This window comes from Cavia porcellus, unplaced genomic scaffold, assembly GCF_034190915.1.
Source record: "Cavia porcellus strain 051 isolate PalLab524CR breed Dunkin Hartley unplaced genomic scaffold, mCavPor4.1 scaffold_13, whole genome shotgun sequence".
Taxonomy (NCBI): domain Eukaryota; kingdom Metazoa; phylum Chordata; class Mammalia; order Rodentia; family Caviidae; genus Cavia; species Cavia porcellus.
The window spans coordinates 4,862,668-4,922,064 of record NW_026947496.1 but is presented as its reverse complement, the minus strand read 5'-3'; the positions used below and the strand labels follow the sequence as shown (position 1 = coordinate 4,922,064).

The window sequence follows — 59,397 nt, the reverse complement described above, 5'->3', positions numbered from 1 at the left end:
AGATGACAGTGCTCGCTTTGAGAAGACCAGGACTTGAGAGCATTGACTCAGAAACTCTAGAATTCTAGTACCCGGGTATTCGGGCTCTGCCCTGTAGACACAGAAAGGAAGGCATGCAGGATTCAGGGCGGAGGGGCTGGCTGGTCCACCTTGCAGGGCCTCATGAGCACACTAAATTGGGGTAGCTGATACCAGCTGGGAAAGCTGACTTCTCACCTGGCCCCCACTGCCCAGCGAGGATGCCAGGCTCTGGGGGCCTTGAGGCCCCAGACTTCACCCACAGGCACTCCACCAAGTCCCTGGGCAGTGAACCAAATGAGGAGGAGACAGTAGAAGCAAGTGGTGCTGGGGGATTTGGTCCAAGAAGGGGACCAGGGAGAAGAAATAAGGAAGAACAAAGCAGACTGACAAGAAGTGGGACCGAAAGCATGTTTCCCCTGCTGCTGTGTGCCAGGCTGCTCAGTCCTGTCCTCATTCAGTCAGCGCTAAAGTGATCATGAGTTTCATATTCTCTACCTTTCATACATAAGGACATCAGCACAGAGACAAATAAACACATCCCCAAGTTTGCAGGCATGGTGATCCTGGAAACTGGGACTCAGCTCCAGTGCGTTCTCACGTCAGCCGAGCCTCCCTGCGGTGGGTGGACATGGGTCCCCACGGGTATCCGGTGTTGGGCCCTGGACCTGGAAATGTTATCTTATAGGGCAGAGAATTTGCAGATGAGATTAAAACAAGCTTTAGATGGAGGGATTATCCTGGATTATCTGCTGGGCCCAGATCGGAGCTCAGTCACAGGCTTCCTCGGGTGGCGGAGGGGCAGATTCTGTGCCATGAGGAGAAGGTGGCAGTGGGGCTGGGGCCTCCCAGAAGGGCTCACAGCCTTTCCTTCCATTTTCTTCCTCCTCGTTTATTTTTGAGGTACTGGGTATGGACCCAGGGCCTCACACTGAGCTACCTCACTAGCCCTTTCCATTTATTTACTTACTTTTGAGACTGGATCTCGTTTACTAAGTTTCCCAGGCTGGGCTTGAATTTGTGAGCCTGCTGCCTCAGCCTCCTAGAATGCCAGGGTTATAGGCTTGTGCCACCACGTCCTGTTCTAATGTATTTGTAAAACTGACAAAATTATATGTATTTCCCATGTGCAATATATCCTTTCGAAGTTTACATACATTGTGGGATGACTAAGTCTAACTCATAAGCATTCATTCACCTCACCACTCTGCAGTGAGAACACAACACCCACTCCCTCGGTAGTGTTTCAAAAATACAGTGCCTCATTCATTATAGTCCCTGTCTTTCCCAGTGTATCTCCTGAATTTCTGCTTAAAACCTAACCCTATGTTGAATCTTCTAAGCAGTCTGTTCCAAGCTTCACATAACCACCCCAGGCACGGAGTTAGTGGCACCTTGGGGACAAAGGGCAGGGATGATCCTGGGCCCCAGCTAAGGACCTGGAGCCCATTAGAAGTGTGGCCTCCCCCTTTTTCACTCTCCAAGAACAAACTTATGGACCTTAAAAATCAGATGCCTTAGGGACAGGGATTTAGCTCAGTGGTATAAGCACCTGACTGGCGAGCGTGAGAGTTTGATCTCTGATACAAAAAAAAAAAAAAAAAAAATCAGATGCATCATTAAAGCCAGGATGCCCCTACCATAGTGTCTCCAAGAATAAACTAGATGGGCAAAGGAGACAGTTGGGGGTTCCGCTAAGGAACAGATGCAGCAGGCTGCCAGCCTTCAGCCCGTCAGTCACTGCAAGAATGGTGTGTGTCGTCCTCTGATGCGGTAAGGGACTTGAAAGCTGCTTCTGCTAAAAAAAACCTACAGCAACTGACTCTAACTACATACAGGGTAGAGCGTGACAGGACTTCATTCATTCATAGCTGTCACCTTTATCACTCAGGGCTTGGGCAGCGTTCCCACTCAGCTCTGCACCGGGTGAGTTAATCATTAAGCAGCGCCTGTCTACACCTGGTGCCTGAGGGTAACCAGCCCTGAAATTACAGAGCCTCTCTTACCCCCTCCAAGATAAGAGATTGGCAGATCCATGAGAGCTTCCGCTGCCAGCTCCAACCCCTGGAACCGACGCCTGAAAGTCTCCAGGCCTTGCCAGGAACCTGCAAACGCCATGCATCCCAGCAAAGCCTCCTCAGAATGGAGACAGCCCCCAACAGAGGTGGGGACTGCTCCCCTGTCGGAGACCTAACTGTCCTCTCCCTCGATGGATTAAGGAATGGGATTGGAGGCCCTGGCCCTCAGAGCGCCCCTTACAGTGGGCTGTCTCCCTGTGGACGGGTGTCCCTTCTTCTGTCTCCCTGTCTCCTCTGCCACCTCATCTTCTCCATCAGAACTCTGCCCTTCACCTTTTCTCCTCCTCAAGCTAAGATTACTTGCTGTTTTCTGTAACTTTTCAGTTAGTTTGCATGGTGCAGTCGTGTCTGTGTACATTTCCATGGTCAGTGAAGCAAGGACCCCACCAGCCAGAGACCTCTGGTGACATCGCTGTACTGTGCTTCTATGAAATCAGCACTTTGAAATCCCATGTATTACACTTACCACCCCCCAAAAAAGCTGGTTCTTATATTAATTTTTGACCCAAAAGAGGAAACAGGGTTTATTTTCAGGGCTGTCTTATTTTTTCATGTACAAACATCTACATTTATTCAAATACAGTCATGTCATCTTCTGGAACATCTTGTGACAAGTCCCCAAATTCTGGCCTGAATTTCTTGCCACTCTGTTATGTGTAGAACTGCTGGCCCCTCCCCCACGTCCAGCATAGACTGGGCGCTTCTGGTCCACGAGCGGCTCACAGTGCAGCAGCCACGCAGCCGTCGTGATTTCATCCCATGCGTTCTTCACCCACCTCACAACCTCTTGCAGGCCACACTTCATGGAGTTTCCATTAAAATGTTCATTGAAGATTTGGGGACAGGAGCAGCAGCAAAAAGGTGGCAGCTAAGAGTGACGGTCCCTGCAGAAGTGATGAAGGCACCAAACTTCAGAAACCTTTTATTTCCCACGAGGGCACTGAGTGTGTGCCTGACAGCACTCATTGCCCTGGATTCTGAAGGTTTGCGTTAGGCACAACCATGTCCACTTGCTATCAAGTGTGGGTGTCATTTGCACGTTGTATGTCGTCATCTGCCAGTAAGTCTTGAGTTCATCTGTTTACAAAGCTGTCTGCCTCTCATCCAAAGGTGCTCACTTGGATATTTATAAATAATTACAATCTATATTAATGTAAATTTTACTTCTTTATAATTCAATATGTCCCTTGTGTGTTACAGTGGGGCCGATAATCTTAACTGGGGCTTATTTTCAGGGTGGAGCAGCCTGAAAAATCACACTAGATTTATTTTCTGGTTAGGTCTTATTTTCAAGGAAATACAGTACAAAATCTTTTTTTTTTCTTTTGTCTTTTTTTGAGACAGGGTCTCGCTATGCAGTTCAGGCTGGCCTTGAGCTCACTTTGTAGCCCAGGCTGGTTGAACTCACAAGGATCCTCCTGCCTCAGCCTCCAGAGTGCTAGGGTTACAGGCGTGAGCTACCGCGCCCGGCTCCAGTACGAAATCTTAAGAGCCAGCACTGTGACTCACTTGTAGACCTGGAAGACTGAAGTAGGTTTGGTGCTGACTGAAATCTGCGAAGCATTGTCTGCTGCTGGCTCTCAAGCACCCCTAGATCAGAACGCAGGGCCTGTGGGGCAGAGCACAGAGACCTGCCGCCTAATTCTCTCCTTCCTCCCTCCTCCTCTGCCTGCCTTCTTCCCTCGCCTCAGGCCTTCTCTGGGGTCCAGCCTGGAACCCTGCGGGTCCCTAAGCTCCTGCCGCTGGGCGAGGACACAGTGTTCTCCCTACCTCTCCTCCAGGCCACCAGGCAGAACTCACAGGAGCGCGGCCTGAGGGGCACACACTGTCTCTCTCTACCTCCCGCTTCACCTCCAAGGAGCAGACTTTTTCTTTCTTGTTTGTTTGTTTGTTTTTAACCAGAGACTTCCCACTGTACTACCTCCCTGGCTGCCTTTTTTTGTTTGTTTTTTGTAGTCGCTAAGTTGCCTGGCTGGGCTATGGCTTGAGATCTTCTGGGCCCCCAAGTGCTGAGATTGCATTCACCACTGTGCCCACCATATTTAAGATCATGAAATGGCTGGGCGTGGTGGTGCATGCCTGCAGTGGCAGCCCTCAGGAGGCTGAGACAGGAGGATCACTGAGAGTTCAAGGCCAGCCTGAACTATATAGCAAAAACCTGACTCAAAAAGCCTAATGATGATGATTATAATAATAGTAAGTAAGGCACTTTAAAATCAGGAAGCGGCAGACCTCATGGCTAAGCGTAGACTTGGATTTTTTTTTTTTTCTTTGATGTATGGCTCAGGACATGAACATCTGCACCTAAAATCTGGTTTGATACAAAGTCACATTCCTGGTACTCTCAGTGGGATTTCCTCATCTTCTCCAACTAAATGACTCGCACATAGGTAGCGTCACACACACGCGAGAACTTGTCAGCCCGCAGTGGGCCATATCCACGTGACGGTGGTCCCGCGTGCAAGTTGCCCGGGACGTCACCGCCACGCCAGCCTGCTCAGGGCCCGGGACGCTTGCGCCACCGTCGGCAGCTGCTCCGGTCCTGCAGCCGGGCACGCTGTGACCCCGCAGGGTTGCGCTGACCCCGGGGTCGGGGCAATCACGAAGCTCCCCGCCACTTGGGCGCCAAGTAAAGTGGGGGAGACCCTTCCTGTCTCGAGGCTGGTGGGGAAGCAGGAGGAGGTGGGGGTGGCAGAGCCCCGGCCCGGCCCGGCCCGGCCCGGGTGGAGGTTCTGGAGAGGTGCTGAGCAGCTGCTCCAGTCGCCGCTGCTGCAAGACAGTGTCGGGCCGGGGGCTCGGCGCCCCAGGGCGGCCCGGAGGAAGGGCCGAGCGCAGAGCCCGAGCGCGGAGACGGGCGGCGATGTCAGCCTTCCGGAGGCCGAGGCCAGGCGGCTGGTGCGCGGCTCGGCGGTGGGGCCGACCGAGGCCCGCCAGAGGAAGCCGCCGCGGGACGGCTGAGGCGGGCTGGGCGCAGAGGGCACCGCCCCAAGGCGGGCTTAGGTCGGTGCTGCTCTCCGGGGCCAGGAGTGGCCGAGGAAGGAGGGCTTTGCAGCCGCGAGGGGGCGTGGAGCGTGGGGCGTGAGCGTGGGGCGTGACGCCTGGCTCCCCCTCCGCGCGCGGCCAGGCCCGGCTGGGGAGCGCGCGGGGCGGCGGGGGTTGTGTAACCGTCCTGACTTTAGAGCGCGCTGCCCTCCTGGCCTCGCCGCCCCGGGAGGGACGGGGGATCAATCCCCTGTTCCGAGATCCGATCGCTTCATCCTCAGCCCTTTGAGCTGCGGCGGGGCGGGCGCGGTTCGGCCTGGGCCCGAGGAGCCGGGAGGTTGGCGCCGGCTCCGCGGCTTAGCGCCCCCCTCCCCCCAGGAGATCGCGGCCCGGGTTACCAAAAGGCTCAGTGGTCTTGAGAACTCGCCAGGCCGCCTGGGCTGTGGGACAGCTCAGAGTCCAAGCCGAGCTCCGCATCCTCTGCCGCGCGTGGGAAGCAGGCTCGGGGAGCAGGCTCCTGACCCCACCTGGCTCGGCGTCGCTGTGAGTGGTCTCCCCAGGGCCTGGCCACCGATGACTGCGGCCTTTTCTTGGGTCTCCAGGGCATCAGGAGCAGCCAGCACACATCAGCGTCCACCTTGTGGTCACCCCACAAGGGCTGTGTGACACCTCGAGAAAGGCTGCCAGCCTTGGGGTGGTGAGGTCCACTCCTAAAACCTGTCCTCTCAGCACTGGACACACAACTGTGTTTTGTTTTGTTGGTGTAAGTTAATACAACAAGAAAACTCATGCACAGCCTAATGATGACGACGTGTCATAACTTTAAGAGTTAAACTCAGTCCTTTGAAACTGATGTCCTCGTAGGAAAATATGAGTCATTTTTGAAATTCATGGAGCTAGTAACCAGATAGGGATAGAAAAGTTTCTGGGCATCCAGACAATGTAGGCACTAAACAACACTGTGCCTGTGTGGTAAGGGACAGGAAGCCAATGTGGAAATCATGGGGTCTGGTAGTAAGAGAGAGGTCACCAAGAAACCATCCTGACCACCAGGGAAGCGGCTGAGAGCTCCCCAGACCTGTTCATTCTCTCAAGCCAGGCGCTGGCAGAAGTCCACGGAGGCTGCTGCGCTGTGAAGTGGATCTGGGTTCCGGATGGCGGGCAGTGCTCCAAAGGCCTCTGCCTCCGGGGAGGCCTGGATGTTTGTATTTTTTGGCACAGGTACTCCTGGGATCCAGGCAACTGGGGGGATTAGGATGCTTATCAGGCCTGATTTAGAAGTGATTTTGGAGTTGCGAAAGTGCCTTCCCATTCTTTCTAGGGTCATTGTTGCCTCAGGGCCTTAATCCCACAAAAAATTTAGAAAGGAGATTTATGAAACAGAAATTCTTAGTTTAATCCAGGTCCCAGCCCACAATGGGAGAGTCTTTACAGATATTTCCTTTCTTGACATCACCTTGTTCTAGAAATACAAGGCCTGTGTCTTTATCTGAAATCTAACAGGTGATCATATGAGTATCATGTGTTCAAGTCTTTGTTTCTGTTAGGTTTTTTAGTGCAGTTGAGAGAGAAAAAGATTTTTTAAAAAGCCTTTATTGCGGGTGTGGGAGGGCTGCTAGAGACTGCAAGGACCCTTAAGAAGGGAGCAGGGGAGTGGCGTTTATGGAGCTGGGCTGACCGTGAAGTCTTGGGATTGGAGAGGGCTCAGGGCCTGTGCCAAAAGAGAGCAGGAGGTTTATTTCCAGAAGTAGAACGCAGAAGTTACTTTTGGAGAATATGCTGCAGGGCTTTGGGCCCAACTGGGTGCTGCCAAGTTGGGTGGATGCGGTGTTGGAGACAGCTAAGCCCGGGCTGGCAGAACCCATCAGCTTCTCTGCTTAATTCTGCCCAGCAAAGTACAGTCCCCTGGGTTCCCCCATGGTCCTCTCTAACTACCTGCCTGTCTCCATGGACACAGGAGGACAGATAGGGTGGAGGGAGGCTGGTGGGGACATGGTTCAATACTTATGTGAGGGGCCCAGCAATTCCCAGGGCTCCAGGTCTGCCTTTATTGATTCCCTTATTCTGAGCACCATGAGCAGCAGCTGGAAACTGCTGCTGACTGGGCAAGGACTCATGTCCCAAGGAGACAAATCGTTTTATTCTTATACCTCACCTCCATGATTTTTCTTGGGCCTTCAGCCTTATAGGAAATTAAGAGAAGCGCTTGCAACTTCCTATAAATTTATAACTACTCCAGAGTAAAAAGTTAAAAAAACAAAAGTATTTACTCTTAAGTGGGAGTGCACACAGACCCGGTGAGTGTCGCACGGAAGCTGGCCGTACTGGGAAGTACATGCCCCACGTACTCCGGCCACCCACTGGCCCCCAGGCTGGGTCCCTGCTCCTTTCAGCTGGTGCCAATCTGATAAGTGCAGGCTATGTCTTTCCTTGTTCATACTTATTTGGTGGTCAGTGGGAAAGAACACGGCATCCAACCCCAGACGGTGTCTGGCTTCCTGTCTGGTGCCCGTTTCCTGTGGGTCTTGTGGCTGGGAGCCCGGTGAGAGGCCTGCATCTGGCCCTGAGCTATCTGGATTTGTTTTCCTGCCTGCCATCCGTAGTGTGAATTTGAGGAAGGCCCTTACGTATGGAAAAGTGAGTTTATTAGTTTGGCCAAACTGCACAGAGACACCAATCTGTGGGCAGGCAGAACAAAAGCAGGAAGCGTGTGTCTGCTGTGTGGCCACATTGCCCAGAGAAACGCTGGACGACTGCGTCTGTGGAGACCCTCTTGCAGGGCCAGGGCGTCGGTGTCACCAGGGAGACGAGGAACAGCCGGGCAGGGAAGCCTAGTCTTCAGGGGCTGATGCCGGCCCTCGCTGGGTCTAGGGCTCTCGCGCACGGATTGGGGCTCATGGAAGCATCTGTGTGATGAACACCCCACTGGGCCACCCCTCCCTGCGCTGTGAGCAGCGGCTCTCACTGTTCATGCCCGACTCGCAGGCAGACCTCAGAGGTCTATCCTGTTTGTGTTAAAGCCCAGGATAACACACAGCAGAATAACAGCACCTGTCTTCTTTTTGCAGTCCTTAAGCTTGTTTGGCGCAGTCTGTTCCGCTGAGTTCACCACAGTGCAAGAATGGTGTTGGGACATCTGAGAGGCCACACCTGCACTCAGGGTCCTGTCTACTCGGGAAAGTGGGCAACAGTCCTGGAGGACCTGGAGGCCCATCCTTGTTAGGCAGGTAGCTAGCCAGCAGGCCTGAGGGATGAAGAGGGAAGGGGTCCAAAACAGCATTTGCTGCCACTTGAGAAATGCAAACTTAAGTATGTAATATACTTATTATCATTTCTTAGGACTCAGACCACTGGGACGCCCCTGCGTATCCGAGCTCATGGTTACGCGTAGTGCAGACGAGGTGTGTGGGAAGACTTCCCTGCCCGATTGTTCCTCCGTCTCCCTGGTGACACTGCCACCCTGGCCTTGCAAGAAGAAAGTTTCCACAGACTCAGATGTCTAGCATTTCTGGTATCTGGCCGCCAGGCCATCTAATTCCAGAGCAAGGCACTCAGTGCTCCTGGCTGCCAGAGCCCCAAGCTGGTAATTTCAGGGAAGGGGATGCCCTTTACAGACACCCCCGCCCCGTGCCGCCTTTGGCTGGGATGGGCTTAAATTAAGAACTTACCTTTGTGAACTTCTTACACAAAGCCCCCGAGGAATCTCTGACCAGCTACCAAGGACAGGAAGTTACTTTGCAACTCCAAGGTGAATGTTCATAAAAAATGTTCATAAACACTGTATCAACCCTGGTTTCCTGAGCTCAGAGTAGCTTCCTGGGCATAAAGGGATGTCCCAGTGCAGGCTCAGAGCACGGCCGCCTTCCCGCACCAGGCACAGGGCTCTCCAGCATTGCTTTACTGCAGAGTCCACTGAACTTCATCAAGGGCACGAAGAGCCCAGGGCCAAGGAGCGGCTGCATCAGGATGCGCTACTTCCCCTAATCCTGCCAGACTGTGCCTCGCCCACGTCCTCGCCACGCACCACGGGTCTAGGAGGGCCTGGGGTGTGTGTGGGCTCAGATGGCCCAGCGCCTGAGGGGTGTGTGGGTGCGGATGTGGTGTCCCCTGGCTCTGCACCACACTATTGGCTGGCCCGGAGTCCTTGCGCCTAGATATCTAGACCTGGCCTCTGCCAGGCATCGCCACTGCCATGCCTCTGAGGCTACCTGCCTCCTGCCTGCTCCTGCTCCTGCTGGCTGGCCTGGTGCAGCCGGACCCCAGGCCCAAAGCCATGAAGGTGGGTGCGCTCCAGAGAGGGGCTGCGGGGCTTCCTTCCCTCCTCAGTCTGCGCCTTCCTGCAGGATTCCCACTCTGCTTTCTGTGTCTTTGTCACCTGTCAGGGTGTCCGAGAGCCCTGAAGTAGAGATGGGGATTGACCTATCCTACCCACAGGGCAGGGGCCAGGTTTGCTGCCTCCAGCACAGAACAAAGTTTTCAGGGTGCATCTGCCAGTGGGAGGCTTAATAAGCAGAGATGGAAAGTGCTGGAAGGAGCCCGCGTGGCTGGAGCAGGGTGTGTCCTCCAGCTGGGCATGTCTGTGGGGCCTGGGGTGCAAACTGCGGCACTAGTGAGGACAGAAGGAGGGGTTCCACTGACGCATGCAGGCTGGGTTGGTGTTCCTAAGTTGCAGTTTTTGTCTCTTTCCCAGCTACCATATTTTTCCCATCCTGCCTCAATTTATGGGTCCCCAAGCCTTTCTTCTCTACTGTTCTTCTGGTAAACAAGCCAGCCTTAAGCTGAGCATGCATAGTTCCCCGAAGGGCGTGTGTATGACACACATACCCTCTTGACCTGCTCCCTTTCCACTGAGCAGCAGCCCCAGACGCCCCGCAGCCAGGTCAGCACCAGGAGCATCCCCTCTGGCTTTGGGAGTGGGGAAGTGAGGCTGGGAAGACAGGCTGAGTCTCCACAGACCTGTCAGCTCGGGCTGAGGACAGGCTTCTTGGTTCTCTTGGTCTGCTGACCCCTGCCTGCACAGGCTTCAGGGTTAAATAATGGTTGCCAGAATAACATGAAACACTTGGAAAGACAAGGCAAGGAGGACTTAACACAACTGGGCCTCCCGCCAGCTATCCTAGAGTCTGGCCTTCGTCCTGTTCAGTTTATGACTCAGGTCACATATCCATTAAACGTCCTGGGAAGGGTGTCCTAGGGGGAATGGAATCAGGACAGCTCTCTCCTCCGGGGCCCACCCACCTCTCCTGTGCCATATAACAATGAATTTGCCATCTGTCCGCCTTCCTCCACTACCGGTGATGGTGCTGGCCTCTCACATGCCGTGTCCAGAACAACATCTGTTACTTATGCGTAATGATCTCTGGCTTTTGGAGGGAGCAACAAATATTAAGCATGTAATACATTCTGCAGCGGGCAGCTCTGTTATGATCTTTGGCCCACTCTAAAGCTGGCTCTGTAGTTTTGGAATTGGCACAGTTTTCATGTTTGCTGGTGCCATTTCACTGGGCCCGGAGACTCTGGACTTGGAATCTGCATGGAGAGAGCTGTGTCTGCATGGGCCCCTGGTCCTCTTCCTAAATGCACACACATCTCCATGTGCCCAGACCCTGACGCAGAGCTGTATCTGGTGGTGCTGGTGCGGAGTAGCAGCAGGAACCAGGAGAAGCTGGACTGAGCAGAAGGAATTTCAGGTTCTGGGTCCCGCTAAGGACTTGCTTCTTGGTTCTCAGTGTGATTTTCTCTGCAAGCAGTGAGAAAACAAGCAAGTACAAAAAAGGCAAATTCTTAAAAATGTTTAACTTGGACCCAGGCACCATGGAGACATGGTGCTTTCCTGGCATGCGTCAGGGTCCAGGCACATGGAGATGTGTGTGCATTTAGGAAGAGAACCAGGAGCCCATGGAGAGAACACTTTCTCCCTGCAAGGAGGGACGGGACAGCTACAGTCTGTATGACAGTGATAGGATCAGCGGGAGTTAGGGTTGAAAGCAGGTGGATTTTGAATTACTTCTTTTCTGGGTGGGGACAAGTGGGTCTGTCTAAAACCCTTTGTGGTTTTCAGCACAACAGCAAGGGACTCCGAGCACAGCTGCATTTCACTGCATTTCTAAGAAGTCAAGTGAAGTCTTTAGGTCTGGACCTTCCTGATCAAAGAACGGCCTTGTCTGTCTTCCGGCTGGTTCTGCTGCCTCTTTCTCCTGAGATGGTCTGGTGTGTGGCTTCTCACCGTTCCTCTTTACACTGCTCATATCTGGGAGCAGTCTCAGCTTGCCAGCTCAGGGAAGGGGCAGCTTGAGCTGGTGGGCACGGTGACCTTGGGGAGCACAGGTCCCACAAGGGTGGAGACAAGAGGCATGGGACGGGGCCTGCTGGAGGAGGAATCTAGCAGAGAACCTCACTGTGAATTTGGGGTAGAACTTAGTTTTCATTCTGATATCGCTCAGTTGTGTCAGGATGCTTGAGAAGGAACAGGAGACAGTGCTGATGACAGAGGAGCACCCCAGACACCTAAAGACAGCTGTGTGGGATGGCTCGGATGCTGCTAGACACAGTGATCAACTGGCAGATTCTGGGGCTGGCTGTGCCCTTTGTGGCGTGATATGAATCTGGGGCTTCACAAGGTTGGCATCCATGACAGAGGAGGAGGAAAGACATCAGACTCCAGGGTGTGATGCTTGGAGGACTGCCCAGGTCCCGACAGGCATCGAGATGAATAGCTGTATTTTACTGGGGAGAAATGGTCCTGGGGAAGAGCTGCCGTGCTCACTGAGGCATTGAACAGCCACACTGGTGCCTGACACTGTCATGGGGTAAGAAGTCAGACGGCCCGGGAAACAGAGGCAGCAAGGCTAATGTGGTGCTTGGCCAACCAGACCACGCCTTCCTGCAGATGCCAGGCAGGTGGATTCAATCCAGACACCAGCCTCCCCGTCACAGAAGCCCTCAGTCCCCCCACCCCACCGCCCTGCATACCTACACACCTCCTATTCCAGGAAAAAGGAAAGAGACATGGCAGCTCTTTGCTCAACAACCCCTTAGATTTGAAGTGCAAATCCTAGATTTTGTTCTCACCTTTGACCGCTTAGATGAGGTAGCTGTGCTCTGAGTCCCTTGCTGTTGAGTCCTCTGGGAGATCACGCGGGCACCAGGACCGTAGCCACTGATGCTCCCGCCCTGAACCGTCTTCCAGATGGACTGCTTCAAAGACGTGGATGACACCATCTTCAACTATGAGGCTGTCACCCTCGGCAGGAAGGAGCTTGTCCACTTCTCCCAGTTCGCGGGCAAGCTCATCCTGGTCGTCAACGTGGCCACCTACTGCGGCCTCACCTCGCAGTACCCGGGTAAGGTCAGACCTTGAGTCCCTGGGACTGTGCTCCAGGTGGCCGTGCCCCGGGCCATCCCTGGAAATCCGCTCACGGCATCCACGAAAAACACGCAGAGTCCAGAGGTCAGGTCACACAGAGCCCGAACCAGGGGGACTGGCTTCAGACACGGGGGAGGCACCAGACTGAGGGCTGCACACCTGAAGACAGGAATTTCTGATTACCTGGTGCCTTCTGATTAATCTGGTGCTTCTGATTACCTTGTGCTTAGCAGAAGTGATGCACTGACAGGCTCAAAATTCAGAAGGCCAGGGCTGGGGATTTAGTTCAGGTGCCTGCTTGGCAAGTGCAGGGTTGTGAGTTTGATTCCCAGTGCAAAAAAAAAATAGTTCAGAGAAACTAAAAGACTTGGAGTGCAAAATCTTTCCACCTCCAGACTTTCCTTTCATACAACAGGTATCATCATGCTCATAAAGTCGCAATTTTTCTGCCTGCTCTCCCTGTTCGTGACATACTGTAAGCACAATCTGCTCTTGTTTTTGAGTGAACAGTTTTGAGTTCAGTCTGTTTCCTCGTTTTTAAAGACTGACTCATACTCACTGGCCCATTAATAATCTGTCTGCGATCCGAGGAGCTGCTACAGGTTTCAGCACACTCACAGCAGATGGGGAACTGAGGCCCCCAGTTCTGCCCCTGCTCTGCAGGGAGGGGTGACCCACAGGCCCAGGACAGGAGCAGGTACAGGTGGTTCCAAGGATCACATGGAGACCGCAAGCAGCCTCTGATGTTTCCAGAGAAGCACAGAAGTGCAGCCGGCTGGGCTGAGGCCATGCTTGGTGGGTGACCAAGCAGGTGTCCATCTTTGTCAGGCTTCCTGGGGGGAGGCAGTGGCTGAAGCTGCTGTGTTGGTTCACAGTCAAGGCCTCCCAGGTGGATGCAGTTTTGAGGCCCACAGGGGCCCGGCTGGCAGCCTTGGCTTTTCCCTGCCTGTGCTGTGTGCTGTGCGCCTGGCAGGAGCTTTGTGCCCCAGCCCCACTCCAATCCCTAACAGAACCAACTGGGGCGAGTGTCTCGTAGGGCGGGTCAACCTGGCTTTCCCACAGGTGACGGGTCCATCCTTGAGGAAGTGCACAGGAGCCACTCTGTCTCAGGGAGGGGGCACAACTGTCTCCCACCCCGGGGAAGGGCCTCAGTGACTGATGTGCTCCATGGGTGGGAGAGCCGCTGGGCACCTGCAGTGGCACTGCAGTGCGCAGGCTTTTGTCCCTTCCGGGGCCTCTGTCCTCTGGCGTGAGCCAGGTCTTCCTCCTTAGAGCAGGGTCACTAAGCCAAGCCAGCGCCTGTGATTTTCCTACTGCAGAACTGAATGCCCTCCAGGAGGAGCTCAAGCCCTTTGGCCTGGTGGTGCTGGGCTTTCCCTGCAACCAGTTCGGAAAGCAGGAACCCGGAGACAACAGTGAAATCCTTCCTGGGCTCAAGTGAGTGGCCCCTGAGCCAGCGCCCTGCCTGCCTGCCCTGGCCTCAGGGTGGGCCAAGGGTGGGGCAGCTGCGAGTGGACCCCTTAGGGAGGGCTGTGGGCAGAGGGGGCAGGGATGTTGGACAGAAACTCGAGGAGGGGTCGAGGCCCGCAGTGACCCAGTCCTGCCGCCTACCTTCTCTGTCCACGACGCTCTGTCACCTGCGCGCCTCTGTGTTGCGGCACCTGTCACAGGCACGTGCGTCCAGGGGGAGGATTCGTCCCCAATTTCCAGCTTTTCGAGAAAGGGGATGTGAATGGTGAAAACGAACAGAAAATCTTCACCTTCTTGAAGGTGAGTGACTCCCTAGCAGGCCTCCTGTACGGATTGTTCTTAGTGCAGAGCTGGCATGGGGGAAGCGACCTGGGTGGCACCAGGAGTGGCATTTTGGATTCCGCCCCTGCGACCCTGGGCCCTGCTCTGTGGGATGAAGGGAAGGGGGGCAGCTGTCCCGGTGGACGCTCTTGCGCACTGGGGACGTCGAGGAACCTCTGCGACCTTAGCAGGCTGAAAGGCGACACAGCTCCCGCCCTCGAGGTCAGCACAGCAGGGTGGCACGATGTAGCGGCACCGACACAAACCCTGACCTGCGGACTAGAGCACAGCGGGGCTGAAAGGACCCCGAGGGGCGCAGGGGCAGCTGCTCCTCAGTGCAGCCGCGGGTGGGGACTGGGCACTGTCGAGGATTGGTAAAATCTACAGAAAACAGCCGTCCTAAGCAAACGGCTGTTGCCTGGGGGTTGTGAGCGGCTTGCCCCTTTCGCTTAGGACGCTCCCGTCACAGTTAAGCGGTGAAGCGCCGCCCCAGCGGGCACTGAAATGCTCCTGGCCCGTCGGGCCTCAGGCTGTGTGTCAGTGTTCACTTTGCAGCAAAGGAGACGCAGAGGCCGCGGGCCGACTGTGTGCGGCCCTGCTGACCCCTCCGGGCTCTTGGCAGTCGGCCTGACGGGGACCGGGGAGGACTTTCGGGTCAGGGGACGCAGGAAAGCGACCCGCACCTAGTGGCTGCCGCTGAGGACGGTGGGTCCCCGGCGGCAGAAGCGACGCCCTTTCCTGCCCTGCCCAGCGCTCCTGTCCTCACCCGTCCGAGCTCGTGGGCTCGCTGAGACGCGTCTCCTGGGACCCCATCCGAGTGCACGACATCCGCTGGAACTTCGAGAAGTTCCTGGTGGGGCCGGACGGGGTCCCCGTGGCGCGCTGGTTCCACCAGGCCCCGGTGAGCGCGGTGAGGGAGGACATCCTGGCCTACCTGAAGCGGCCGCCCCGGGCGCGGGGGGTCTGAGGCCTGCCCGCCCGGCCCGCGCCCCTCCCCACGCTGACGCCCCAGCTGTCCCCGCTCCGCCCGCTGAGCCGGGCGTGCATGGGCGCGGTGAGCAGTGAAAGGCGGCGAACCCCGCGCCCCGGCGTCCGCGCCGGGCTTCCCGGTCCTCCCCGCCGTCTGGGGGCGCCGCCTCCCCCGCCCCGCCCCCGACCGCACGGCCCCACCTGCCGGCCCGGAGCAGCCGCGCTGCCGCCCCCGGCGCTGCGGACCCCCGGCTCCGGGTGCCTCCTGAAGGACGGGGTCCCCCTCGCCCGGTGCCCCGCCTCGCAGCCTCCCCCCAATAAAATGTGTTCGCAGCACCGCAGAGCTCGGGGCGCCTTTCAGTCCCCGCGTCCGCTCACGCCGGCCGGCGCCCGGCGACGCCCTCGGGGTCCCGCCCCGCGCGGTCGGAACGGCGCCCCGCTGCGCCCCCACGGCGGCCGCTTCTCTCCCGGCCGCCCGGGAGGCCGAGGCAGGGAAGCGCTCACTCGGGGCGGCGTCCCGGAGCCCCCGCCGCGAGCGCCGCGGAACCCGCCGGGAGGAGCCGTCGGCGCCTGAGGCCGCAGCTCGGTCCGGTGCCCAGGGCTTGGGGCGCCCCGGAGGCGGGCGGCGGCTCGCGGGGAGGAGGCGGGTGCGCCGGGGCCCGAGGTGCTGAGTCCCGCGGGGCCCCGCACTCCGCCGCGCAGGCGCGCAGAGCCGCATTGTAGGCCCCGGCCTCGGCTGTAGGACACCGGATTCCACGGGACGCGCCGCCTCCGGTGCCGTCCCGGCGTGGGCTGGCCGTGGAGGGGACCGGGGCTGGGCTGGGGACACCCAGCCCTTCCTGCAGTGCCCAGGGCGCCGCCGGCCTGCCCTCCGCCGCCCCCAGGAGGCGGAATTCCCGGCTCCAGAATAGCGAGGCGGGGCCCGCGCGGGAAAGCAGGGCCCACCGAGGGGCGCCCCCCGCAGGAGCCCCGAGCTGGCCCTTCACGGCTTGGTGGACTTTGTGTCGCACGAAAGCCGAGTACGGCGCCAGAGAGCAGAGCGAGGGCGGGAGCCCAGAAACCAGAGCGTCGGAGCCGAGCTGCGGGGCGGGCCGCTAATGATGGGCCCACCGGACACCCGAGGACACCGGAGGACGCCCGACCTGACACACGGGGCACGGGCCCGCGGGAGGGTCGATCTGTTCACACAGTTTAACATGCTTGACAAAAACACTCAAACGTTTGATCTTTGTAAACATTTGTAGAAGAAAATCTTACATGAAAAATAACAAATGTTGGACGAATGTGAAAGATGTGAGAAGAAATTTTTCAAATAATTGCTTTAGTGGTTTGTTGCGTGTGTGTTGTTCTGTTTTTGTTTCTTGAGACTAGAGTCGCTATGCAGTGCAGGCTGGCCTTGCTCTTGCTTTGTAGCTCAGGCTGGGCTCCGACTAGCAGCAATCCTCCTGCCTCAGCCTCCTGGGTCCTGGGATGTCAGGCTCGCACCATGCAGGGCTACCTTAGTTTTCCTTCGTTTACTCAGCTGTGTAAACCCCCTTTCGGGGGTTTCCCCCGCCCCTTCTATTCATTATTATTATTTTGGATACTAAGAATCTAAAGCAGCGATTGTTCGACAGAAAGCCGAAGTCTTCCAGTGTCTCGGGGTGGAAAGCGTTTAGCTTTCCTGGGTGAAACCCGAGTCCACACAGCCGGCCCTGTTTGGCCAGCTCTGGAACCTAAGCAGAAGCCCGGCTTCCGGGTGGTGGTGCGGGTGGACTGCTCCCACACAGCGGGTGTCTCCCTGTTTGCAGGAAGCTCTCCTGGCTCTGCGCTCGCTCTGCCGAGCCGGGTCCCGGACGCTCCGCGCTGGGCGCCCACAGCTGAGCTCTGTGTGGACTCACAGCCACTGAGAAATCAGTATGGAGATTCCTCAAAAACTAAAGCCAGAAACTCCGTTCAGTCCAGCTGTTCCCCTTGCAGGGATTTCCTGAGTCAGTCGTCACACCTCAGTGACCCACGCACACCCGTGTTACAGCAGCACAGCTCCTAACAGACACAGCCTGTCTGTTATCAGCACAGGGGCGGCTAAGGAGTACTACGCTGCCTTAAACGATGATAAGCATAGCATGGTTTCTCTTCTATGAGAAATCCAAAATAAAAGTACAATCAAAGACAAAGAAAATCAGAAATAACCAGGAGGAGGGAGATGGCTCTTTTCCAGGTGGAGTGGGGACAAACGACAGAGGGATGAGAGCACAGCAGGGCAATCACAGGAAAACGCGAGCTGCCAACAAAAATCACAGACTGGGTTCAGAAATGGAGGAAGGGGCAGGGCAGCGCAGTCAAGTGTGCGGCCCTGCGAGTCATGTCCACCCCATCCGGCCCAGCCACCCCACGGGTGACCACAGCCATGCTTCCTTGGTAAGTGGGGCCTCTCCCCTCCGAGCGGCAAGCTCTTACAGAGGCTTCAAAAAGTGAAGAGAGCCAAGGGATTCGAATCCTCAGCCTGCCGACCCAGTCGGGTACCTCACCCACTGCGTCAAAGTGAACTCGGGTGTCCCCGTCACAGACACTTGGGAACATGGTGCAGATGCCCCGCCGAGTCACCTCCAGTGGGGGCCAGCGCACTGCGGACCCCACAGGTGCCTGGAGACCACAAAGGAGGCACGGCCTCCGCTGGGGGCCCCTGGTGTCCACGTGGCCCAAGCTCAGTGCACCATGCAAGGGTAGGGGCTTCACGGAGGCATCGGGACCAGGTTACACCGGTTAGGCCACTGCCTATTTACAGCTGGGTCCGCTGCCTTGGGGGCGGGTGGCAGCGGGGTGCCAGGAAGTCACTGTGGACTTCACCCGGAAACAATACCGCAACACGGGTTCTATTCCCCCTCCTCCCCTCCCACCCTTCCCCTCCCCTTTCTCCTCCCCCTCCCTCTCCTCCATCCTTGTGCTTATCGCATTTTCCTAAAGACTAAAAATTTACAAAAGTAGTTTATGTGCAATAAGAAAAACCAGAAGTCACAAAAAATGAAATGTTACAGTTCAATAAAAATTACAAAATAAATAGATGGTTTTATTTATAGAGTACAAAGAACATACTGAGTAATCTTTATAGACATATATAAGTACAATGCTAATAATTAAGAGCAAGAGAATGATTATAGCTGTTATCTCAGCATGAGAGAACGGTATAAAATGCGGTGGAGGTACAATTTATTTACCCATACTATTGGACGTGGACATTTGGGTGGTTCCAGCTGGGGGTTATTGTGGGGAGCCGCTGAAGCTGGAGATTGTTCACACATGCAGACCAAAACGAGGCCACCCTGAGAGCACCGAGAGCCGGAAGTGAGCCAAGTGAACAAGCTGTTCCAGCTCCAGGAGCAGGGCGCTGGGGCAGCCCTGGGAAGGTGCAAAACAGACGGGCTGAAGTGGGCGTCAGCCTCCTCAGGGTAAGAGGAAACGTGCTGCGGTGGCTGAGCAGTTCCCTTCCTCCCACCAGGAGGGCGGGCTGCACTAACCCAGCTTTCTGTGTCTTGTTGCCCTTCTGGGTCACCTGGGGAAGTTCAGAGCCCCTGGTCAGGCATCCTGGTTATGCACAGGATGACTAAGAATGCTCCTATGTTTTTTTTTTTTTGTGTGTGTGTGTGTGCCTGTGCACAAATTTCAATTTTGGTTGTTGTCACTGTTCTGGGGATGGTACCCTAGGCCTTGAAATTGGGCCACATCCCCAACCTTGTTTTAATTTTTTTAAAGGCACTGTCTTGCTAGGTGTCCTAGCCTGGGATCAAACTTGGAATTCTCCTGCCTCAGCCTGTGTTGAGATTGCAAGTGTGAGCCACCACTCCCAGATTCAGTGGGTGTTAGCATAAGAAGCTGAAAGGATTTTTGATGTTAGAACTCTGACAGCTTTCAAGACCTGTCACTCTTACCTCTGCCTCACATCTAAGCCCAAAAGAAAGTGTGTTGAGTCTATGGATTTGTGTGTAGCACAAACATTTTAGTGACATTAATTCTATCTGTGAACATGGGCTATCTTTCTAGTTACTTGCATTTTCACCAATTATTTTCATCTATTTATTATGCTTTTAGTGTGTAGATATTTCAGCTCCTTGGTTAAATTTGTTTCTAAGTATGTATTCTTGTTGCTTTTGTAAATTTTCTCTTAATTTCTTTTTTTGAATAATTTATTGTTATTGTAAAAATTACAACTGATGTTTTGATTGATTCTGTACCCTGCTTGTTCCATTTATTTATCCTAACAGCTTTATGGTGGAATCCTTAGAGTATTCTGTATAAAAGATCATGATGTCACAAATAGCAGCGATTTAATTCTTCCCTTTCCAATTTGACTGTCTTTTCTTTTGTCTTATTGCTCTGACTACAATTTCCAGTACCCTGTTGAATACAGACAGATAGTGGGTATCCTATTTTCTCTTCTTAGGAGGAAGAGATTTCTGATATCACAAGACCTTTATTATAGTGAAATACATTCTTCTCTACCTAGTCAGCCAGTTTTTGTCATCAATTTTGTCAAATCCTTTTTCTGAATCTCATCAGCTGATAATGCTTTGTATCCGTTGTTTTGAGCTTTTTCCCACCTGCTCTGACATGCTACTTTGAAGGCCAGAGGTTCAGCCATGAGATTTTCACTGCCCCAGTGCCCTACTCCTGTACTAGGAAGAGACTTACTAGGAATACTCGGGTCAATTCCCCAATTCTGGCAAAGGCTAATGTGAGTTTTCCCTGTTGGCACTATACGAGGCAACCATATGGGAAAGCAATAGCTACAGCTGTGCTAACAGAAGCAGCTACAAAACTAATTCTGGGGCAAAATGAGAAGTCCGGACTACCCCTCAGGTCAAGGCTAATCCTGAGGGGAAAAAGGTTTCTTGTGGTTGACATGGAAATGGCTCAGTATCAGGCTGTGCTTTGAGGTAGCCCTCAGGTAACCAGCAAGATCTGCATTGCTCTGAATCCTGGCTGGCTGACGCCTACAGGCTGAGGTTAGCCGCTATTATGAATAAATTATTTCCCAGACACATGCAAGCAGGAAGGACATCAGCACCGGCCACTCTAAGCCCCCCAAGGGGGCAGGGTTCACTGATGGAAGCACAGGGCCTGCCTCAGTTCACAAACGGTTTTGTTTGTGAACAATTTGGCTTGCGAACTGAAGCATTTGGCAAAATTTGTCTTTGTCTGCACTGGGTTGTGAACACATCCACGGTCATCTCTCTCCAACAAACATGAACATGGCTATTTCTTCTAGAATAATGGAATGAATTCATGAACCAAGGTGCCACCATAGTTTTTTGTTTTTTTCAAAAAAAGACATCAAAAGGAAGGTTAAATCAGTTATCAGTTCACTACAGGTCACTGAGGCCAAAGTTCCCATGGACTTCTGCCCAAGAAGTGGCACTCATAGCCCTTACTTAGGCATGAATATTAGGAAAAGGCAAAAAGCTAAATATTTACAGACTCCAAAAATGCCTTTCTGGTGCTGCACTCCTATGCAGCAATCTAGAAAGACCAGGGCCTTCTAATTAATCAACAATCATCTATAAAGCACAAGTAAGAAATTCTATAACTCCCAGAAGCAGACCTCCTTCTCCAACAAGTGCCTGTTGTTCATAACAAGGGACACCAAAGGGACAGGACTAAAGCTCTTTAGGAAATCAAAAGGCTGAGTAACAGGCAAAGAGGGAAGCCTTAAGGTCCAGGCCTTATTCTCTGTCCCTGAGGAACCGTTCAAACTGATCTTTCCTTAAGGGCTGTAGTGCAAAGTACAAGAATCCTGCATGGGAAGCGGTCAGGTTTGCACAGGACCAGGACTCTACTGCGAACCTCCAGAAGATGAGGCTCCTCTTCAAAAACAAGACTCCACTGCTGCTCTAGGTGCACATAGGTAGAGTTAATTACTCCTAATCCACCACAGCTCGAGCAGGTACCCGAAATGAGACTCGCTTTTAATTAGATCCGTAACGTAGGTTATCTTGCTGGGGCTATGGCTTTCAGGTTCTTGAATAATGTGCCTAACATCCCTCTCCACCACACTTGCATCTGCACAAGAAACATGAAAATCTCACCTGCTCCTCACATTTGAACTCTACACCCCAACCTAACAGAATTACTCTCCTGACAAATTTTCCAGGCTTTCTCCGATCAAATAGGGAGCTTAACAGTTTGTCACATAGACATTAATTCCTTTCTTGTCCCGATAAGTTTTTTTCCAACCCAGTCAGTGAGGCACAAACATCCCCAGGAGTAGTAGAGCACATCATCCCCATGGATAGAGTCCAGTTTCAGCAGGAAATCGCTGTATGAAGACAGAGACTTCCACACCTCGGCACCTCAGGAAGTTACGGGGATTGCATCTCTTGGGAAATGAGGCAGGGGATCAGGATGCCGCAAACAGGCTGAGCAAGTACGCATGGCCTGTCAATAATGCAGACCCAAGAAACGTGTACAAAAGTTCCCAGAACCTGAACCTGAGACCAACCAGAGAAAGCTCTCTTCAGTTTCCCTCGGGAATCCAGCAGCTTTTTGACGTCAGCCTGAGAAGCGGAAGACACAGAAGACAGCGGTCACTGAGCTCCTGGCCCTGTGCTCGCTCTCTCCCCCTGCAGAGTGCACTTCCTTTCCTGCTTTTAGCTGATGCATAATCCCTCGCATTTCCCCAGCCTTTATCATGTAGAACCTCACAAAAAAGTAAAGTTTGGAAATAATACTTTATTTAATAAAACATGGTAAATGGTCACATAGAAAATGGGACATTAATACGTTTTGGGTTGCAAGAGTTAAACCACTTTCTAAATCTAGTCACTACTATCAGTTTTTTTTTTTTTGAAAAATTGTAAGTTTTACAGAAACCCAATCCAACCAAGGTTTCAGGCCATTTTCTTCACTGTAAAAGCAAAAGGATAAATCTTTAATTGCATTTTGTATCTTTCTTTTCAAGTTTGAATGTTACATTTCTATGAAAATCTACTGTAAATTGCCCCAACTTGGAAAGATGTAGTTTTCCTCAAGGATATTGGCGCCATTCACCCAAAGCCTCTGCCTCATGCTGTCCGTTTCAGTCACCCTAAACAGACGTGTGACATCCTTCTAATCACCTCCCAATAATAATAAAAGCTGTTAATTCTCCTCGAGCAGCTCCTAATGCCGGTGTCCTAAACACTTCAGAAGCAACCTGCACAGCTGAGACGAAAGACATCTGAGGTAAGCCCATTACCCTGCACAGTCTCCCACCCTCAGCAAATCAAAACAGTATCAATGCGAGCCCAGGGCTTCAACCAGTTACACCTCACTATTCACACCGCCCAACCAGACAGCTACAAAACACATCAAACCCGGCTTCCAGCCTACCCACCCTGGATCAGCTGAACAAACCTAACTCCCTCCTGACCCCCTGCCTGCGTCTGAATCCTGATCCTACCCCCCCAAATTCATGCCTCATTAACCTCATCTGCCCTTTCAACCAGGAAGCTGCCCCACCTCAACCTGCTCATGTGCAAAGCAGTGAAGAAGACACGCAAAATACATAAAGTTTTTAATATTAGACTCAACAAATAAAAAGTATACTTCTATAACTAAAACATGCAAATCATAAATATTGTATAACTTCTTCACTGAGTGTTTACAAATAGGCAGTTTATAGAGAACTGCCGTTTTACTCATAACTTCTCATATTTCCACAATAGTAAAAAGAAAGCCTAAAGTGAAGTAAATCCTCACACCAAATCCCCAAATGCATACGCTGCACGATCACTTTATGTATCACTATTTAAAGTTTTTAATGTGGTAAGTGAGCTTGTTTCCTGCCGTTAGTTTGTCTACTCTAGGTTGGATTGATGGCAATGCTACTCTCAGCGGAAAATGTATATTTAAACTGTTTCTGTGTTTTGTCTTAATAACACTTAAAGTAGAGAACCGTGTCTCACACAGACAAGTTGAAGGGAATAAAAGGCAAGATTTTAAAGCAATCTCAGCAAGTCAGGATACTCATTTTAACTTTTATCCAGGATGAAGCAAGGGATGCTGTATTTTACAATTTTATTTTCAACCTTTCTTCCGAAGCTAGCTCCAACAACCTAACCTGGAGGGTTTCGGATAAATTCAAATTACCTTTGGATGAGAGAAATGGGTTTTGGATTCATGAGTTTCCTACACATAAATCTTCTTTTGATGGAAAATAAAATTCAGACTACTCAACAGATTTGTAAGATGTTCACTGACAACTTTCTGAAGATGTGCACTACGACATTATCGGCTTTACTCGTGATTGTTGTTAACTTGTGGTACATGCAAAACAATGCTCAGTAATTCTGCTTTTCCAAATTTCTAACTTTTGTTTTTATCCTTTAATCTATCTTCCGTTGAAAAATGTTGCATTTTTTCCTTGCACAGAAGTATTAAGGTCATTAAAAATATAGAAAAATATTAAAAATACTAGATAAATAAGCAAGTCTGGTGGTATAGGTTAAAAACTGGTGGTCAACTTAGCACCAGTGGAATTAAATCACCATAGTGCTAAGTATAGATGCTCCACCTGAGGAAAGTTGCCAGCATAAATAGACACGTGGAAGAGGAGGTGTTGAGGGTTTTTCTATGTGTTGCTGTTTGAGTCACTGGTTCTCCTGGAGAAGCTCTGGTCCTCACATCGAGCTTTGCTTCCTGGCTCCGGAGGGAAGATGTGTGCCTCTTTGGTCTCCAGGATGAACTTGTCATGCTGGCTTCCTGGCATGTACTTGACTATGCTTATCATCAGAGGAGCTCAGGGCCTCCGTGTCACTGAGGATGGCTGTGGTGCTTTTCAGGGCAGCTGGTCTTTGTTTTGAGCATGACTTCTTGGCTCCAGCATAGAACCCTCAACCTACCCGCTGGCATAGACTTTCTAGCTTCCACTACTGACCTGTGGGCCTTCCAAGCATGGATCCATAAAACAGACTGGTGTGAGTCCTTCTCGTGAGCTCTAGACCTCCAGTTGGACTCGTGGAAAGTGTTGTCATGGGCTCTAGGATTTCATCTGGACTCATACGGGGACACTGCTGTGGGATTCAGGCCCTTGGTTGAATATTCTATGTCTTTGGTGTTGTGGAGAGATTTCCTCCATTTTCTTGTGTTAATTCTGGGTGACCATCATAAAATAATAGTATAATTTCCACGTCCTGATTCTAATTGTTTGCCTCACAACCCCTGACTACAACATGTGTATATCCAGTTCACATCTAAAATGTAGAGACGAAAACATGTTTCTTGCCTTGCAAATTTCAAACACTTTTGACAGAACTTTCCCCCAGACACCACTGTATCTCAGCATGTAGCAGCAGTTGCTTATGGTCAGCTTCCATGTTATCACACCATAAAGTGAACAATCTTGAATGCACTGGACTTTATATAATTTATAGTTTTCACTGTGTCAGTAAGCACACTGTGTAGGTCAGCTGATATTTTCTTCATAGTCTGACTGTCGTGAAGGATGAAGCGATGTGTTATTTTACGTTCTGGAGCAAGTTCCTTAATCTGTGTGACCACTTTGGAATGTGTCATCATTGTCGCCGTACCATCACTCTTAGACAAAACTTCAATTCCAAGCCACATCTGCTCACAACGCAATTTTTCACAGCGTCGTACAGTTCTGAAATAGTTGCATTTGAGGGCAAAAAAGGCTGAAAAAAAAGAATTCTTCCTTGATGCCATCACCGTGCTCAAACCTCACACACGCTCAGAGAATGATCATTAGCACTTTGCCAGCTGTCCCTGTGCCGTGGGCTGCTCTCCCCTGCCATCCGCCAGCTCTTGGACGCGGCGAGCTGTGGTGTCATCGGAACGCGGTACTTGAGCTACTTTCTTTGCTGCAGATTCACCCAAAATTCCAAGCAAATTTTTTTTGATGCAGTCTTTCGTAAGTGTCTCGGCGACTGTGCACGGAGTTTTAGACTTGGCAGGCAGGAGTGCCACTCTACAGGAAGCCTCAGAGCGCTAGTGTTTACACGGGAAACACTGAACACCTGCTTCGGCTGACTTTTCAACTCACTACTCTTTCTCTCAAGGAATTCTTTAGGTTGTGAACTTATTTATGTTTGAATATAAATGCTGCTTAAGTTTGATGGCTTCATTGCTTCATTAGCCAATACATCTCCACATCTCGTTCTTCACCATCAATTACTGCTATAAAACCAAACTCAATATATGAAAGATCATATTTCCCAGTAAGACTTGAATGGACTCCATAGACTTTTCCTTCTCCAAAATGACTTTTATTGTTACCATTTCTTTTATTACTGCTGCTATATTCCAAGAAGGTGTGTCTTTTCTTTTTTTTAAATTGTGTGAATAAGTATTTATAAATTTTTTTATTTAAAGAAAAAACATAAAAAGGGTAGAAACAATACAGAATTTCAGAAAAATAAACAGTAAGAAATCACCAGTCGATAAGTTACACACCGTCATCTTAGAAATAGTTGCTCGAGTTAAAAATTAAAGCATACGAAGTGATAGTCAAACAATGACACTGCAAACAGTTCTGCTCACTGATCCGACAAAAACTTAGTAATATGGTTATCAGTCCTACACACTTGTTTTAAGATTAAACATAGCAAAACAGAGCAAAACAGTTTATAAGGAAACAATGTAAAGAAATACAGATTTCAAAGCAAGTCCACTGGAGATCTTCACTGTCTATCTTATTGTCTCTAGTTTTCTTCTAAATAGTTGTCCCCATCTTCACATACATTGAATATATACTGGACATTATAGAACTAATCAGATCATTACAGGATGATGAAGGCTTTTTAGGTCTTCAAGACCTGATTTTGGGGAAATCAATAATGACTACCATAATGTTTCTCAGTCTCTTCGTAGTAGCCGTCTTTATCTTTATATATGCTGAAATTAAACATAAGAGACTAAACTAATATCACTCTGAACAGTGAATGACAGTATTGCTAGATTTCATATCATAACGCTACAGAATTAGCACTGGGATTCTTAGTGTCTCTTCTTCAGAGCATCCGTTCAGTACATTGTGTATTATATAATCTGTTCCCGTAAATAGTTTAGAAATTCTTCCCATGTGTGACTCTCTACATGTATATCTATCCTTTCTGTATTATAGGAGAAAACAGATCAAAACAAGACAACAAAATAAATTCCTAGAAAAACATGAAATGAAAAAGACATATAGGACCACAATATTAGGTGATCTACTGTAGTTACTATGCTTTCTCTTGTTATTTTCAATAGAATTGTCCACATCATCAGGCTTACTATAATTGAACATAACATTACATAGCTATTTTATTAAAAAGAAGGTGTGCCTTTTCTTGACATGGAAATCCAGTGAAGCTTGTTTCGCTGTCTGCCTAACTTAACTTGCATAACTTTATTAATGTTACAACAATTAGTTTAAATCTAGATTTGATTAAAAATAAAAGATGATTTTTAAACCAAGTTATAAAAATAAATACATGCGTACATTTTTTAGATCAATATACAGCAGTACTAATTTGGTTCACAAGCAGAATCATTTGGTAAAACTGTGTGTTTGTGAACTCTGCACCTGGTAATGAACACAATCACAGCCATTTTCTCCTGCACACACATACAATGTGGTTATGTTTTCCAGAACTGTGCAATGAATTCTGGTATCACTACAATTTTAAGTTACAGGTGATGAACTAAATGTAAGCACACATCACAATGTGATCTTAGTTGTGTCTGCAGAGCACAACTTCCACTACAGGGGACTCACACTGGGTGGTCAGCAACACCTATACTGGTCTACATTCGGTAAGACACATCCGTTAATCATGTGCTAAGACGCTGCAGCCAACATGTAGTAAACACATCTACACTTTTTTTCTCTATCTTCAGCTTTTATACTTTTGTTTTGTTTTGTTTTTTGTCTTTTTGAGACAGGGTCTTGCTATGCAGCTCAGGCTGGCCTCGAACTCACTTTGTAGCCCATGCTGACCTTGACCCCGCAGCAATCCTCTTGCCTCAGCCTCCCAAGTACTGGCATTACAGGCTGCACCACCATACCCAGCCAGCTTTTATACTTTTTTCATGGACTGCTAAAAATAATTTGCAAACCATCATATCAATAGTTTCCAGATAACACCTTGAATACCAACAGCCTTAATCAAGTGTAACTTTCATATTAATAAACATCAGCTGTACCTCAGAAAGCCTGATTTAAAACTGTGTAGGTCTTATCTCATTTTCTCAGTTCAAATCTCACAACTAGATTCTACCCATCCAAACCTGCCTTCTGACCAGACTTATTGTCCTTCACCCATCCTAGGTATTTACTTGACTTGAAATGTCCTTTACTGTCCACCCTCATATATAATTGAATCAAAGTAACCTTAAATTCACCAGACCAAATGCATTCTTCTGCAGAATCCTACTACTGTGCACAATATTGTATTCTCTTGATACTAGTTTTCTCATTCTCCCCAAGAAATGTCTAACAAGAGAAAAATGTTCATCTCCTCTAAACAATAAACAAGGTAGCATTCAAGCTTTGAATGTCAAACTTGATGAAAAGGTGGGAGTCATACTTTCCTTTAGGGAAAATACACTGAAGGTAGCCAAAAATGTGCTTTTTTGTTTGGTTTGTTTTGTTTGTTTTTCTTGTCTTCCTGAGACAGGATTTCACTATGCAACTCAGGCTGGTCTTGAATTCAGTTTGTAATACAAGCTCGCCTCAAACTCCTGCCTCTACCTCTTGAGTGCTGGGGTTACAGGTACGTGCCACCAGGCCTGGCCAAAATATACTTTCGAACAACTTGTCAAATAATTCTTATCCATTAAGATCACAGCAAAGTGCAATAAACCCTTTTCCATTTTCATCATAAGAGATACTCAAACTCTTACCCAGTCTTCTACTGTGTCTGGTTAAAATAGTGTTTCTGATGGCGTTAGCATTCTGAGAGGTTGAACAGGCAACCCTCTCTGAATCTGCTTCCTTTTCATTGTACTGGTCTCATAACAAACACCCCCAGGACGTGGTAACCATAGTCCGCAGCATCCTGGAGAGAAGTCATCCCATGAAGTGCATAGGCATTTCTAAGACACAATACGTAACTACCAGGAGCTTTCAGGAGGGGACTGCCAGCCTCGTTAGTGGTAACAAGAAGATTTTCTTCAATATTACTACGATCTGTTCCAGTCTGTGTTTTCTTCATACTGGGGTTTGGAGTATTTCCTAGTCCTCTGTAGACGTGGTCTATTTCACCTCTGTGCAGATGGGCAATGAGCTCTTCAATGAGAGTGGGCAAGGTCTAGCTTAGCTTCAGAGCGAAATGCATCTTCAGACACAGTCTGCTGCACGCCTCTGGGATAGGGCTGGTTTTGAATCACCTGAATACATCACAAAAATTTGGCCCAGTGGAGTGAATTGCTCATTTGTGTCCAGATTTTCTTCTGGATCACCTCAGTTTCTTCTATAGAACTTTGGTTTTGACAAGCCTGAGGCTTCCCAGGGACCATTTCAGAAATCACTTTATTCAGTAGCATTTCTAATTAGTATTTCCAAGTCTTACATAACCATCATGTGACAAAAGTGGAAGCCAGGTTCCATGGTCAGCTGCTCCATGGAAGTGCCTTTTTTTTTTTTTTTTTTTAATACACAGGGACTAATTAATTCCATTGCAAAAGGCCCACAGAAAATCTTGTGTTCAATACTTTTGATATTCTTACATGACAGCCTAACTGATCTGTATTAGTAGAAGTGTATTACTCTGGTTAACTTTTCCTTCAGCTACATTCATATAAGATGAAATGGAATGAGGCCTCGTAACCTCCAGGACTAGACCTTCCTCCCTTCAAGTCTCTTCTTTCCCAGGACTGAGTTATCCTCACCATTATCTTGAAGCGGGTGTGGCTCTGGAGAGTCACATTTCATTCCTCTTCTGCAGGTTGGAATTCCATATTCCGGCACTCTTTTGCAGAATTTAAAGGGGTCATTTCTTCTGCAGCAATGTCTCGCTCATAAGTGCCCTGTGGAATCTGGACAAAGGAGTATGTTTGATAATCAGTAAATAATTACTGTACAACCCACACCTAAGCATCAAAACTTTCTTGCACTGAACAGAACACAAGGAGGTTTAGAAAACATTGTCTTCATTGAATTCTTAAGGGCAGTGCAAAATAAACCAAGAAAAGAAAGGAAAATAAAAGAGAATAATGCCAGCTCTATAACAGAAACTGGCTGGCTCTAAGGGACGGGCCTTGCTGTGCATCCCTGCAGCCTCTGTTTAAGGTATAAGCCATGTCCTAATTGTGATAACTGAAAAAACCTGTTACAGTGTCATGAGTTGAAAATAAACATTTTTTAGTAGAAGCAAGTTACCAAATAATGACTAATGAGCTACTTCACATAGGAAAGAACCTAACAATTGTTCTAAACCAAATGTGGGAAACCTCAGTATAATGGAGCGGCAAAAGCCATCCAGACTGGAAAGTGTGTTGGATGGAAAACAGTACCTGCTCCTCATGCCAATTATGTGGAACACGGTTTATAGTTAAAATTCCCCAGCTGTGTCAAAATATATTTTATAGCTTTTTAAGTCCCTTGAGATCCAGTTAATATTTATTCAACACCTTTACTTATTTCTCCTTGGCCTCAGGAAGCTTGTTTTTTTTTCTCATGGAACCAGGGATTAAACTCACAACCTTGCGCTTGCCAGGCAGGTCCTTATGCCACTGAGCTAAAGCCCCAGCTCTTGAAAGTGTTTGTTATTTTGACTTTCAATTCTGAAGAGTCAGAGCCAGCTGTGTTACAGAATAGTTCACACTGGGATTTGTCTTAGTGTTTCTTCACCAAGAGATTCTGGTTAGATGCTTCTGCAGGACACTGCAGCAATGATGCATACTGATCGTGGCACACCACAGAGCACGTCCCAATGGGCTGTGTCACTGTTGGTGAAGGTAGCAACGAAAAGACCCATTCACTTTAAAAATACATTGTCCTGTCCAGGCAGAGTGGCACATGCTTGTAATCCCAGCACTGAGGGGCTGAACAGAAAGACTGCAGATCTGAGCTCAGTCTGAAAAACTTACCAGCATCCTGTCTCAAAATTAAAAAAAAAAGGACTGGAATGTAACTAAGTGCGAAGGCCCTGGATCCATTCTCCAGTACTCCCCATCTTTTACATAATTAAAATAAACAATGCAAGGCCCGTGTTGCATTTTCTCTGAGCCAGACACAGTTTCAATGGTTTTTCCCAGAAACAGTGATTCACTTTACAAAGTTTTACATAATAAAAGGTCAGGTAGTATGTAGACTCATCACCCTGGGGTGTCATCGCCCCTAGGCCCTTTCATGGGTGGGGCTGATACATGCATTTCTGAAATGTCACAAATTTAACTGTGTTAACCTCATGGGGGTTTCCATGCTTTTCCACATTCCATATTTGTAACTCCTGTTACAGTGAATAATGCAAAACAATTAAAAACAGCATATTCACTTGCTGTAGCCTAGATAAACACAAAATGGCTTTAAGTATCACATTTCTGTGTTATGGCACACTCCCAAAGGTGTTCCTACTAAATAAATGTAGCATTGTTAGTATTGTAGATTTACATGTCTCCAGATAGTATTCCACTAACAGTATATACTCAAGCCACCTGAACTTTTCCCTGTATTTGTTATTACTTTGAGATTAGTTTGGGTTTGTCTGTGTCTGTTTAATCATTTTGTACTTAATGTATTTGTTTAAAATACTCTAAACATTTACGTATACTAAAAATCAAAATATATTTTAGGAGAAATCTTTGTCATATCCATACATCCTGAATTCTACTTTCACCTTCTCTCATAAGCAGTTTTCAGTTTAAGCTTCACTTTGGGTTTACTTTTGTGAAAATATGTAGAAATGTTTTATATACACATATATGCACTGACTTGGTTACTTTTCTCATTGCTGAGACAAAATATCTGACACTGAAATGAGGGAAGGAAGGGTTTATCTCAGTTTGTGGAGGTTTCAGTCCATAATCAGCCGGCTCCTAGGGAGGGTGGTACGGCAGAGGACGACAGTTCATGGTGGCAGAAGACAGCAAAAGCAACGAGAGCCAAAGGGGTTGGGGGGCAGCGGGCAGAGAAGACTCTTTCTGTCCCTTTTACTGCGTGAAGGCCACAACCATCCTGGGGTTGATGTAGCACTCACACCCATAATGCCAGCAGTGGACAATGAATCAGTCACAAATTCTAGAGGCCTGCCCCCATAACCACATGAGGCTTTGGGGGACGTCCAGACCCCAATCATAACATGCCGTTTGCATGTATAAGAATGTGTTTACTTCTGTATCTGTATACATTACATACAAATTAAATGCTAGTATACATATGCTTATTTCTTCATATTATACTAGTTTCTTTTTTCATTTAATATAAAAGTAGTATCTGAAAACCATTTCATACTAGTTCACAGATATCATCCAAATTCCTTTTTGTGCCTACAAAGGACACTATACTTGTTGCACTGCTGAATATTATTCAGTGATACATGTGCATGAGTGCTTAGGTTAGTTACAGTTGTTTGCATTTACAAATCATACTGCAACAAGAAACTATTTCTACCTTCTATTTGCAAACATGTATTTTCAATAAGTTCCAGAAGTGCTATTGCTAGGTCAAAAGGTAAGCGTCTCATTAAGATTCTTAGTCTATGACAAAATGCACTTTGTAGGGATGAAACCTTCCATACACCCACCACCACCATTTTGGAGGGCTTGATTCTTGTCAGGCCAACAGGCTGTGTGGTCAAGCTTTGGATTTTTCTTCAATCTGGCAGTTGATAAACGGAACCTCTACGTAGTTTTGACTTTTTATGACTGGAGTTGAGCATCTTGGCATAGATTTAAAAAGCTTTTTAAGACTGTCCCTAAAAACTGCTCAAACCTTTTTTCTTCCCCCAGTACTGGGGATTCAACCTAGAGCTTTTCTGGCAAGATTAGGCTTTATCTCGGATATATTTTGCAAATAATTTCATTAATGTATTGGCTTTGCTTATAGATTTTTCCTTTTTGTACTGGGGATCACACTCATGACCTCATGCTTACCAGACAGGCCCTTATGCTACTGAGCTAAATCTCTAGTCCTCTTGTAGATTTTTCACACAGAATTACCCTTTTTCCTGATATGGCTATTTTGTATTTTCTATTCCTTAACTGACATGCATGTGTCAATACCATGGGTTTATCGAAAGAGGCTTTTGGCACCTTAGTATTTAGGTAATACTATTTCCTTGTTCTTCAAAGTTTATTGCCTAGCAATTCTTTATTTACACATCTGAATGAAGTTCATGGGTTTTAACAATTTTTGGTCCATAATTACGCAGTTAGTTGCATTTCCTAAGACAGTGGGTAGACATTCATTTTCCAGTATCTTTATGTTTTGGATTCTAGGGAGCAGTTATTCACACTGGCAATGTCTCACTGAAGTATTATCTACTCCAGTCTCACCCCACTAGAATTGACTGCAATGGGCAGGCTGGCCATTTGTCAGCTTTCCTGGGTTCTTCTGACTTATTTCTGTTATTTATAAATAGTAGGTAATTTCTCTTGGACTTTTACTTCATTGGTTATATGGCTAAGGAACAGAGTGACTAGGAGATAAAATGAGTCACGAGTTATCTGGCAATAATAATCAAAAGATGGCAAAGTGTGGTGGTGCACACCTGTAATTCCAGCAGTTGGGAGACTGAGGCAGGATTACCATAAATTTGAGCCCAGCCTGGGCTACACAGTGAGTGTAGGACCAGCCTGGACTACTCAACTAGACCCTCTCTCAGAAACTAAAACAAAAAAGAAGTGTTATTACCACTAACTGAAAAGTACTGTTATTTAAATCAATATGAATTTCTATTTTCAATGAAACATACTGCAGTTAGAACTTGTACTGAGACCAAGTGATCTGTAAGTTAGAGAATGCTTAAAAGAAATGTATCTTTGACATCAAAACACATTTATCTCCAAATTGCCCAGGTCCTGTCTGTTACAATGGTGTCTGAGTAGGTTTCATTCCTTGGGAAATCAGAATAACCTATTCAGTTCTCTAGTGTATTCCTTCTGTCAGCACGTATGTAAATTTTCTAGATCTCGTGAAATTTGGGCCTGTAAGTGGAGCCGTCACACCATCTATTATTTGTGCCAAGCCTAGAAATAAGAGTCAGTGTCCAACAGCAGAGCTTTATAGTAATCCAAGAAGTCCTAAATGCACCTGTGTAGAATTTCCGTCTGTGTAACACTGCATTTGTGTAGTTAACTTCCCCATGAAAGCAGTATGAACAGAGAGCCTCCATGATGAAGTCTGAAGCCTTAAGACCCTCCTACCCACACACACACATATGGTGTCACACTGTGATACTGCTCCAGATACGGAGTGTTTTCACTGATTTATAGACTTCCTAACCATTTTCACATGAGGATCTTTGTGAGTCATGAAAGCATCAAGTGAATCTCAACCATTGTGAAATGTAGTAGGCAGATAATGAAAGTAAGTATCAAGTAATGAAAAACCTCTTAAAGCACCGGTAAAGCCTGACATGATGGCACACCCCTATGATCCCAACACTTGGAAGGCTGAGGCAGCAGATTTTCCATGCATTCAAGGCCAGTCTGGGCCACACAGTGAGTTTAAAGCCAGTGCAAAGTACACAGCAAGACCCTGCTCAAAGAATAAAAATAATTAAGCAGCCTGAAGAGAGTAACAGCCTCTAGAATCATACCTCTGTGATTAATTCTAATATTTTAAGCAATTAGCTTCTCAAAAATCCAAAAACTACTATCTTCCTGAGAACAGAAACCTACTGAATTGTACTGATTTAGCAAACCACACCGTGAATGCAGGCTTGGACTCTTCAATTGGAAGCTGAGTCCACAGCCCCACTTTCCAGCTGAGTGTGGCAGCTTTTCCACAAAAGCAACTACTACCCTGATGTCTGCCAACACAGACTCATTTTGTGAATCTACACGGGAGACATACAAACAATCATGGACTGGGCACTCATTTTTGACTGGCTTCTTTGGTTAAATCACACTTGCAAAGCTCACCCCCACTGCTGTAACTGTTCAAACATCTTCATTGGTGTATTTACTTGTATAAATACACTGCAAGATACTCACCTATGCCACACTTTTTGTTTTTTCATCCTGGGAATTGAAATCAGGGCCTTGCCCATGCTAAGCACCTGCTCTGCCACTGAACTACACACCCAGGCCCCACTCTACTCTTATAGTTATTTAAACTGATTAGAGTTTTTTGGCAGTTATGACAAAGGTGCTGTAAATATTATTTTTATGTGTCTTTACAGGATTCTTTATGATGTAGACCTTGTAACAGGTTTGCTTACCAGAGTTAAATATGGTAGATACTTCTAACATGGTCATAAATTTATTCCAACAGTACATAATCATTCCAGCAGCTCAATATCTTAAAACTTACTCATATCGAACTTTTAAAACACTGGTTAAAATGGTACCACGTAGTTTCATTTTGCATTTTCTGATTACTAATAAGATTGAATGATTGTTTTATAATTTTATTTGATGAATTATTCATTTTCCTTAAAGTAGGTCTTCAAGTCCTTTGTTGATTTTTCCATTGGTGTATTTGTCTTTTTTTTTTTTTTTTACTCAACTGTAGTACTTTACATATTCAGATGAGAGTTTGTCTGGATCTGACACAGAAAAAATAAGTCTATTACATCTTATTGTTTGGAAGTTATATGTTCTGCACAGATATTCAATGCTAAACAGTGACGAATTAAGCTGTGGAAAGCAATGGGATATTCAATGCTAAACAGTGACGAATTAAGCTGTGGAAAGCAACTGTCATAATTAAAAACAAGTCAACACTGCTTAAAAATATATATATATATATATATACATATGGTGGTTCTATAAAAGAAGTTGCCATGAAATAAGTCAAAAATAATGCAAGAATAAGTTTTTAGTCCTTAAAAATATTCATTGTTCAATTTAAATTATATAGAAATCAAACTGGACACAACTTAAATTACCACAAAATACAAGTGCTCTATATGTCCTGAAATATTTAAACTATCATCTCCCCACGTTTGTACACTGAAAATCTTTGACTAAATAATCAGCTGGGTGTGGTGGTGCACGCCTATAATCTTAGTACTCACGAGGCTGAGGCAGGACCACTGCCAAGCCTGAGGTCAGCCTGGACTACATAGTAAGGCTGTCTCAGAAAGACAAAACAAATAATCAAAGGTTATGCTACATTTCTGCATTTGACAATAAAATGCCCTTTTTGGTTGTGATACTGGGGCTGGAACCCAGCTTTTGAAGTCACAAAACAGCAATTACTTGTCCTAAAAGAAGGTACTTCCACAGTATTTTCAATTTTCTCAAGGTCTTCACATCTGAAGGCAGTGATGACTAACCTTTTAGAGACAAGAGGCCAAACTGCAACCCAAAACCCACTTATTAAACTGTCAAGACTGCAATAAAACTGAATACTGAGATTTTAGGTTAGAAAAAACTCATACCTTAACATCTTTTGTCTTAAAAGAAAAACACAGTAACAGAGCTTTCAATGATACAAATGGCTTTTTACTGAAAGGTCTGCATTTGGGGTGCTTTTGCACAGTTAATGTGATCTTTGCTGTTGTATGCATGCTGATAATTTCTCAAACCGTGGCTCATACTTTGTTAATTTGAGAGCAACATATGCAGCACTCAGATCATCTGTTAGTCTGTTTCTTCTATCAGATTTGATAAAATTCAAAGCTGAAAACAGCTGCTCACAAGCGTAAGATGATCCAAACAAAGTAAGAAAAGCAATCCCAAGCGCTTTCATTGACTTAAAAGTATCTGGCAGAGAATTCCACACTTTAAGGATTTCATTCTCAAAACTACCAACTGCGCTGTCCTGTGTCATTCCTTCACACTCTGTCTTCTCTAGCTTCTCAAGTGTTGCACGCAAGTCATAGAATTTATTTTTCCAGATACAGCTTTCTTGAAATTCCAATAGCTCCATTTCTAGATTTCCACAGTCTAACCAGTGTAAGCAGGAAAGATCAAGCTCTTCAAATCTAGCTTTATCTGGAGAAGTAAGAAAACACAAGGTTGTCTCCATCTTATGGAACTGTAAAAATCTGTTACTAAAATTCTCCCTTGCAGCTGCAACTATGCTAGAAAATTCCTTGTAGATTTCCTGATAGTTTGTAGCGTTGTCCGTCAATGTACAATTTTCTAAATGCATTTTGAGATTTGGAAAATATTTCAGCTGCCCACTTTCTAGGTCTCTTTCAAAAACCTGTAGTTTTTTCTCAAATGTTTTGATATCACAAAACATCCTGTCTGCTGTCTTCCCTACACTTTGGAGTTTTTTGTTTAGTACGTTGAAGTGTAGTGTAAAATCTGTAAAAAACATGAGGTTATTAAGCCAGGCCGTATCAGTGAGCTGTGGATATTCTTGCCCTTTTTCATTCATAAAAAGCCTAATTTCATCCAAACAGGCTACAAATGTCTCTAGGACTCGTCCTCTGCTCAGCCTCCAGACATTATTATTGTATACAAGCAAAGCATTATACTGAGCGTGAACCTCAGCAAGAAGCGCTTGAAACTGTTCAAACTTAAGAGCATGAACCTTGATGTAATTCACCATTTTGCTGATGTCTTTGAGGATGTCGTCTAATTTTTTGTTGCTTTCCCTACCATAAAGAGCTTCCTGATGTATAATACAATGAAACTGAATGACTGGGTGTTTTGCTTCTTTAACAAAGAACTGTATGAAACCAGATGTTGTCCCCACCATGCAAGGTGCCCCATCACTAGTAATTGAAACCACTTTTTCTGGTCTTAAGTTTTGTGACAAAAAAGCCTCCATCACAGCATTGTATATGTCTATCCCTTGTATTCTTCCAGGCAGTGACGCCAGTTTCACCAGCTCTTCTCTCATCATGTCACCAACAGCGTAACGCAGAATCACTGCCAGGCTTACATGGTTATTTAGATCTGTGCTTTCATCCAGGCACATGGAGTAACAGGCCGCCTCCTGTAGGTCAGTGCCGAGCTGCTGACTAACATCACTTGCCATGCGCAGGACTCGATCTTTAACAGTATTTCTGCTAAGTGGCATCTCAGAGATACGCTGAATAATTTTATCCTTATTTGGGAAATCATGAAAAAGGGAATTACTCCCAGACAGCATGGCCATTTTGATAAAATCCCCATCAGAGAGGGGCTTACCATGTTTTACGATGCTCAGTGAAATTTGAAAGCTGGCAGCTGTCAGATGATTTGTTTTAGAAAGATAGTTGCAAAAACTAAGATACTGGAAATGGTATTTCCTCAATTTCCCTTCAAGAAATTCTTTCCTTTCAGTTTCGCCAAGTTCAGCAACACTTTTGTGGTTGGTGTCAAAGTGCCGTCTGACACTTGATGTGCGACACACAATGCTTTTACTACACAGAACACATAACGCTTTTCCATCGCGTTCAATCACTCCAAATGACTCTGTCCAGGCCTCCTGGAACGATCTTCCACTATCTGGTTTCAGTTTTGCTTTTTTTGCTGTAGTCATTTTTTGGTGTTCAAGACTTGGAGTCTAAAAAAACACAAAATTTAAAAAACAAAATGAAGCACCCAACACAAATCATTGGTTAACACTACGTAACTGGATATTCCCTGAATCAACAGTCTACAGCAGGGAGTCTCAGCTACGGCTCCTCTTGCATTTGTTGACCACAAGGGCAAGAGAGCAATGTTCCACTAACTATCAGCTTTTAGTCTCCTCTGAAAAAGGAATCTGAGTGCATTTCCTACCTTGTAGGGTCTGCTACAATCACAGCCAATCCAAGCAAATATATATATATATATATTCTTGTTCATATTTTCAAAAATTGTTCACAAACAACTTGACATGATGCTACAGATTCAAATATATAGGAGGACAGCACAACATTAAAAGACTCTTGTCAAGCACGGTGCTGAAAGCCTGTAATCTCAGCACGGGGGAAGCTAAAACAAGAAAGACTGCCTTGAGTTTGAGGCCAGCCTGGGCTACATAAGCAAGTTCAAGGCCAGCCAACACAGTGAGACCTTGTCTCAAAAATAAATAAATAAATAAAACCACACTCAGTCTCTTACTTAAAACATGCTTTGCTAAATCTTAGACATAACATTTTAATTTTTCGTAAGAAAACTCAAAGCTAAAATCTTGTGCTAATAAAAGCAGATATATTAAAACTCACAGCCAGACCAAGCAGATGTGTATATATATTGGCAGTGCACCGACCAGCCATGTGAAAGCTAAACAAGCTATGCCTGAAGAGCCATGGCTCACTTATCTCCACCTGGTGTCGAAACCTCTGTGGAGAATGTATATGGCCTGTATACACACTGTTCTCTGCTGCTCAGCTATTGGGGCAATGCTAGGGCGACTCATGGCAAGCACCAACAGAGAAGGCTGTGCGTACCCGTTGCAGCACATGTGGGACAGGTTCACCACTTCCTTAAAGCTTTCTCTTTAATTTTGAGAAAGGACACGCTAGACTGCATCTTTTCAGGTATTAAACAACCCACATGCTTAACAAATGTTCCACTTCTTCCATTCTGCATGCCTTGTTCTAATGGAGTTTGTAGCACTGGCAGCTATTCCAGTTAGATAACTTTCTTTTACTTTCCCAGCATTGCTCCTAACTGTACACAACACTGACTTCTTTGTGTTGGTTATACAACCACAAGTTCTTTAATTTCTTTCCAAATATTTTACAACTTAAAGCTTTTCTTCAACTGTCATACTTATCTTCTTTTACCCTATCAAAAATGTTAGCACCAACATGCATCCATGGCGCTGTGGATTCCTCACCTTGCTCATTTCCTGGAATAAAAAAAAAAGCTTAGCAAAAATGCGCAGACATGGTTTTGTGTGCAATTAACCACTTCCAAGGCAGTGTGTAGCCAAGAAAGCAAAACAGAAAGAGGTTAGGGGAAATGGGCATGATGTAGGATATTATATGTCTTTATGATTTGCTTCCATATTCAATCAATCAGATACTTTGAATTCAGATGCTTTTACTTGGCAACCCAAAACAATTTACTGAAAAAACTAACATAAGCCAAATTTTAGCACTAGATTCATCTCATTTCAAAGATTCTGCATTCCACAAACGTGTATTAACAAATAAAACCACAAACATAGGAGTTCATCTTCAATGAGACCAGATAAGTATATAGATAGTATCATTACTGAAACGTGTCTAGCAATATCCATGGTATTCTAAAATTACCACCACAGAAGGAAAAGGCATTCTGCTGACTTCTAAAATTCTTCGGAATAGGATACTAGATGATAACACTTCACATACCAACATTTCTGGGTATTAACTAGTGACACGGTCTATCATATAATCAACCCAGATCTTTTCTGACACTACCACTAAATTCCTCCTTCCTCCCCTACTGTCTCCTTTCTCTTTGCAGTACTGGAAATGAAACCTAGGGTCTTCTTCACGCTGCACCTGTGCTCTAAGCAGTGAGCCACAACCCCAGCCCTTTGCATTTTTTGAGACAAGGTTTCTCTAAGTTGCTCAGAGTGGCCTCAAATTCATAATCCTTTTAACTCAGCCTTCCAAGTAGATGGACTACAGGCATGTGGTACCATGCCTACCTCTAGGTTATTTTTGTGTTTGTCTCTCTTAGAAGGTGTTTCTCACATTCTTATGCTTATTTATTTTCATGTATGGTAAACGGAGTGCACACTGTGACAATAAATACACTGGACAGTAATTATTTTATACATTTACCTATTTCTTGACCCAAATATTAAATAAAATTTCTGCCATAAGCAAGATTTCCTATTTGGATAAATTATCTCATTTGGGACAGCTATCGCACAAAAACTGTTATCTCATAAGCAAAATCCTATTCATCGATGAAGTAAAAATGGGTACTCAAAACCAATTTTGGAGCGACCAGGGTGACATTAATCCACCCTTGCCATCCTCATTCTCGACCTCTGCCCTCAAATTCTCTACAGAAGATGTAACTCCGCTTCTCACCTGCAGCCTAGGCTCGTCCAGCTCCCTCTCCAAGTCCTCCAGCACAGTCACCACCTCATCCCCGCTCTCTGGGCGCTGGGCGCGCACCCAGGCCTGCAGCTCTGCGGGCAGGATGGCCAGGAACTGCTCCAGCACCAGCAGCTCCAGGATCTGCTCCTTGCTGTGGGTTTCGGGTCGCAGCCACTGGTGGCAGAGCTCTCGGAGCCGGCGCAGCGCCTCCCGGGGTCCCGGGGTCTCCTGGTAGCAGAACTGCCTAAAGCGCAGCCGGGATAGCTCCCCCGGACACGACACGCCCCCCGACTGGCAGGACCCCGGGTCCCCAGCGCTGTCCTCTTTCACTGTCACCTGGACGATGTCCCGCAGCTGCCCCGCAGCCCCGCCGGCCTCCATGCCGCCCGGGAGGCCTCTGCACGGCGCCCTAACGGACGCCCGAGCACTGGTCTCCGCCTTGGCCAGGCAGTTCGGATCCGGCAGAGCCCCGGCGCGGAACCCCGCAGAGGCGCACTCGTCCGCGTCACAATGCAGCCTGCTCTCTCCGGCGCCACGGACACTCGCGAGACAGGAGCCTCAGTCCCTCGGGCCCGAGCGTACGGCCCGCACGGGGGACACCTGGTCGGGGCCGCCGGGAGACCGGGTCCCCAGCGGGCCGGGCGGGAAGGCGCCCAAACCGCAGGGTACGCGGCCACCCGCGCCGTCCCCGCCCCTGCCGCAGGCAGCATCGGGAACCGCGGAGACCGCCCCGGCGGAAATGCATCGCGCGCATGCGCCGCCGGCCGCGCACTTCCGGTCTGCTTGGGGCCGCCGGAAGAGTCCCGAGTCGCTGTGGTCGGCGTGTAAACCGCAGGGGCGAGAGAGCTCGCTCGGCAGTCCACAGGCGTCCGCAGGCCTAGGGACAGAAGTCACGATGCGAGCGGCCTCGGGTGCAGGCTGCTCTGGGTTTTCCTACCCCTCGGGAGACAGAAAACAAATGTGAAGAGCCCCCCAAATCTCGGCGCCCCGCCCCCCAAAGTTTCCGCGCCTCTCTCTCCGTGCTGCAAAAAGTCCGAGACCCGGCTTTCCTGGCGATTGCACTGTGTCGGCGACTGTGCTGCCTCTACTTCGGCCAGGAGACGGCGCGGGAAGAGCAAAATCTGAGCTGGCTTTCGGAGCTCTGAGAATGCCGCGCAGAATGACCGGGAAAGCCCGGTGGGGCTGCGGCCTGCAGCAGCATGCGCAGCGCGGGGGAGTGTGCAGGTGTGTGGAGCGAGTGCGAGTGTGTAAGGAGTGCACGGTGTGGAGTGTGCAGGGGTGTAAGGATGTGCAGGAGTGCGCAGGCACGTTTTAGAGTATACATGTGCGCGGGGCGCTGCACCGGCAGCCTAGGACGGGGAGCACAGGGACTCACTCCCACGCCCAGTCGGAGACCAGCCCTCCCCTCACCAGCCTGCTCTAGCCGTTCAGTAGCGCGCCCGAGAGACCCCGCGGAGTGCTGCAAAGACTGCCATTATGTACTGCAAACTATACTAATAAGATCTTTTTGAATTAACGTGCCCTGGGCACATTAAAGGGCCCCTTCCAGTTTTCTGTCCTTTAGTCTGTACAGATGCTCAGGTTTTAAGTTTTCCAATCTGTGCGGCTTTGAATCATCAGAATACTTCTCTCAGAAATGTGTCTACCCGAGGATCAGTGAGTTGCTCACGTAATAAAACGGAACAGAAGTTTTCTGATGATGTGTCAGAGTCTTTCGACGTCAGAGCACGGCATTGGAGCCTCTTACTCTCCCAGCCGCTGTGAAGGCGCGGCGCCTGCCTTTTGTGCTTTCCCAAAACCAACGGGTAAATCTTACTGTCGCAGAAAAATGTATGCTGCTGGGTGTATATTCTTCCACTCTATTTAAAAATGAACGTATAAGCACTCAAATTATTATTTTTAATAATGTTTAATACTGTGCCTTACTATTCAGCAAATGACTGTTTTGTTTAAAATTTAAGTCGTTCCCAGGAACTGCCGAGTCAGCATGTGGGAACACACCTTTAGTGTTTTTATATTTTATAAAAACACTTCAAAAAAAAAATAAAAACACTTCAGTACACTGGCACATTTCCACGCTTCTGATATTGAAAAATTTTACAGTATTAGATTTTTTTTATATCTATAGGATGGCTTTGTATTTTGTTTTTTAAAAGAAAAACCTCTGAGGTAGAGATTGTACTGCCAAAGTACACCAGAGTATCACAGCTCTCACTGAGACCAACAGTTCTAACATGTACAGCCCTTTCCACAGCCTGGATACGGTTTGCTCTGTATAAAAACTGTGTAATTTTACTTTATATGTGTTTGGGGGATATTTTATACATTAGAAATTAGCTGAGACAGCTGCCTCTGTGCGCCAGTATTATCCTCAGATACATGATACAGGCCTTGCAGTGGCCACATCTACTTCTGTGTTTATAACATCTATGCCTTTGTCCTAAAGAGGCCTCTAAATTGTGCGAGCTTTTGACTCCACAAAACTGGAATCTGCCAAGACCCAAGGCTGAGCTGAGGTGGCCCTGAGTTCTGCTCTGTAGACCTTGGCTCTGCGGCTGCCTAAGGCCTGACCAAGCTCTGGCTCAGGCTGGCAGTGTTACTGCTGAGGAGCCATTCAACGAAGCTGTGTATCTCTGTTCTCAGCACTTCTACTACAGGTCCCATGGTGTAATGGTTAGCACTCTGGACTTTGAATCCAGCGATCCGAGTTCAAATCTCGGTGGGACCTCAACAAGGTGAACCTTTTAGAGTCTCAGAAAAACCTCTGGCAACACTCCTGGCTTACGGAACCTGCCCTTGCTAGGACCTATCCCTGGGATGGGCAGGGAGTGTCCTGACCTCCCTCAAGTTGGCAAAGAAAGTATTTCTCCCAGCAGGACTTGGATTTCCTTCCAGTCAAAGTGGTACTCTCACCAACTGAGAGCCCTTTATTAAGTCAGCTCATATTGTGAGTTACATAAGCACCAAGTTGTTTACCAAGTTCATGAAAACCGGCTTCTGATTTCCACATCCATGATAGTGTGTGTGTGGGTGGGTGGGTGTGATGGCCCTGCCTTCTTTGTACTGTCCCGCTACCCCTGCCAAAGAAGTCTTCCCCACCACGCTCCCAGCTTCCGCAGTAGCCGCACCCAGCACTTACCTGTCCGGTCCTCCCGGCCATTCCCGCGTCCAGCCCGCAGTCAGTTCTTTAAACACGTCCCGAGTGCTGGCTGCCCTCCTGTGGCTTTATGAAATGATGGTCACACAGAGGAGGACCAGCTCTCAAAAAGCAAAGGTAAATATGATGGCGTGATCACTCTAGTCAAATCGTCCTCGCTCAGTTTAGGTCCTAGAAAGACCCGGGTATCTGCGGCGACCTGGCCCTACCAAGTACCAGCTGCCTTGGCGCTAGGGGGTGAGGGGGGACCTACGAGCAGAGGGAGGATTCCTGGGGTGAGGGGACAAGTTCTTCACCCTCGGCCTGCTCCCCTGAGCTTCTGAGCCCTCTTCCTGATCAGTTCTCATCTTTACCCCTTCCCGTCAAGTCGTAGCGAATTCCCTACCTTGATAGCCTCGATGCCTCCGTAATTCCCCGCCCCAGGACTCTACCCTGCCCATTGCCTGCAAACTCGCGGCTGCTCGTGCTGCGCTTGGGTTTGAATCCAGCGCCTCTTCCCTGTAGCAGCAGCCTTAGACAGGCCTGGAGCGCCAGCTTCACTCCACTCCGTACCAGGGTGCTTCGAAACTTTCTTCGAGGAGGAGGAGGAAGTGAGGGGGAAAGGGAGAGGGAGAGAATGGGGAGGGGCCGGTGGAGGTCTAAACCGGGACTCCGGGGTACGCTGCCTAGAAGTGTGTCTGGACCAGAGGCTGGGAAACTCACGGTGGGCTGGAAACAAAAATAGACTTTGAAATCTACCCAAATCACTAACACATTAATTTGAATGGGAAAGGCGGGGACATTACCAGGCAGTGGGTGAGGGATTCGCCTCCCTGACCGCGGTTCGGAACGGCAAAGAAAACTTCTGTGACGACGAGGGTGGGATTCGAACCCACGCGTGCAGAGCACAATGGATTAGCAGTCCATCGCCTTAACCACTCGGCCACCTCGTCGATACAGCTCCCGGCTTCGGGCCTTTCCTCCCCCGCCGGTTCCCAGCGGCGTCCACACCGCCCCCGCGCTCCCGACGCTGCGCTCTGCGCGCCCGCGTGGACGCTCCGGAGCGCGGAGGCGGCGCCGTGCGGGCTGCTTTCGGCCAATTGGTCCGCAGCCTGCTCGCCCAGCCGCCAGGGGAAGCGCGGTGGAGAAGAGAGGAACGCCCACGTGGCTCGGGTCGTTTGGTACGTTCTCCAAAGCGCGCCTGGCGGGGCCTTTGCGCGCGGGCGCACGGGCGTGCAGGAGCCGCGAGGTCCCGAAACCCGGCCGGGGCTGACGAGTAACCCGAGGAATTCGCCTGTGCCGGGGCCCTGTTTTACTGCCCTTGTATTCTGGGTTCGCGGTTGGGGATCATCTCTCAGTAATTCTTTTTTTAGCTGTAGTTAATACGTTGTTTTGCCCCATCTGCCAAGGATTTTTGTTGTTGTGGTTGTGCAGGCATAGCCCTGCCGCCACTGGCGCGGCTCTTGAGGTTCCTGGGGTGAAGGACCGCAAGAGAGTGAGAAAAATAAAGAGGAAAGGTAGGGTCAGATGGAGCCTGACCCTATAGACAGGCGGAAAGGAAATGTTCCCTCACTGCAGGGGCATTTATTGATACATTTAGCAACTTAATGTCACATGACACCCAGTTGCTTAGTAATCTGCTGGTATGGCAAACCGAGGACCTGACTTTGGGGTCTAGAGTCACTTGTTTCTGTGGCTTGCCTCAAGTGGTCTTTGTTCTCAGACCAGCTAGCTGGTGTGGTCCTGCAAGTGTGGTCAGTTTCCAGCCTCAACAGCTGCCAACGTAGCCCAGGCTAGCCTCAAACTCGCAGGGATTCTCCTGCCTCAGCCTCTGGAATGCTAGGATTACAGATGTGCACCACACGCCCAGATGTAACCTCATTTTTTGAAGCTCATGTCTTGGTTCTAAATTTTTATGTAATTCTCCTCGATCTTCTTGTGTACTTCAGCTGTAATAGCCTGAGTTTGATATATTTTTTACAGCTGTTCAATATTTTGCATCTTAAAATTCAACACTAACAATCGTCTGGAGATAAATACGATATTGTCGCGCATACACTTGGGTCAAGCATAGCCATTACCTTTTTGCGATGTAGTAAATTCTTAGGTTGACTTTCTGTGCCCTTGCCTAGCCTGGGGGGCCTCCCTCGCAGATGGTGAATTTCCACCCTGCTGGAGGAGGGGACCACGTGACCACTCCCCCCCCCCCCCCCCCCCGTGCTGTGGGCCGGGGCGCCTGCCCTGTGCGGTCTGCTGCGGTGTCCTGGGCTCTGCCTGGCTTCTATCCTGTCGGGCTCCTGCAGCTGCCGCTCCAGCTCTTGAACTCCCTTGCTTAGGGACCCCAGAAAACATTAACCCTGTTTGTGTGACCCTAAGGAATTCTCTCACCATTCTTCTGAGAGTAGAGCGCACGCGCCAAGTCCGCGCGGTGTTCTCCTAGCAGCAAATCACTGGAAAACTGCGGAGGCCGTTACCGCTGGTCCTCAGTCACAGTGGCTGAAATTTTTTCAAAAGCAGGAACCAGAAAAAACAAATGTAAGGCTGTAAATGTATATGTCTACCATGAAAAGCGATGGTTTTTACTAAGTCCATTTCTGCTCCTGTAAGAAAGTAGCTGAGACTAGGCAGTATATAAGCAAACTTATTTACTCATGGCTCTAGAGGCTGGGAAAACCGAGGACGTTGGCAGTGCTTGGTCACTGGTGAGGTCTTCCGTGCACTGTGACCCAGCGGGAGACTCTGTTAGTGTTGGGCACAATTATACTGGAAAAGCACATTTATAAAATAAATTTATAGAATGTATTTCATGATACAAAGTAGAGAGGTCTCTGATCAAGTTCCTGCTAAATTCAGTTGACCTTGAGGGTGTCCAAAGCACAGCTGCAAACCTTTGATGAGCACCGAGTCAGAGTAATTGTCTGTGCCATAAGGCACCCTGGGCTAGGCAAGGACGCCTTTAACTATGCTCACTCTATAAGGGCGCCCTCCCCTTTTCCGGATGTGTTTATTATGACAGACAGTTCCTTTGTTTCAACAAATGTGTTGCAGACCAGCCTGCCTGTCAATACAGGACTCAATACATGTAACCAATTATGTAACGTTTTGTCACTTGCTGTGTACCTCCCACTTCTCAGTGCTATATAAACCAAGCTCTCTGTAAACACAGTGCTGCTGCCCTGGGGAACCTATTCTGCAACAAACAGTTCACTAGTGTACAGATTATCTCTCCTTTTTTTTTTTTTTTCATTTTTTGGTCTTTTTGAAACAGGCATTTCAGGCAGGCTGGGCAGGCCATGAGCTCACTTTGTAGCCCAGGCTGGTCTCCAACTCACAATGATCCTCTTGCTTCACCTTTGGAATGCTGGGATTACAGGTGAGAGCTACCACACCCTGCTTATCTCTTCCTTTGTATCTCCTCACTGTCTTATCTCCTTGGTGCAAAGTCTTCCTTTCCTTTCCCTTTAATTTGGGAATTTTCCCACAACATTAAAATGAGCAAAGGGCCAGCTCAGGTCTCTCCATCTCTTGTAAAGCCACAAATATCACTATACCAGTCAGTGTTTTACTAGAGAAACAGATATAACACAAAATGTACAAATGTATAAGAAATTACAAGATTGGTTTAGATGGTCAGCCACAGAATTGGATGAGGAAGTGTGCAGAGGGTGTCTGAAGAGTGAAGGTTTCAGTCCAAGGTCTGGAGCTCACTGCAGTGTCCCTTGCAAGTCTGTATCAGGAAGCTGGTGAGTCTGTGATGGAAGGCTGAAGGTTCTGAGGCGAAAGCCAAGAAGTATGCACTGTGGGCCAGAAAATAACATTCCAGCTGAAGGCAAAAACTGGAGGTCCTCCAAAGAACAGACGCAAGCCCATGTTTCCTCATTTCCCCTTTATACAGTCTAGACCTTTAGGTGAAGAGCCACCCTCCACCCCAGGGTGGATCCTCTACACACTAGGTGTTATAGCCTAGTTCTAACCATTGCGCCTCATTCCTGTTCTGTATGTGCAGCTCGCCCCCCCCTTCCTATCTTTCTAGGTTAAGTTTCTATTTCCTGAGAAAGCTGTAAAAGCCTTAGGTTTCAGTTTCCTGTAACCCCCTCCTCTACCCCTCATCTGGCTATCTGTAAATAAAATGTGCTGGTCTTTAAGAAATGCTCTTCTCTGTAAAAAATTGTAAAATCTTACCTAATTGATATGTTAACCATTGTTGCCCTCTACAAATAACATGTGATGCTAGAATAAACTAACAGGGGTTGTTAATTGCTGCTAGACTTCTCTATTCTCTGCTGAGGGAAACAGGATTGATTCCTGTTTGCAGGAAATCTTGCTTGTTTGCAGGAAAACTTGCTTGTTACCTGAACTTTGCTTTTCCCAATGTAATCGCCGTGTTCCTGTTCTGTAGTGTGCCCCAGCCCCCCTCCTTGCATTGTGAGACCAGCAGCTGTTTGCGGTTTTACAAGATAAAAGCCCTGACTTTTAGCAGTCAGGCGTGCAGTCTTTGGGTTGATCCTGAGGAGACTGTGCCGCCAGGCCTGGAAATAAAGCCTTTGCTCCCTAAATTTTAATTTCTTGCTTCCTTGGATTTTATTCCGGGGTCTGAGCTATCACACTAGGGTATAGAATTGCTGAGTCAATTTAGTTAAGCTTCTAAACTTCTCAAATGGACAGAATCAGCAAACCATTACAATCATCATGGGGCCACTCTAATGCCTTCAGCTAACTCTAATGATCTGCAGAGGCCCCAGCTCTAATTCTACTTGTTACAGGCAACTAAGTTAGGTAGAATATTATACACAGTCAGAGAGGACTAGGCCCTTGAAGGAGTCAGTGCAGAAGACCAAACACCTTGCAACTGTAGAGGGAAAACAGACACCTCCCATGTGGGCCAGCTCTCAAGACAAAACACAAAACAAATGCACCCACACCCTGAGGATAAACATCAGGAATTGATATTCTAAATAGGTATCATCACCTTGAGGAAGCCAGAAGCAGCCACTAACCCAACCCCCTATAGGCAAAGACTCTATTCTGTATTCATGTCTGCTTGTTATGTGACTCTCCTCCTCATTGGATCCTGATTAAATCAATTTTACCTGAGCAATTACACTCATAATCTTATTGGTTGACTATAATTCTGTCCCACCTCATCCTCACTTTGGGAGTTCCCATCCCCTCCCCGCTTAGACCCACCTCATCTTGTAGTTTTGCTCTATAAAAATCCCTAAAAAAGGCAGGATTTTTGATTACCCATTCAGTATCCCTTCTGTCTCTCAATAAATATATTCTGCTCTGAACCTCTGTTGTTCCTAAAATTCATTCTTCAATTTTAGAAGAACTTGAACTACATACCAGACATGGTTTCTTTCCCTTATATTGTACTGACTTTTTTTTTTTTTTTGTCTTTTTTGGTACCAGGGATCAAACTCAAGACTGCCTGGTTGCAAGGTGCCAGACACTTATGCCACTGAGCTAAATCCCCAGCCCCTTCTATATACATAAATTCTTGAGGGGACACATTCAGGTCCTAGCAGTTTTCAGTCAAGACAGCACTAAATAATCAACTTGGAGAAAACTTTTGCAGCAACTACAACTGATAGGAGTTAATATATATAATTCATGAAAAGGCCCCCTGCAAAAGAGGTAGTAAACACACAGAAATCTTACAACATCATTGGGAGAAGAGGAAATGTGAAAAACAGGCAGAGGAAATAGAAAGGGGGTTCTTAAATGGTCCCAAGTATAAAGACATAGGGGAACCTCACTACAAACAAGAAAAATGAACAGTAACACAAAGGCAAATATTGAAAATATGGATAATAAAAGGCACAGCTCAAGACTCTGGGAAAAGTAACTCTGCACTTCTGGCAGGGTGGTTATCCTGGCCGTCCTGGATGCCGTCCTGCAGGCAGTGCAGGTGTGCAGGGAGGTGCGTCCATGAGCTCCACACAGTTGCTGGGATGAAGGAGCACAGACTGGCAGGCCAAGTATAGCTGCAGAGGTCGGAAATTGAGAAGCAGTCTCCTGGAGCTGTACTCTGGTGCCAGTGGACCATATTCCCTGCAGAGGCATGGGGAGCCTCTGCCTGGACCCCTCCAGCCCCTCCAGGCCCTGGACTCACAGCTGCTGTTCCATCCTCACCAGTGGTCCAGCCTGGGTCTGCACATTGCCGCCTTCTCCTTGCTTTCCTGTCCTGACCTTGCGATTCTGATTACACTCAGTGCCCATTTGGCAGGATGAGTGTTGCCTCTCACTGTCATTAACACTATCACTCTCTTTTAGCATTCTTGGGAATAGGAACTATGTTATTTGGGAGCTATTATTTTGCTTACACTGTATGTGTATTTTAACATCAGTCTTAGCCAGAGGTGGTGAACCTATGGCACACATGCTGTAGTTTGAATCACTGTCAGGCATGTCTCCCATAGAAATTCTCTGTCAGATACTCAGGGAAACTTTGCACTGATGCTTACTATAAAAAGGTACAGCCCTAGTTTTATTTTTTAATTTTATTTTAAAGAGAATAAAGCCTAACAAAATAAAACAATAAAGCCAATCAAAGCAAAACAGTGAAAGCAATACAGGACTTCAAAATAAAATAATAAGAAATCAACAATGGCTACCATTATGCCTCTTGTTATTTTCAAAATTGCTGTCCACACCATCATAATAAAATCAAATAAAATAGAACAGAATAAAACCAAAACAGAATATTGAATAAAACAAAACAATAAAACAGGACAATATTGGATTTCAAAAGTAAGAAAGAAGAAAATCCCCAATATTTGCTATATTGGATACTGTTATCCTCCTAATAGATGCTTAGACTACCAGCTCTAGGCCTTCAGACTCAATCAAACAATACAAGTATTAAGTTGTTTTGGTTCCTCAGTTGCTATCAACTCAGTCTGTCCTCTAAATCACCTGGTTTCGCTCAGGCTCATCAAGGCTTCCGCTGGCTCACAGGAAGGGTGAATTGGCTTCTTCCTTTTCCTGGGTCTTGCGTGACTTGCCACTGCTCTGGTTTTAAGTTATTAAATCTTGTCCTCAGTTTGAGTGTTAGCTTTGTAGTATTTCCGTGTAAAGTACTGAGATAATTACTAAGGACAGGAGAGTTTAGGCTCACAGCAAGGGCTCCCATCCATGATCAGTTAACCCCTTTCCTCTGCACCCTGGTGAGTCAGGAGCATGTGACTGGGAAATACTGTTCAACTTGCCACCAGAAAACAAAGAGAAAAGTAGAGGCTGGGGCCACACAGTCCCCTCAAGGGGACAGCTCAGTCTCCAAGGACCTCTCTCAGGCCCACTTAGAGGTTCCAAAATCTCCCCAAAGCATCTTGCAACTGGGATCAGACCTTGAACACATGGGCCTTGGTAGGACATACCAGACCCAAACTACAACACCTCTCTTCCCCCTCCTCTCTTTTCCCTGAACAGCACTCAAGTGAGTTCTTTGCAAAAAAAACCCCATAAGAAACAAACAAACAAAAAACCCAAAGCAAATCCCAGAACATTTAGGGTTTGCATCATCTTGAATTTTTTTGTTTTGTTTTCTTTTGTTCTCTGAAACAGTCTCCCTATATAGTTAAGGCTTGCTTTGAACTCATTATGTAGCTCATGCTGGCCTCAAAATCATGGCCATCTTTCTGCCTCAGTCTTTTGAGTGCTGGGATCACAGGTGTGTGCCACCATACCTGCCTTATCCTAGGCTCTGACCCTCAATCCTTCCTGGACCCTGCTTCTCACTCCTGTATCATCTTCCTACCTTCCTGTCAAGGATCATTGCTATGATTAGTGTCTGGATGTCCCCCCAAAGCCACATACCTTTTGAAGGCAGCTGAATGGGTTCATTGTCTAGTTCTGGGATTAATGGTGAGTGCTGCCCCCACCCTGATATACAATGTTGTTGGGGTCTGTGCCTAGATCCCCAATCCCCCAAATGAGTGCCTGGCAGAGGCCCAAAGGAATAACACAAGCGGTGTGATCTTTAGGGCTCCAGGAGGACCAAAATTCTCTGCAAAGTTTGTAACTCTGAGAGCTGACTGACCGACTGTCTCTGGGAAGCCCATATTTATTCAAAAACAAGGGAGGAATTGAATGGAAAACACAAGAAACCTAAGCAGGATCTTGGGAGGGGTTTAAGCATCCCTCTGAACAACAGATGATACTAATCAAGGAAAACTATCCTAGGAGAAAGTCTCCAGGAGGCCTCAGCTGTGACCTACCTTACCCCCGACATGTCTCCTCCTCCTCAGTTCAGCTATGCCACAGCCCTGCACGTGTATTCAGCTTCAATGCTCTCCAACATATTCCTTTTTTGTTTTGTTTTGTTTTTGCATGAGACAGGTGGCCAGCTGAAGCTGGAGAAGGTGTGTTAGAACTCCTACAATTTAAACCCTGCATAGGCCATCAATCCAAAACAATAATCAGTTACCAGTGTAGACAGCAATTGTCAGAGGATTTCACTGATCCGAACTTCCCCCACAGCCAATGTTTTACACAGCATTATACCTCTGAGAGCCCTAGTTTTCTGCAGGAAGTTCAAGACCTGCATTAAATATAATCAGTTTCTTACTTTTTATCAAGGTCAGTTAGGCTCCCTCAGAAGTTATCTTAGAACCATGCACAGCCCCTCTTGGCTCTTCTGTTGGTGTCAGCCATCTGGAGGAGTCATGGCCATTGCTTGACCAAACTGCTTTCTGTGAAAGCTTGGAGGATTTTTTCTCCTGGTGACTCTCTTTAGGTACACCTTACATCAAAGAACTTCTGTGGTCTCATAATCTTCTTGATCAGAAGACTAGAGACTCACTGAGTACCTTAGGATAATGCAAGCAAAAGTTCTTTTATGTCTTGGGTCCTTGTCGACCTTGAAAGGCCGGGGCCAAAATATTGGCTATTCTCTTAGTGCATCTGCCTCTCTAATTTTTGGTCTCTAAATCTCAGTTGTTGAACATCCAGAAGAAAAGATTGATAGCAATACAGTACAACAGAGGCAGTAAGCTTAACATTACTATCTTATCTAAATATGAAGCACTTTAGAACATTAAGTGAAACCTATTTTCTACTATCCATGGATACTTTAACATTTGAATACCTACAGAGTGTTAACAGTCACATTTTTTACACAGAAAATCAGGAATCAAAACCATATATATTGTTGTATCGTGACAATCATGGACATTCTTACAATAATCTGAATTTCCATTTTGAATTTCCTTTTTAGTCAGTCATTCTTATCTAATACACAAGAAGTTCTATCCAATTTATTGACCTTTAGTGGAAAGTGAATTCCACAAGTCTCTGGTACCAGCACAGGTCTGAATATGAAGCAAAAGTCTGTTACCATAAGTAACCCCCATTTTACAACCTGGCGGACCATGCATTTGCAGCCATGAATAGATCCAACAGACCATGAAGTTGATAACAATCACCATAGCCTGTGAAACCTTTGTACAGGCATCTTCAAACCAAAAAGCTTACTGTATTATTTCTTTTGATAATGACCAATGTGAACATATCACAATAATATATTTTAAAGAAAATTTATTGGGGCCTCTGATCAATAAAGAAGAACTGGTTAAAAATGTTACCAGGCAGCTGCTTTCTTATTTATCAGTTGAAGTTCTGTCCAACAATCCCAATCCTAGTGGATTTTGTTTACCCATCTTACAACTTTTTGCTCTTATGAAAAACCCATCATAATATTTAACTCATTATTTTTTTAAATAATGAGACTCTTAAGTCCACAGTAAACAACAATATGTACCACACTTGCATACCCAGTCTTTACGTCGTTTAGACCAACTGGCAACCGAAGGAGAAGCACACTTTGTTAAACTCACAACCCAACCAAACCTTTGATCAAATGATCCAAAAATGCAAAAGAAAAAGGAAAAAAGAGAAAAATTGTTGAGCTCAAAATAAAAGGAACAGCTGTTTACAGAGTGAACAAATAGATAAACATGGACAGACGATTTGATAGATGATCTGTACAGATTGAAATAAACACAGAAACAAGCACACAGCTGGTCGGAGTCCATGAGAACTCTCCAAGTTCCCCGGGGATGCTTATGCACTCGTACTATGCCCCTTTGCTAGGCTAGCTCACCTTCAGCACCCCGTGCCCTCAGGGTGTTCCCCAGGCACTCTGTGCCGCTTGGGCACCCTTGTACGAGCACTTGTGTTCTCCACTCCAACATGTGAATGATCACTAGTTCAGCAACTCCCAACAACTGCCCACAAACAGACTGGACAAGCAGACAACAGATACCTGGACAGACTGACAAACATGCTACAAAATTAGAGTGCACTCAAACACATCCTTAACCAAACTGAATTACAATAACTTCTTGCAAATTTAGAATTTATAACTATAAATCAACCAGTCAAATTTGTTATAGACCAATTAGCAGAGATCTTGTATAAAAGGATCTTGGAAAGGACTATAGGAGTGTTGTACTCTACTCAAAAACAAGGCCCCATGATGAAAAATGGGGCAAGACCCCAAGATGACAAACAGGGCAAGACGTCTTTTTAAAAGAAGCACTTTTATTTTAGCTGGCCCAGCGACTCAGTGCAGATGGAATTTGCAAAGCTGTGCAACTGAGAGTTTTGACTGATTTTTATAGTTCATTTATGATTAGCTCATTGATCATTAAGTACATAGTGATGAGAAACAGAAATAAGGTGGGCCTTTGTTCCCCTTTGCTTGAGGTCAGAGGCATTTCACAGTGGGTGGTTAGCCAATTCATAGCCCTTGGTCTGCCAATTCCAGGAACATTTGTCTCTCATAAAGGGAACAATGGTTGACACAGCATCATTTGTCTCTTACAAGGGGAACAAAAGTTGACATAGCACACAGGTCACTAAGGTGGGGGGGGATGACGCATTACAGAACAGCAGAACGACGCGGTCAGTTAATTTATAACTATGTGGTTGGTGCTTGGTTACTAGGATAAAGAGCTCAGTACAGAATGACAATATTACTAATAACTATCTTTTAAGTAACTTTTTGTTAATTATCTTTTAATCAATTATTTTAATTTTTAGCATCTTAGTATAACAGGGGTTCTGCAAGGGAAAATAAAGGCACATGTACATCAAAGGTCAGCAAAAGGGCTGTTGCCCGGCCAGCATAAACAAACAGCTTTCATTTGAAGTATTGCCAGGTGAGTGGGTAAATGTAATCATTCAACACTAAATACCTTGTCCTCTGGACGGCAATAAGATGCCACATGGGCAAAGGGGCTGAACAGAAAGTGAGTAAGAAGAGAAGGCAGTCCTTCCCAGACCTGATCCACCGAGTGTGTGAGCAACGCTCTGAAGGGCCTGCTGTAAAGAAGAGTCAGATCACATCAGCTGGATCTGTGTGGCCCCGTAAAGCATCGAATAGAGCGGCTAAAACCTGAAAAGGAAAGGTTGTCCATAGCTAAAGAGAAGCTTGGGCGTTCATCTCCCAGGGCAGTAGCAGAAGCCATCATGGTAGAGCCAAATCCTTGATTTCCATGAGTAACATCACAAGCTTTAGCGGAGACATGAGGTGAGATAGTTGAGCTATAGATTCAGAAACATTTAGTTGAATGGGCAAGAGACCACAATTGAAGCAACAATATTCCAGTATAATCAGCATCAATGACGCATCAGGAATCACAAAAGTGCCTATTTTTGATGTATGCATGTGGGAAGAACTAGGCCAGTTGCCCTGGGAGGTAAAGGACCATGAAAAGTAGTAGGAACCTTATAAACAGTACCAGGCATTTCCAAGGTAGTAACAGGTTTCATATAAATATCTTTTAAAATATTTTTGCAGTCTTAGTTTGCATTTTTGTATGTCAACTGCTTTAACAAAATAGAGGCTGCTGCCATATTATCCACCTGGCATTCAATAGCTTTATTTAATCTATCTATAAGGTAAGAAAAGATTCAGTGGCCTCCTGCTTGATAGCACTAAAGAAACCTTGAGTCTCAGTTGCTTCAGGGATTCTTTTCCAAGCTTTTAAAACAATTTGAGCCATTTGAGGATAAGCTTAGGAGCACCATAGCCTGCCTCCTTACAGAAGAAAAGCAGCTATACCCTATGTTTCTGCTGCTCGTCAGACAGGGAATTCCTCATGACTTACCCAGGGATTTTCTAGAGAAAATGAGGTAGATGCTTAACGGCGGCATGTTCCGCCTCAGGAACACAGTGACAGTAACAGCAGACATCTCAACTGTTGAGTCCCTGTGCAGGCACCAGCTGTTGGGGTCTGTGCCTAGATCCCCAATCTCCAAGCAAGCATCTACAGATTTTCTTCTGAAGGTGGTAGCCATTGTTAATTCTCTATTATCTTGTATTAAAGCCCTGTATTGTTTTCATTGTTTTGTTTTGTTTTATTTTTGTTTTGTCTAATGGTATGGGCAGTTATTTTAAAGATAACAAGATATATTATCTTGTGGCTCTACTATTATCTTACTTTGAAGTCCTATATTGTGTTCATTGTTTTGTTTTTATTGGTTGATTTTGTATTATCTTGTGTTGAAACCCTGTATCGTTTACAGTTTTGATTGGCTTTATTGTTTTATTTTTCTTGGTTTTATTCTTTTTAAAATAAAAATATTTTAGAAAAAACTTACTGAATAGATTTACAATAAGCACAGGTCGCTAAGAAGGTGATACATTCTACAGAACATCTCTCTATTCAGACGGTTTTGTGGCCCCGACAGTGGTGCTGGGCGCTCTGCAAAGTGAGGGGTGCAGTTTGGCCCCAACACTAATTTTGAGGGCTTTTGGAAGCATGCAGTTTATCCAGATATCATCTTCAATGCTTTGTCTGTCTCTGAAGGACAGACTGGAAAGAAAGGCAGAAAAAAAGAGAAAATCAACTAAATGTAGTAATAAAACAGTGCTATAGGCCACGATTCTTTACCCTTTCAAGATACAAACATTTTTTAAAAACTGGATTTTGTCCCAGATATCCAAGGGAGGCTGATTCCAGAAGCCTCATAAGTACACAAATCCACAGGTGGTCCAGTCCTCATGTAAGAGCTTCCTACTATATTTGCATATAGCCTACATATTTTCTCTCGCCTACTTTGTCGTGTGTAGGTAACCATAAATTCTGTGTAAACAGTTCCTGTACTGCATTGCTTAGAGAAAGATAATAAAACATCTATGAGTACACATGCAATTTCCCCCGAACTTTTGACTCATAGTTGATGCAATAGGGATACAGAGCCTTAAATTTTCACTCCCATTTGTTTCATAAGAATTATGCCAGGCCAGAAATGCACAGCCTGCACTCTTGCCTTCATTATCGAGCAAGGCCAGTGTAAGGCGCTCTCCCACCACCGGAAGTGTATTCCTTGACAGGAAGTGACATCAGAATCAGAGGGCGGTTCCGGGGCCTAAGAATGAGCAGCTCGGGAGATCTGTCTTTCTGGGCAGCTCTGAGAACACCAAAGCACCCACCACTTGTCAACCGCTGAAAAGTAGGAATGCTTCACAGGATGCATTGACAAGCAAAGAGCTAAGGGAGCAGGCCAGGCAGGAACGCGGGATCCCGAGCGCTCCCAGAGCTCCCTGGGCTTTGCAGGCCCCTCTCTCACAGAGCCATCACCTGTACTGGAGTCTGGGAGCAAGAAGAATACACATTCCATCATCACCTGCACGGGACTTAGCTTTGAGAATGAATAAGCTTAGCTCAATGAGCAAATCTCCATGCTTTTTTATTGTCATTACTTTGGTTAATTACCTTTATCACAAGCATTTTACATGCAACTATTTCAAAGTGTTGATTTAAACAGGATCATCTCTTTGGTTAGTAAATAAATAAATGTGTCATTGCTAAAAAAAATAAATAAATTAGGGGACACCGGCATTGCCCTCCCGGCGAGGCACAGGCTGTGACTGCAGGACCCAAAGGAAGGAGCGGGCTCCCGGGAGGCGCACAGCCATCCTAACAGTAAGCACTGAGGAAGACAAGACAGGGTAAATTGAGACAGAAGAAAAAGTTGACAAGGAAATCGTAACTCAGAACTCCTTGGCTAACCTGACCCTTCTTCCTGCTAGGCCCATCACACCCCAAATCCCCCAGGAATGCTGAGTCCATAAAATGGCTTCAAAGAAAAAGTAAAGAACAGTAAGTAGCCTGATCCCGAGATAAAGGAGCAGACCGAGGGAACGCCAAAAGTGTTCAAATTACCGGTTAAAAAGTAAAAACAGCCCCGCCGGTAAACAAGGCTGATGCCCTTCCAGGAGGTGGGCCGTCTCCCGGACCGTGGGCTCCCCATCCCCGGGCCCTGCGCCCCCTACCGGGCCGTGCGCCCCCCACTCCCGGATGGTGACTCTCTTCCCGAGCTTGCGGGCGATGCGGAGAGGACGGCGGACTACGCGGGGAAGCCCAAGAAGCACGCGGCTGAGTCCGCTCCCCACCCAACAATATGGGAAAATTTCCCCCAAACCCGAAGAAGCCGTGGTTCTTTGCGGCTCCGGTTCCCTAAGACCCTGCGCCTGTCCGCCCCACGCGGGTCTGCGCCCAGCCCACATTGTGGTCTGGCGGGCAGGGACCGGGGCAGCGCCGACCTCGGTCCCTGCGGCCCGGGCTCCACCCGCTGCTTCTCCCGCCCGCAGGAAGAGCTCGTCGTCGGGGTCCCCTGCAGTGTGTCAAGTTTCAAAAGAAAAGCTGTGGCGGCCCTGGTTGACAGCAACCATCTAAACAGCTGCTCGCCGGGTGGGGGTGTAGCTCAGTGGTAGAGCGCGTGCTTAGCATGCACGAGGCCCCGGGTTCGATCCCCGGCACCTCCAGCGTGGCGTATCCCACTCTATTGTGAAGGGAGGGGTTCCTCTTCCAGGGAATCGGTGGAGATTCCTTTTTGGCTTCTCTTGATCACTCTACGTAGTGCAGGTTGGCTTTGAATTTGCAGCGGTCCTCCTTGAGTTTGTGGGGGTGTAGCTCAGTGGAAGAGTGCATGTTTAGCATGCACGAGTTTCCAGGTTCAATCCCTGGCACCTCCAACCTACTTAGAGTGAATTGTTCTCCTAGTGTAATTTATGCAGTTAAAATCTGACATTATTCTGTGTCTACTTCCTAAATCTCCAGGTTCAACATCAAGAATGTTGCCTGTTTAACAGTCTTCTTTTGGAAAATAAATTGAATATCACCAGAATCATCAGGAAGTGTAAAGGAGAATAATAAACTTCTTTTTAACACTAAAGAATTCTTTGGTGATAGCAGCACTCAGGAGGCGGAGACAGGAGAATGGCTCCAAGTTCAAGGCCAGCCTAGACTGTGTAGTGAGATCCTGGCTCAAAACAAACACCCTGGAGCTCTTGGAAGAAGAAACACCCTGAAGGTGAAATAACAAAAAAAGACTTTGTTTCTTCCTTCTGCCCACACAGCACCTGACTCCAAGCAGAACTGGGAATGGAGCAGGGGACACTTGGCCCACCTGGAGGGATGCAGACAGGACTGCCTACCACATTAATCTGGAGCCACTGCCACTTCTACCATCTCTGACAAGTATCCTGTTATAGATTAAAAACTGGTGGTCAACTTCATGCCAGCAGAATTAAATCACCATGTGCTGAGCATAGATGTTCCACCTGAGGAAAGTTGCCAGCATTAATAGAGACATAGAGAAGAAGGGAGGCATTGTGAGTTCTCCTACGTATTGCTGCTTCAGCCATTAGTTCTCCTGGAGAAGCTTTGGTCCTCACATCGAGCATGGATGGCTTCCTGGCTCCGGAGGGGAAGATGTGTGCTGCTTAATCTCCAGGATGAACTCATCACACTGGCTTCCTGGTATGTACTCGACCGTGCTTATCGTCAGAGGAGCTCAGGGGCTCCGTGTCGCTGAGGATGGCTGTGGTGCTTTTCAGGACAGCCCTGGTCTTTGCTGTGATATGACTTCTCGGCTCTAGCGTAGAATCCTCAACCTACCAGTACAGCTCCTTCACCCTGTTGGCATAGACTTCCTGGCTTCCGCCACTGACCTTTTGGCCTTCCCAGTGTGGATCCATAAAACAGACTGGTGTGAGTCCTTCTCATGGGCTCT

General features: G+C 47.3%; 2 protein-coding genes, 4 non-coding genes and 3 pseudogenes across 10 annotated transcripts; 4 read left to right on the top strand and 5 right to left on the bottom strand.

Annotated features, from left to right (window-relative positions):
- Positions 1–4,386: 4,386 nt before the first annotated feature.
- LOC100717332 (epididymal secretory glutathione peroxidase) lies at positions 4,387–15,540 on the top strand. Of its 4 annotated transcripts, XM_063259752.1 has the most exons (7): positions 4,404–5,621; positions 8,147–8,305; positions 8,418–9,357; positions 12,268–12,421; positions 13,764–13,881; positions 14,115–14,214; positions 14,987–15,540. In XM_063259752.1, the coding sequence occupies exons 3-7, from the start codon at positions 9,271–9,273 to the stop codon at positions 15,200–15,202; spliced, it is 675 nt and encodes a 224-aa protein (XP_063115822.1). In that variant the 5' UTR covers positions 4,404–5,621; positions 8,147–8,305; positions 8,418–9,270; the 3' UTR covers positions 15,203–15,540. The 4 variants fall into 4 exon arrangements, with proteins under 4 accessions (XP_063115820.1, XP_063115821.1, XP_063115822.1 ...); XM_063259750.1 differs by having other exon boundaries at positions 4,387–5,621; positions 14,115–15,159; XM_063259751.1 differs by having other exon boundaries at positions 4,389–5,621; positions 8,418–8,479; positions 14,115–15,159.
- Positions 15,541–22,975: 7,435 nt separating this feature from the next.
- Positions 22,976–23,751, bottom strand: LOC111754962 (SCAN domain-containing protein 3-like; annotated as a pseudogene).
- LOC111754961 (SCAN domain-containing protein 3-like) lies at positions 23,167–25,582 on the bottom strand (annotated as a pseudogene).
- Positions 25,583–28,050: 2,468 nt separating this feature from the next.
- LOC111754960 (SCAN domain-containing protein 3-like) lies at positions 28,051–29,193 on the bottom strand (annotated as a pseudogene).
- A 6,557-nt stretch (positions 29,194–35,750) lies between these two features.
- LOC101788652 (zinc finger and SCAN domain-containing protein 23) lies at positions 35,751–42,442 on the bottom strand. Of its 2 annotated transcripts, none has more exons than XM_013145065.3 (2): positions 40,227–40,990; positions 35,751–37,771 (listed from the first exon to the last, which is right to left on the bottom strand). In XM_013145065.3, the coding sequence occupies exons 1-2, from the start codon at positions 40,614–40,616 to the stop codon at positions 35,810–35,812; spliced, it is 2,352 nt and encodes a 783-aa protein (XP_013000519.1). In that variant the 5' UTR covers positions 40,617–40,990; the 3' UTR covers positions 35,751–35,809. The 2 variants fall into 2 exon arrangements, with proteins under 2 accessions (XP_013000519.1, XP_063115819.1); XM_063259749.1 differs by having other exon boundaries at positions 37,724–39,046; positions 40,227–42,442.
- Positions 42,443–42,891: 449 nt separating this feature from the next.
- On the top strand, positions 42,892–42,963 carry Trnaq-uug (transfer RNA glutamine (anticodon UUG)). Its single transcript has one exon. It is a non-coding gene; the product is annotated as a tRNA-Gln (tRNA).
- A 1,279-nt stretch (positions 42,964–44,242) lies between these two features.
- On the bottom strand, positions 44,243–44,324 carry Trnas-gcu (transfer RNA serine (anticodon GCU)). Its single transcript has one exon. It is a non-coding gene; the product is annotated as a tRNA-Ser (tRNA).
- Positions 44,325–58,075: 13,751 nt separating this feature from the next.
- On the top strand, positions 58,076–58,147 carry Trnaa-agc (transfer RNA alanine (anticodon AGC)). Its single transcript has one exon. It is a non-coding gene; the product is annotated as a tRNA-Ala (tRNA).
- Positions 58,148–58,285: 138 nt separating this feature from the next.
- Positions 58,286–58,357, top strand: Trnaa-agc (transfer RNA alanine (anticodon AGC)). Its single transcript has one exon. It is a non-coding gene; the product is annotated as a tRNA-Ala (tRNA).
- Positions 58,358–59,397: the final 1,040 nt, after the last annotated feature.

What these genes read in the sequence shown, in the direction of transcription:
- LOC101788652 (XM_013145065.3), bottom strand. Translation starts at nt 40,616, where the DNA reads ATGGAGGCCGGCGGGGCTGCGGGGCAGCTGCGGGACATCGTCCAGGTG. An exon ending in TGGACGAGCCTAGGCTGCAG is followed by an intron (nt 37,772 to 40,226) that starts GTGAGAAGCGGA and finishes GTGTTTTTTTAG; the next exon opens with ACTCCAAGTCTTGAACACCA.
- LOC100717332 (XM_063259750.1), top strand. Translation starts at nt 9,271, where the DNA reads ATGCCTCTGAGGCTACCTGCCTCCTGCCTGCTCCTGCTCCTGCTGGCT. An exon ending in CCAGGCCCAAAGCCATGAAG is followed by an intron (nt 9,358 to 12,267) that starts GTGGGTGCGCTC and finishes ACCGTCTTCCAG; the next exon opens with ATGGACTGCTTCAAAGACGT. An exon ending in GAAATCCTTCCTGGGCTCAA is followed by an intron (nt 13,882 to 14,114) that starts GTGAGTGGCCCC and finishes CACCTGTCACAG; the next exon opens with GCACGTGCGTCCAGGGGGAG.